Source organism: Acanthochromis polyacanthus, chromosome 14 (genome assembly GCF_021347895.1).
Source record: "Acanthochromis polyacanthus isolate Apoly-LR-REF ecotype Palm Island chromosome 14, KAUST_Apoly_ChrSc, whole genome shotgun sequence".
Classification (NCBI taxonomy): Eukaryota; Metazoa; Chordata; class Actinopteri; family Pomacentridae; genus Acanthochromis; species Acanthochromis polyacanthus.
This window is the reverse complement of record NC_067126.1, coordinates 10,643,219-10,715,307: the sequence shown is the minus strand read 5'-3', so window position 1 is coordinate 10,715,307 and position 72,089 is coordinate 10,643,219. Positions and strand designations below refer to the sequence as shown.

At 39.5% G+C, this 72,089-nt stretch overlaps 1 protein-coding gene across 1 annotated transcript; it reads right to left on the bottom strand.

Moving 5' to 3' along the window:
- Positions 1-19,237: 19,237 nt before the first annotated feature.
- Positions 19,238-71,151, bottom strand: satb2 (SATB homeobox 2). Its single transcript, XM_051959012.1, has 13 exons — positions 70,936-71,151; positions 65,071-65,256; positions 52,859-52,985; positions 50,179-50,302; positions 49,545-49,647; positions 47,239-47,289; positions 46,150-46,745; positions 43,187-43,399; positions 42,964-43,050; positions 42,018-42,170; positions 38,329-38,523; positions 22,434-22,619; positions 19,238-21,510 (listed from the first exon to the last, which is right to left on the bottom strand). The coding sequence occupies exons 1-13, from the start codon at positions 71,105-71,107 to the stop codon at positions 21,016-21,018; spliced, it is 2,688 nt and encodes an 895-aa protein (XP_051814972.1). The 5' UTR covers positions 71,108-71,151; the 3' UTR covers positions 19,238-21,015.
- Between the last annotated feature and the right edge of the window lie 938 nt (positions 71,152-72,089).

Here is a 72,089-nt window from a genome sequence, read left to right as displayed (position 1 = left end):
AGTCAAAGGCAGAAAGCTAATTTCTAGGATAATTTTATTGTGATGCTAGCAGCAAGGCTCCAGAGGCGGTTGTTCAGTGTCAACAGGATGTCAACAATTATTAATAAAAAATATCTCTTTTTTCTTGACCATCTTGGATTTGGCTGAAACTTTACCTGCATAAAATTTCAAGATTTATAAAGATATTTGGGAAATGTTAGCTTGACATGTCAAACACTAAATAATAATAAATTAAAGAAAAATAAACTTTTGCTGGCTGCACTGTGGCTTGGTGGTTAGCACTTTCAATTGATGACTCTAAATTGCCCGTAGGTGTGAATGTGAGTGTGATTGTTTGCCTGTGTATGTAGCCCTGAGACAGACTCAGGGCTACATACAGGGCTACATTCAGCCCCCCCCCCGGTTCACGTGCCGGCCTTCTCAGGATCTTTCTGCATGGAGTTTGCATGTTCTCCCTGTGCATGCGTGGGTTTTTTCCAGATACTCCAGCTTCCTCCCACAGTCCAAAAACATGCTGAGGTGAATTGGTAACTCTAAATTGTCAGTAGGTGTGAGTGTGATTGTTTGTCTTTGTGTGTAGCTGTGCAACAGACCGGTGACCTGTCCAGGGTGTCCCCTGCCTTCGCCCTGGGTTAGCTGGGATAGCCTCCACCAACCCCCCCCACCCCCCCCCCCACCCAACGCCCCCCGCCCCCCGCCCCATGACCCTAATGAGGATTAGGCTGTGTGTAGATAATGGATGGATGGAAAACCCTTTTGCACATTTTTCTGCACATTGAAATTTGAGCTTGTTTGAATGAAAATATCATAGGAACTATGAAAGATAAAAACTTTCTTGCTTTCTTTCTTTCAAGTTTATTTGAAAAAGGACAGTGTGCAGTTACATTAAAAAGATGGCTGCATCAGATTTAGCTTCAAGCTAATTTCCATCTGTAGTCCTTGGTCCATAAAAAACAAACATTGAACTTGAAATGTTGCTGTTATTCCTCCTCATGTCTTTGATTCCAGCCCGGTCTCACGGGGATTCGTGAAACTGTCACGTCAGTTTTTGTTTCGGTTTCGTGCGCACCAACACGATGTCGTCATGTTTTTCGTGCCGCTCACCACGAGCGAAACCCGCTGTGGTAATCACATCTGAAAGTGGTTTATACCGGCGGATTCATGACGATCTAAGCTGTCCATCGGCGTTTGCGGCCGCCGCTTCGGCCGCCGCTTCGGCCGCCGGACATTCTTTGAATTCCTATGCAAATTAGGCGGATTCATGACGATCTAAGCTGTCCATCGGCGTTTGCGGCCGCCAGACATCCGGCCGCAGCAGCGGCCGCGGCGGCGGCCGCAAACGCTGATGGACAGCTTAGATCGTCATGAATCCGCCTAATTTGCATAGGAATTCAAAGAATGTCCGGCGGCCGCAGCGGCGGCGGCAAACGCCAATGGACAGCTTAGATCGTCATGAATCCGCCGGTATAAACCACTTTCAGATGTGATTACCACAGCGGGTTTCGCTCGTGGTGAGCAGCACGAAAAACATGACGACATCGTGTTCGTGCGCACGAAACCGAAACAAAAACTGACGTGACAGTTTCACGAATCCCCGTGAGACCGTGTTGTTGATTCAGAATCTGTAATATTATACAGGTAGATCAGGTAACTTCTGATTATCGGTGAGTTGAAATATGAAAGGAAACTGAAAATGAAATGATGATGCTGAAGTCTGCTAGTGATATTTTTTGAACCATATGTCGCCACACTTCTAAATAATACAGAGCAAAATATGTAAAATAGTTTGTAATGTGAGATATTTGTAATATGTAGTTGCCTGATGAAGGTCCAGCACTGAAATGTTGTGAATAAATTCATTTTTGTAATTTTTTTTTACATTGAATGTCTCACTTAAACTGACCACTGAAGGCCAACTCACAGATCTCTGCATCCTGTTTTCGTGTACATCTCTGCTGCTTTGACACTTGTTCATTTTCCACCCTGTACGAAATGATGTTTGGCTTTTTTACTGAGGAGAAAGCAGACATTAAAATTATTTCAGACAGTGGTTTGCTCCTCAGATACACAGCAGTCGTAGTTTGTAAAATTAAAACAACCAGAAAAGGGACAGGAGAGCTGCCTCGTCTTAAATTGCAACATTTATAGATAAACATAACTCTGACAATCTACTGCCAGACGTTCGTAAATTACTACTTTCAGACACACAGTCCCAACTAACCAAACACACCACAACAATGATAGCCTTAGTAAGAATAACAGCATAAAATGCACTGGACTGTACATCAAGATAAATTAGAACTTAAACTTTGGAAAACAGCTTAAATACTGCAGAAAAAACTTACATCGTCTCTGACTTGATGAGAGAGAACTGAGTCCGATTTTTAAAAACAACAGAAGTCAAGACGACGCCTTTTTCAGGATATTGCTTCATTCACCTCTATTCTTTGTCCACCATGCTGCCAGAACAGAAAAAGTTCCTCCAAGATGTTTAGTGTGTCCCAACGAGTGCCGTCCTAATTGTGTCACAATCAGTCATGTTTGTATTTAGCTAAGATTGAGTTTGAAAGTACAGACAGCAGTCTTGTTTTTTAATGATGCAATCTTTTAGATTTCGCTATAATGAAGATCATTTGCCAAATTTGTAGATGATGCAACATCGTCGGATCACTCAGAAATTTTAATCAGGCATTCGTAGTTCCCAGAGAATGAATCCATAGCGATCCCTTGGCTTTTTTTTAGTGCTGTCCTGAGGCTGACCTTTGGTTTTCAAACTGGGTATGTTAAGACACCAGTAATTTGATATTTGGCATCCGTACGTTTTACTTTGCCAAACTGAAAAGAAATCACTGCTGCTTGCTAGCATTCTGAGCAGGATTCAGCTTGTCCACATTAGACAGTATTAGCTGTTGGGAAAGTTGTATCACACTTCACAAACTATACCAATTGATATGAACATTATGATGACACATGTCAATCAGCATCAATTCAGAATTCTGGAAATAGGTTGGTCCACTGTCACAGATTCTGTTCTGAGTTTACTTATTATTCTGCCAAGGAACATGGCTGGATTATGTGACGATCGAGGTACATTTGTCTGCTATTGTGTTATCTGTGTGCAACATTACTCAAAAACAGACTAATGGATTTGGATGAATTTTTTAAGGGAAGGTCAGAAATGACACAGGGACACCCTCATTAGATTTTGCCAGTGATGCGGCTTATAGTCTGGACCCACGGATTTGTTCCATTTCTTCATCATTGTGAGAAAGCGGCATGGCATCACTGTAACTATGACTACAAGTGAACACTACATCAGTCTCCAGCTGACAATCACAGAATTACAATCCTACTAGAAATCAACTGCCACGGACCACGAATTGTTTAAAGATTTCATCAGTTAAAAATCATACCACGACTGAACAGCCTTGGCCTAGTACTGTGCTCTCTAAGTGCTTTTTTCCCCCCTCACTTAACTTTCTCAGCATATATTCTGTGTCACCAAATATATACCTTTTTTTTAGGTTTTGGTGCTTATGGCTTTCCTTTTGACTTTTCAATCCAGTGTAATACACATTTGATTGGTTGCACTTTCACATTCAGCAGGTCTGCCTGTGTGTCTCTGAGCCGCCCAACCAGGTAGATAAAATGACTGTTTCTGTGGAAGTAAATTTTTACATTAGAATGCATTATTTCTCAGTTTTTAAACAGTTTGTTGGTCACAGAGTTGTCTGAACTTTATTAACTGAGTGGAGACCAGAGGATTCTCTGTACCTGTAAATTCTGTCATCTACCAATGGTCTGCATGTGAGGCATTAAGGGGACATCTGTAAATTGTAGCTTCAGAAAAGCATCCTATGTTACGCTCTCCCACTCTTAGTCTCTGCATGAACATCAGTCACATTGCACCACTGCAAGGAAGTTCTCAGCCGTTTTTGCTGTTTGGAAATTTTCCATCCATTATCTATACACTGCTTAATCCTCTGGTTCTAGGGTCAAGGATCCTAGGATCATGTAGGGGAAGGAGACTATCCCAGCAGACTTAGGGTGAGGGTGGGGGGCACCCTGGACAGGTTGCCAGAGAAAGAGACAGAGAACCAAGCACACTCATATTAATACCTACAGACAATTTAGAATCACCAGTTAACCTCAGCATGTCTTTGGAGTGTGTGAGGAAGTCGGAGAACCCGGTGAGAACTCACACAGGCACAGGGAGAACATGCAAACTCCACACAGAGAGATCCTAAGATGGGTCGAGAACCACAAATCTTCTAGTTGAGAAGCGACAGTGCTAGCCCGTTTGGAAATTAAATGTCATAAAAGCATAATGTCTACAAGGAACTTGTCCTGTGACATAGCAACATGGTCAGCATTTCAGCACCAGGCAGCAGCGAAACAAAGCAATGAGAAGCATGTGAAAAGCTAGTCTGCAGTCTAATGTTCATAGTCCACAGGTGATGACCTGTAACAACTCTGGCAATCCCCTGAATTTCCATTCAGCAATATAAAATTTTAATGTCGGAAACTTTAACACGACTAAATATGTGTCAAACTGATGATAACAACTGCTAGCCTGGCTGTGGACTGATTGCCTTGTTAATCAAGACACACTGTACCTGACCTGTTCTTCACTTGTACCTCAGCCTCTTCTTATTTAGTCATTTCCACAGTTTTAAACACACTGTGCATCTGTGTGCGTGTGTGTTAACTAGTGCTCTGTCAGCTGTTTAACCATTTTAACGGAAGGAGCCCATTATGTGACAGCTTGTGGTGATGAATATTGAATACACTGTGTGCCCATGCTAATGTCTGCAGGGGTGTTTGTAAAATAAGAATCACGGTTCAGGAAAGAAAATACATGCGCTGCAGAAGTCACATCCTGATTTCAGTCTATTAGTCTCACACACACATTTACCACACTTATTACTTATTTTCACAGTAGTAAATATTTAAATGATTCCTGTTTACTTTTTCTCCGAGTGGATAGCTGGAAACCAGAGGAGTACGAACCGAGTGTTCTGGCAATCTGCTGAATGCTCGTTTGGGAGTATTAAGATAAACAAACAGAGAGAATCAGTGACAGATGCCCATTCAACCAGGACATGCTGCTCAATACGCTGCTGATGCAGTTAATGTCTAATGAGAATTCACCACCAACGTTTGCAAATGCTAAAAAGAGCAGTTACTGACTGACAGCACGCTGCAGCCTGCTATAGACACTTAATGTAAAGACATGAGAAGAAAATGTATGTGACATTAAGTCCCTTAGAACTGTACTGTCAAAGTCCTTGAAAGAAAAAAATTCAGGACAACAAACAAATTAAAAAATAAATGGTTGAATACTGTATTGTTCAAAATAATGGCAAATATCTGTAACTGATTTAAATTCATTAAAATGGCCACTTTGTACTCAAACATTGTAAAACAAATTCCTTCTTGGAAAAAGTACCTGTTTTGGCATGTAAAATTTGTATTTATTTTTACTGTGATTTTACTAGATATTACCTGTAATTTAGCAGAACATGGAAAATCTATTAAATAACAGTTTGAAAAATGATTTCAGTTTTCAATCCATAACATACACATTTTTTCTGTCAAACATATGTAAAATGACAATATTTTTTGCTAAATTAAATACAGTACAAAAAAATCAGTCAAACATAAAAGAAAAAATTCTTTTTTGTGAAAATACTTTGATGTGACATTTTAGCCTGTTTTCATGATTAACGTACAAATGATGTATTTTTTCCTTGCTAGTTACTGTCTTTTCTTTAATAAAACAGCAAAACATGTAAAAGAACAGTAAACTGATCAAAAAAATTACATTAATTGCTGTTTATTTTTTACAGTGTAAATAAGTGTGCACTAGATCAGATTCTCAAAAGCCTGAAAGACACTTAGAATGGTTGAAATATCAGATAACTGCAGTGATAAATTCTAACACATACTTACCATCCTGTTGTTTATTCAAGTGTTAATCTCCCTGATCAGTTTGTTATTGATCAGTTATGTGATGCTCTATATGTTGTCGTGATAGACAGCTGCTCTGGATAACGGTTTTGTGGAGGCAGCTGCAGACCTAAGTTCAGGAATGTACATAGGAATGTGGAAGGATTGTTCTTTTTTAACCATGTGATTTATTGTCATCTCTTTCCAACCGCTAAGTGAATTGTTCTGCAGTAAACTGCACTATTTCATTTTATTTCATGTAAACCCTCAGAGAACACATTCAGGGGTGACCTTGAGTTTCACTAGTGCAAGGGCAGACACAAAAATAAATTCAGAGTGAAAGTCTGGCCCCAAGGCCAGAAAAAGTATCCATGAAATATTTTTTTTGCAGATTATTTAAAATTGGTGTATTTTTACTGACAAACATTGGAAAAGAACAAATTACTATTTATAAAGATACAGTTTTGTTTTGTTTTTTGTTGGCGTTATTTACAGTTGTGGCCTTTTTTTAATAGTTAAAATGTAAATTAATATTTTTGGTTCCTATCACTAATAAATCTGATGGGACAGTGACATCCTGCATCAGAAGGTTTAAGAATAAACCGACTGATCATCCATAAATAACATCCTTGTAGTCCAATGCAGTGAGGAAACCTGCTTTGATAATTCCTTTTGTTGTAAATAAAGGAATACAAGATTTGTTGTTTAAAAAGTGAGCTTTTTTTTCATCCATCTAAGCTGATATTTAGTGATCTGAGGGACCACTGTAGTTTTTAACTGAGTTAAGGTTGGGTTTTGAAGCTACAAAGTTAATGCCAATGTTATGCTAGCTAGCTAAAAGCACAACCTGTGTATAGGAATGTAAGTGGTTGATGCATAATTAGCTACATATACAGCTAGCAGTTACTGTTTGCTACCTTAAAATTGATGTGTGTTCAATGTTAAGCAAGCATTCATGAAAGCTCCTATTATAGAGTTACCATTCTGATTTATCTGATCAATTAGTTTATTACTATTATTATTATTGTTATTAGTATTATTACATTTGCAGGTTTATGAATATTTTGTTCTTCAGTGTGTTTGTTTTCTAATGAAAAAACAGGACAGGGTGCAGAAAATGGGCTTGGTGGTGAAATGGCAGACATGGTAAGACCACAATATTAAAATGGTAATTTTTTTTTATTCATGAAATTAAATATATTGCAAAATATTACCACTATTTTAGCTTTTTGTCACATCAACAACATGGTGCAGCAGCTGAGTGCCAGGTTTAGTGCAGCACTGCATTTTCTTTGACACCGGAGCACTGTAAAAGAAAATTCACTTGAGAAATTCATGAATCTGCTCATTTTAAAGCAAAACCAGAGCATAAAGGTGACAATGGACAAAATATATCCAATCCAAAGGGAAGTTCAGACTGACGATGAATCTCTTAAAAGTTCCCTCAGTGGGCATGAACCTGCTGCTATGAACACACAAGTAGTTTTCCAGGACACATTTCCACCCTGTGAAGCCAGAAGGTCTCACAAACTCTGCTGTAAAACGTCAATCTTCAGCTGTAGAAAAGAAAGAGGAGCCATGATTTCCACAAACTGATGGATGATCTAAACGTAATTAATTTGCCGAGAGTCAGAACTATTTCAGTGGAAAAACTCCCACACAAAACACTGGAGGTCTGTCCTCAACAGTGCAGCTGTGTGCCGTTATTATTGATTACTGTGGTGACTAATTTGGGTTTGAAAGGTGAGAGGCCAGGGAATCAAGGTACTTAATACTGTTTAAAAAATGGTTTTGAGGGTTAACACATACACTATAAAAAGAAAATTGTAGGACCAACTTCAAATTATTGCTTCACTTGGTAAGAAACAATGGAAATGCGTTCATCTTTATTAAGTTAACAAGGTGTAATAAAGTTACTGGTTTAAGTTACTTCTATTTAAGCATTTAATCCTTCTGAAATATGCACTGTGACAACTTTGTTTTAGTTTTCCAATTTAGGTCAATTGTAAAATATGTTTTGTTTTTTTGTTTTTTTTTGAAGAAAACAGTTGAGTTGCTGCAGGAAAAGTCTGAAGAAACATGGACGTCAGACGAACAGTTGTAGTGCTGTAGTAAACCTATTCTTTGCATTGTCGCTAAAGAATTTGAATACCAATGTAAAGGCACAAAATATAATTTCAAGTTGTTAGAATCCACTAACGTAAACTGCCTTCATAAAAGCAGAAAGATGAATAAAGTTTATTCCAAACATTACTTCAGATATACCTTTTTACAGTAATTCTGTGACGTAGTACATTTTTGCGACTATGCACACCAACTTCACTGTGCAGATGAAGTCAGCAGCCTCCACTCACTAGTTTCTCTGTCAGGAAGCATCAGCGGCGGCTGAGGTGGAAGCTGTCACCCGGGGACGGCCTTAGGCTTCGCTGTCCGACACACACCTGCCTCTGCTCTCCCACCGCCATCATAGCAGCCTGGGGGAGGCCGAGCTTCACCCGCGGGAGACGTCAAATCCTCATCTCGTGTTTCCTTCTGGATCTTCTGCCTGAACAGAACAATCAGATCAGTGCTGCAGGACACACCTCCCAGCAGCCTCGCATTGCCTCCTCCATGTTAGATGTAGACCTAACATCAACAAAATGCGATGTTCTTCCAAGTTTAATCAAGATCTGACCAGTGTTACAGCCATTATGACCTTTTAATGGTGGATTTTTCATCATAATTAGCATCCTAATTATGGCAGAACATGGTGTTCAGTTCCTCCCAACTCCAATCATTAGCTGATGTGCCTGGTTTGTGTCTTACATAAGAAACTATTTTGTTTGTGGCATAATTCTCACTTGCGGTGTAACCCCAAGCAGTTTCTGGGTGTTTGTTGCAGTGCTCTTGCCACATTTTTCTTCACTGTGGGCTCATTTTTAACTGCAATGTAAAGTCCTGCACCTCTATGGAAACAGAGTGCAGTATAACACAGTTATAATACCATAAGCCTTGTTTTTTGAAAAAGAACAAAAAATTGGAAAAACTATTGCGTAACATTTGTGGCTCCATATATTATAGATATTTCATGATTTTAATTTTTACACATGCTACAAACTTGTTTTTCACACTACACACTAAAAAAACTTTGAAAAGAAAATAATAAAAAAGTATTGATTTAAATGTTACTGTACAGGGCCAAAACTGTAAATATGTCCACATAAAAATATCTGTACTTTTTTTAGTAAGAAAATGTCCTATTGCAACATTTGACAGTAATTTTACACTATTTTTACTGTATCTAAGTCAACCAAAATATTATGTTACAGATATTTAATGTTTTTTAAAAGAAATATTATGTATATTAAGGATTATTTACAGATTTTCCCTGTTTTCAATGTTTTGTTCATTCCAGATAATATCTAGTAAAATCACAAATACAAAAACATTAATCCACACGTTGACTGTAAAAAATGACAAACAAAAAACAAGCCCAAGCTGGAAATAGTATCAACATCAAATATCTGTACTTTTAGACATAATATTTTCTCATTTTGTTTCTAAAAATAACATTGTTTTACAGTTATATGCTGTTATTTTCTCAATTTCGTATAGTTTTTAAATGTTAAACTATTCTACCGTTTCTTGCATATTTTCACTCTTTTCTCGCTATTTTTCTGTGTGTAGAATTGTAGAAAAATATTTCACCATGCAGAATGTATCTTCTAACAAGTTGCTCCTCTGTATGCCATTTTTCTTGGCTATGCTGCATTTGTTTTATTGTTTTATTGTGTTTTATTTTCCTCTCAGTCTTTGCTATGTGGAAACACTGCCTGCAGTTCAGCCGAAAACTGATTCTTGTCACATGACTGTTGGTCACAGCCGAGGCAGTCGTGGCATCATGGTTGCCCCAGGAAGTCCAAAATTGTGTATTTTTTACAGAATCTATTGCTTATGTTTTTTTTTTGGTGAGAATTTCTAAATCGGACATCTAAAATAAAGGGATTTTGATTAAATATGACAATTCTAAGATCAAATGTGGTTACTATTTCTGGCTACTGCTTTAAGGACCATTGGAAAGTTGAAAATCAGACAATTATTTCTGTTTTTACAGTTTTTGCTTCTGGTAAATGTTATATTTTTTGTGATCTTTTGTAAAGATAACGTGCATTTAAATTCACTGGCGGGCTTCAGTGTTCAAAGAGTTAATAGATGAATCTTCATGCAGCCAAATTTAAGATCTGATCCACTTAAAAAGGATTATTTATGCAGGTAAAGACCTTATAACCACAGATTAACACTGAGTAGCTTCTTCCCAGGTGACTCCTTAAACTAATATTATCTTCATTATTGCTTAGCTGCTGCTGTGCTGGAACAACCCTCTCTCAGTGTGTATCCAGGACTTTGGTTTAAAGTGTTTAAGTAAATCCTTTGATGGATGAAATCATTACATTTGCCCTCATGTATATTTCATGTCCCAGTCCAGATTAGTTATTCCAGGGTTTAGAGAAATGCTGAGTGCGATTTATTTTTAATCACAGCATCTGTTTGCCTTCTCGTATTGAAGATCTCGCCTGACAAAGACCCAGATTGGATGAGACAAATCTGACCCTGTGCGACCCGCTGCCATTTTTAATTCACACGTTTGCCGTTTTACAGATGAAACGGCCGTGTTTCGGTTTTCTGCAGACTCCTTCTGTGCCTCATACCGAGTTAATTCGCCCTCTCGAACACACGTCCAATCACACAAACACAAGTTTCCAGTCGCACTCGCTCCGTCTCCCAAAGCAACATCTGAAAGTATTCCGATCAACTGGAAATGTCACAAACCATATTCGCCGAGGATCCGATGAAAGGCTCAGTCCTGACAAGCGGTTGTTAATCTTGCCGTAACATTTGGCTAATTGAATGTCTGCTGTTGTTTACTGTTTGTTTCCATGTTGCCCCTCAAGTGACTAGCGCCGCTGCCTTCTGTTTCTTTGGTGCATTAACGTTGATGTACAGCGCTGCCATGCCACGAGCCCACCAGCTGCCCCGCCGCTCTGTGAGGCTCCCAGCGGAGACTGTTCCATGCAAAGTCCCATCTTTCTCCTTTAACACATCTGCACGTCCTGCCTCCGTCGCTTATTCCAGCCGGTATTACTGAGTTATGTACGGCGAGCTGTGATGTGGATTAAAAGCATGATGACAACATTTAGCATCAGAGAATTTACTGCAGTCCTGTGATTTATAGGTGTATAATAGCTGAGCTGAATATCAGGTAATATGTATGTTCTTCCACGGGCTGCATCCACATGTCTCTCCTGACCACAGCAGGAGGCCACAGGTGTGTGAGCCCCCTCGGATGCTGCATTGTGGGTAATAATAGTTACCAGCAACAGCTGTGCCCTCTCTCCCTCTGTTCACCTCTAATGTTCTCTAATCATCTCTCTATCAGGTCTAATACCCTGCAGTGTTGCCCTCACAGCTGTCTGAGGGGCCCTGGGCATCCAGACACCTGTCAATCTCCCCACTTCATATTCACACACAAACAAACAGAAACACGTGCCAGAAAAACTGAAAATCTGAGCTGTTCTGCGACAACTGGATTACACTCGAAGAGAAGAAACTATGGATCGACCCACACGGTGTTTTCAGGGCTGATGCAGATTATTGGTGATCAAGAAAGACCAATAACTGATATTTGGAACCAAGATACTAAATTTGTTTGCATTATTGTTTGGACTTTCTATGTTGAACATGTACAGTGGCAATAGAGGGGATGACTTCAGAGCATCATTGCTCTGTTTACTGTGAGACTGATTGAGATTGAACAGTTTGTCTTCTGCAGTTCTGTCTGTTCTTCTCTATTTTGTTAATCTTTCACTGTTTTATCTCTTTTATTCCCACTAAGGTCCGTATATTAAGTTTTAATACATTATTGTTTCAGGGTAATCTGTGGCTGCCTCCTAACTTAGCTTCTAGCTGCTAGTGTAGCCTTAGCTACAGGGAAAAAAGTTTCCTGATTTGTGGCGATGGTTGTGCTTGTTCAGTTTTTACAAGTTGTCTCTCTGCTGGAAAGACATGTCTGTCTATTAGAACAGATTGTTAGTTCATTTTACTTTAGAAAGAATTTACCCTTGGTCCAAATACCTCTTATTGATTGTCTTTGCCTGGCATCATAAGTGCTTCCCGTGTTGATTGGCAAGTGACAAGTAACCAATCAGATACAGCTGCAGGTGGGACATTGATTAACACCATCAAGTCAGGCCTATAATTGGTCAATCCCTAGAAGAAACACACTTGTAGCATTCCACTTTGGTATTAAATTGAGAATGTAATTTAAGGCAAACATCAGAGGGTGGATGGTCATTCCATCACTGTTTTCATATGTAGGACCTGGCTGTTTAAGCTGCAGAGATATTAAACATCATTTGTTGAGTTCACAGATTCGCCTGGTTCCTTCCCGGATTCCCTACTTTAGACATGATTTAATTTCATTTAAAAATATCACAGCCTATCTTAACTCAAGTATATGGTTTATGTCTCTTTGTTCGCTAATAAAAACTAGTTCATTAACAGAAAATATCTTTTTATGAAACCAAGAAGTTTAAACAGCAGAACAGTTTCTCATCTTTTCGGACTTGCTCTCGGCTTTTTCATACTTCTCTTAGTCAACTAAGTCACAATCTGAACAATAAATATGCAGAAAAATAAATGAATCAGTAATAAAATAGAAGAGAACCACATAAGCACACGGGTCCAGCTAGAAAAAAAACTTTTCACATGGCCACCAACAGGAAGAGACCAAAGCAGCAGCATCAGAAGTCAGAGGGAGGTTTTATTCTCAATACATAAAATAAAAAATAAAATGTCACATAAATAATAAGCAAAAAGATTTCAAAAAGCTCTCAAAAACCAAATAACAAGTAATGAAGTGGTGGAAATTCAGAACAATAAATGTATATTTAAAATAGAATAAATAAAATAAATAAATGCACACAGCCCAGCTAGAAATCATAACACTCACATGGTCAAGAAGAGAAAATCTTTGGCATGATTAGATGTGTTGAGCTCTGTATGTTAGAGACGTACCAGAGCAAAACTTAAGTGGCACAGAGTGGGAGATAAAGTGATGCTCTTCCTTTTTGAGCAAACCAATATTTGCTTTATCCAAAAAGCTTTAGTTCTTACTCAACCTCCTCTACTCCCTCAGAAATGGGAGAATGAAGCAAAATCGTGAAGCAGGAAAACAATGAGCTGAAACACTTTTTAAAGCTCTAACGATCAGTCACTTCACAACCCAATTAAACACATTTTGCAGTAATTTGATCCGTTGTTAATAGAGAAATATGAATTATCAATGTTCACCAGAGCAGATCAGAAACTGGGTTTATTTGCTTAGTATTGATTTGTCATGGACAAATGGTGTCCTGTTTATAAGCCTTTCTTGTTTGGAAGGCGATGACAAGCAGCTTTGTTTAGTGCGGAGGACTGATTGTTGCACAACTTACTGTAACAGTCTCCAAGATTTGTCCCAATCACTTCGAAACAGCAGTAAAACTTCATTTTCACATGCATTAAAGCTAAGATGAGTTTACGGTCTGCGACAATTCAATTACAGCTGTCACATCTGCTCGTGGACAACAAAGGCCTGTGAGCTTCATTTGCCATCAAAATAAAAAATAATCCTTTCAAAGGGAGGTCAAATTAGCAGCCCTGGTTTCCCCAATGACTTCCCAGAAGTCATCACCCAGGCGGATGCATAGCTCACAGCAGCCAAGCACTCCCAGACTGCAGCTAGCATCTCTGACAACCACAGGCCTCTGGGTGGTCTTGCCGCGTGCGTTGCTGTCTGTCTGTCTGCACGTCTGCCCCGACCGAGCAGTGCTGACTCCCGTCCAACTCCTGATGGACCCGCTGTTTAACACGATAAGCTGATATAACTGCAGCGACACCCCGCAGGCGCTTTATGACGCTGCATGTGTGCGAGGGGGAAAAGTTGAGGCCTGCTTCCCCCCTGCTCCGCTCCGTCACAAATCCTGTCTGCTAATGACTACCAGCTCTATAGGACCTGAGGCAGGAGGGGTTAAAGCCCACCAATTGAGCGAATAATGAGTTGAATTAGGAGATTTAGGGATGAGGTGGAAGGAGAAGGGGACGGGTGGTATTGAATGAAAACCAGAGGTGCTTACCGCAAAGCTGCGGAGCAGAGGGGCTGTGTGTTGGAGTGTAACGGGGCTGCAGCGGGGCAGCTGCAGTGAGGACGAGCGCCTCCTTCCCATAATGCTCCACATTTATAGCTGTAATATGCAGTTTAGTAACTGTCATGAGAAGAAAGAAGCAGCAGTGACAGGCCCACAAATATTATTACTGGAACAAATGTCATCACTGAAAGGAAATAACGTCTTAATCAGAACATTCAGCTCTGTTTGCTGCCAAACTATTGTGCGACTGAGAACGACATTTCCATTCAGATTCAGTTGTTGCCTCTTTTAAAGACTTACTTTGCATAATATTGGCAGATGCAGATGATTCTGGAGCATTGAAAGGAAAATGTGCATCTCAGTGTTTATCAGTTTTGGGGAATGGCAGGCGACAGTTTGATGAAGTTTGTTTTTTAATTCCCTGGAACGTCCATTGAGGCATCCTTTAGTAATGCAATTTCAAGTCTAGCTTTCTTGCAGAAGAACTGGCAGGTTTGAATAACATTACCATTCATATTGGCCACTTATTAGCTTTTTTCGTGCATAATATGCAGTCTTATTTAGTTTAAGGCTGATTAGCTGGGCCTTTTCAGCGGATTGACTGTTAGAAGTTGGCCCAGCAATGCCTTGTCAAAGTTCAGTTTTTAATTTCTTGGCCTCCTCTTTAGTAATAGTGCTTTTAAAAGCATGTTCTTTTTACTGTGTAAACACAGGAAGCTGCATTGTCATCCACAATTTCCAGTAAATTCCGCCCAAAACAGCCTCTCGGGTAGTATTTTTTCCATTCCTGGTTTTCTTTGATTGTGTACATGTACAAATGAAGCAATATTTGGTTCCTGTGGCCACGTAGTTGACTCGGCCCAGCCTGCCCCCCCTCCCTGAAGCCAAGCCCTCTTGAAGTTTATACACAATGCACAACATTGTTCAAAAGACAAGGCACTGCGAAATAGTCTGAAGGCCTTTGAACATCATCAAAAGAGTCATTTCAAGGTTAGCTTGAACAGCCAAACATAAACTCTAAGAGAGGAGTGATTCATGGTGAAATGGATGACAGGTTTCTATTTGCTGGATAATGAAAATATCAACTGTACCAATGAAATAAAGAGAAGTTGAACAGCTGCTCTGCTTTCTCTTTTCTTTCAGGTAGCTTCGTCAGCTCACTTCCAGCCCCCAGCGCCATCCAGCAGGGAGACGAGCTATTTTCAGAGATGGTGTGGAGAGACGTTGGTGTATCTCAGCAGGTATAATTATTCCACAGAGGCAGAGTCACAGCATGAACTGATTGTCTTCAGTCAGAGAAGACAAGCTGAGTGGAAATGCTGCTGCAGGAAGACCTCGTTCCCCCAGCTAATCACCAACACTTAGGCTCTATTGTTTACTGACGGACACACACAGATACGCACTAAATGCTTGACCCAACCCCTAGCGGCAGGTTAAACACCGTGATCGTTCTGCCCTGCCACACCTCATCAGACCTGAAACTCATTAGGGAGGCAATTTGAAGAAAGTGTTAGTGCAGCTGATTGTCCTGAGGCAGGCTGTCAGATGAGCCATTTTCTTTTACTTGTTTATTCAAGGTGATTTTCAGGATGATTCCTGATTGACGAGCAGCTGGTTTGTGGATCTGTCTTGTTTAAAATTTGACTTACTCAGTTCTACTTGGTTTTCTTAAAAGCACCAATGAAAAGGAAAAACTTTGTTACCAACAACTGCGATCAGTCACTCCGACACCTCTGAAGTCAAAAAGCTATTTTCCAATGTAGGAACTTGTGGGCCATTTTAGGCTAGCTTCAACCTTTGAGTGTTTTCTGATCACAGGAAATACCTTTTGAGAACCTCTTACAGAGTGAAATAAGTAGCTACTCTAGAAAACGTATCTCTGAACAGGATCTAAAAAACCTCTGTGTGAGTCTCTTTCTCCATTTTGTAATCAAACGCAGTGAAGCTACTTAGAGTTGTAATGAAGCTGTTTGCGAAAATTTGTTGTTAACTATGAGTTTTTTTCAATCACGACAGCCCTAATGCTCAACTGTTTATCTGCACTTAACCAAATCTCAGTAACACAAGCTTTTGTCCACAGTTGTGGGCACAGCGCTAACATATCTTTAAGGCGGGTATAAGGGTTGTTAACAACAGTTGACTATTTTTCACGGAAACAACATTATACTTTCTTTGGCGCTGTGTTTCTGGCCACCTGATGACTACTGTTTAGTTTTTGGTAGCTTTTCAGGAAGATCTAACGCTTTATCCTCTAGTACCTCCATTGCAGTCTTCTTCTTGTAAGCGGCCAGGACAAGCTGCTGAAGATGTCATTTTTTCTGTCTTCTTGTTGTTCATTAGCAGTCTCCTCCTCTGTAACATCAGCTATGTGAAATTCACCACTTGTGTAACATCACAAACATGTTTTGTTTTATTTCTTTTGTGCTCATAGAACTGGAATTACGTTCTGTACCAACTATTTGTTGTGGTTTTTAAGCCCTATGAGTGAACGTCACAGTCGAAGCTGTCGGTTCTTACTCAGCAATGGAAACACAAACTAGTTCTTTTAGTTGAAAGCCCCCTAAAATTACTTGATGTTGAGTGATTCAACTAACTAAAACCAGTGCTGGAGCTAAAGCCATGCAGGATGAGTGGGAGTGTACACAATTACAATGGGGATTACATCTGGGAAATGAAAATGTGAGTGATATGTACCAGCAATGGACGCTTCATCAGTAACAATCAGAAAGTTGACTGATAACTTTATTTAAATGCATCAGACGCATGAAAGCACATAACGAAAAGTTTGGTTGCATGAACAAATTTGTACCGTGCTCCCTCCTCAGATCATGAACAGCCAATCATACCATGATAGTGGAGCCTCTTTGGCTACTGTGCACGTCTCCTGAGGCATGCTAGTCCACAGCCACATGAACCTCTTGTCTTGTTTTAGCCAATAATACAATGTAATAAAGTAATAATGATATATATATATATATATATATATATATATATATATATATATATTCTAAGATAAAACAGAAAATCTTTAAGTAAAATTGAAATAAATGGGAACCAGAGAGTTCTTGGATTTGTTAGGTTTTTTGTAAATTTTTGTAGGGTCACAACTTTAATTCAAAATTAGTAAAGTTCATCGCTGTAATTAACAATGCTGTAGGCTCCTAACCTCCTATTCTGATTAGCTACGGCAATTTCCATAATTTATAATACCATGGTGTCTTACCAATGTTCCTACATTAGTTAAGTTAATCTAAATCATTAATAAAACTGTAGAGTCTCAACCTTAGTATGTATTATGGTCAGGTAAGGTACTATTTTATATAATTTCCGTAGAGTTTTAATCCCCAATATGTAAATTACTCATAATCACATCATAAATAATAATCTAGTGGCTTAACACCAGTTTTTAAACTGAAACTTGTTTCCATCAAAACTCACAAATTTTCCCTGTTGGAGGCTGTGTATTGACAGGTAGTAGCTCTTGTAAGATGGGGTGTTATCTAAAAAGACCTCCAGCTGAACCACACACTTCTGGATTGGACTTTTTCCAGCAGATGCCATGGATGCTCAATCTGATTGGAACCTGGGGAGTTTGAAGGCCACTTCAACACCTTTGTCTGGAGCTCTTTTTGTGATGATGTGGGGCCCATTGTCCTGCTGAGTGAGTGTTGTTGCCACTGGAGGGGTGTGCTTGATCTGCAGCAGTATTTAGGTTGGATGGTACATGTCAAAGTACCATCCACATGAATGTAGGACCGAAGGTTTCCCGTCAGAACATTGACGAGATGATGATGTGATTTACTTCACCTGTTAGTGGTTTGAATGTTGTGGCAGATTGATGAATTTTTAACCTAGACAGCCCTCCGTTGTTATCCAGAAACATCAAAAAGCTGTACTGTTGTACATGGTCCTTCATTACAAATTATGTAGCAAATTATGGGTTAATACTATATAAATGAAAAAAAAAACATGACTACATTCGCCAGCTACATAGTTTATTCCTTTTTGAGAATTATTTACTTAAAAACTACAGTGTCCAGCTATTTCGGAAAACTGTTAGTATGTATTCTGGAGCTGTAATGATTAATCAATGAGTTGTCAAAAATTTTTATAGCCGAGGAATCTGTTTCGGATTAAATTTTCTGTTTTCCTTCCTCCTCATGACAAAAAAATGAATATTTTTGGGTTGTGGACAGAACAAGTTGTTTGTCATGTGGGCTTTAGGAAGCACTGATCAACATTTTTCTCTGTTGAAATTTTGTAGACAAAGGGAGATGCACATTATGAAGATACTGTTGGTCTTTTCATGACGTATAGAATATCTAAAGGACTATCATTTTTTTCCTGCTCAGATGATGCCTTTCAGAGGTGATTATGCACAACAGCAAGCATAAGTGGTACTCTGTGGTACCTTACTTGACAGAAATGTGTGCATTTTCCCTTTTTTTGCTGACCTTTTGATACACCAGAACATGTACTATGCTTGAGTGAATGAAATGAACAATGAACAAAAGTGGGTTTTTTATTGTAAATTGAGAATCAAATAAAAAATATGTAGTCTCAAAGGTTTAGCACTAGTGATTTTCTTTGGCACTCCCTGAAACCACCTTGGAAGGAGCCAAAGGTTCCTCTATGCAGGAAAAACCCTGCATTATTGCTTAAAAATAGCCCTAATTTGCCCAAAATACATCAGAATTAGAAAGATTTGTGAAACCACAAACTCAGCGATCTATCTGGAAACGATATACAAACATATGCTGTGTAATATTCTATTTTTTGTTTTCAGATATTGTCTTTCGAAATATTGAGAGTAAATATTAGTGACAGTCAGTGGGAGTCATTGTCAGGACGGGCTCATTGTTTTCCATGTCTGCTGGGTAAAGTGGGAATCCGCAGCTTCCAGTAGCTCTAATCTTGTGGGACAGGAGAAAGAAAAGCCTCTGTAAGAGCGCCGGCGGTCTAAATTACTGTCACTCCCCACGCACTTATTAGAAAGCCCCGGCCCTGTGGCTTTACACAGACCTTTAATTGATTGGCTTCGAGGAAGGCTTGTCCCTGTTGCAATATCAGCGCATGAGTGTGCAAGCAACTGTGAGGATCACGTTGAAATAAAAACAGACGAGTTTCTGAATTCACAAATTTTAATTCACTTCAACACTGGATGATTTCATTTAACTGCATTTGAGTCTAAACCCTGATTCCTGTCATACAGAAAAGCACAATATCATCATATAGAGTGAAATTAAAAGGCAGGTCGTCCGTTTGAGTGTAGCAGCCGATCAGGATAGCCGAACAAAGCGCCATCCGTGCTCAGATATTGTTTCCAACATACTGTATAGTTACACAACTGCACCAGACATCGAACAAAAGAGTTTGAATTCTTTTTAAATAGTGATTGAATTTGCCCGGCACAATAAAATGAACTGATTTCACTCTCCAAACTGGCTCAAACACTTGAAGTCACTCAAAAATAAAAGTATATCAATAACAATTTATCCCATTTGGGTATTTACAGACATTTAAAGTGAAGAACAGAGTCAAACCTGCCACTTTTCTTTAATGGCTCAAAAAGTAGATTGTCATCAACTGCAGCAAAAAAAAAGCACATTTCTCTTCTCAACAAATCTTATTTACTGTTTTTGGGAAACAGAACTGTAAAAAAATGGCATAATACAACATGACAGGACGTTTTTTTCCTTTAACCCAATAACACTCAGTAACTGCTTCTTTTTTTCTTTTTTTCCACTCTCCTTTTCTTCCTCTTCTTCCTTTAGGGCCGAGCACTTTTATTTTAACATCTCTTGTTATCCAAACAACCGCCCTGCTCTGAAAACCAATATTTAAAAACCATGGAAATAAAAACTAAAAATAGCACGCGATGACAGCAATTCTAACCATAATAACAACAATAATAACAATAATGATAATAATAATCATGGATAAAGATAGCAATAAATAGGGTTGGTGAAGTTTAAGTGCGGGTAGGTGTGGTGAAACACAAGACTGTGGGCACCAATTAGAGAGAGGAAAGGGTGATGGAGAGGAAGAGTGGAAGGGGTGGACTACCGCACATAAAGTGACTGATTGTTTGGTTGCTGAATCTCCGCTCTGTCTTTGCTTTCTTGACTTTTTTTTTCTTGGGTGGTGCCAGGACGGCCCAAGTGTCCCTCCGCGCCACATCCTCTTGATCCTGCCAGACTGTCCACCTCACAGTTTTTAAAAGCCTCGAGAGGAGAGGCAGGCAGGAAGGGAGGCAAGAGTACAGCACATCCACAAAATATCAGTGTCTTAAGTGCTAGATAGGGCTGGTAGTGATTCTGGATGGTGAGGCGGGGGCAGGAGATGCACGGCGAGTACCATCTACCCCCGTTGTCAGGCAGGTAAAAGCATTAGCAATATCAGTGTGTGTCCTGAGGGTTTGTAGGATTGCAGAGGTCTCTGAATGCCCCAGGGTCCAGTCAATATTTAGGGCATATTCAACCCAGCATGGAGGGAGTTATGTCCTGTGTGGCTGTGCTCAGAGTTTAGAGAGGAGGAGCATCTTTTCTGGCTGATTAGAGGAAAGTTGTGTGATTGTTTCAGTCGGCAGCAAGAGTCTAATGAGAATCTGAATTATTTAAACATTTCTGGGGAAACTTTCTTTCACAGTTATACAACAACTGCTGTAACCTGCTGTCTTTTTTGAGGTAATTTCACTCCACAAATCTGAGATTGTCACCGTGTCACAGTCTTGGCGATGTGCAGTATTTCAGCCTAATAGTTTCTTGGTTAATGTGCCTGCATAGATCTCTCACACAGTTTTCTATGCTGCCATCCTCATCAGTTCCTCGTTTCACGGACCATTTCCAGTTTCTTCTCCCTCTCTCTTTATCTCTGTCCTCTCCTCTCTGTTTGTCGGTCTCTACCTCTGGTAGTCGGCCTGCTCTCTGGGACTGGATGAGGAGCTCCCAGGGGCCAGAGGGCCACTGAGGCGGCCATGCCCCTTGTCCTTGCCCTCCTCCTGAGCCAAGCTGGTCCCTGAGGACGACTGGCTAGAATTGGAGCTGGAGGAGGCTGGGGGCTGGCTCAGCCCCCCTGTGCTCCCACCGTTCCCCTCTGTGGTCTGGTAGATCTCCTCAGCTCCATCTTCACTCGACTCTGGGTCTTCTGAGCCTGAAAGAAGCTCCTCTTCTCTGTATTCGCTGACGTCGACGCCCCCACTGGCGGTGGCCCCCTCGCCCAGCTCCTTGAGGCGGCCGTGGTGCTTGACGTGGTAGCGCTGGTTCTGGAAGAACTTGATGATGGTGTGTTTGGGGAGGTCGAGCTGCGCTGACAAGGTGTGGATGGCCTCCTGGTCGGGGTACAGACCAACATCCTGGATGAAGCTCTGCAGGATTCCCAAGGCCTCCAGTGAAATCTGGAATAGACAGGAAGGAAAGCTAGATGAAAATGTGAATAAACCCTTGATTTGCTCCTGTCACATTTTTCCTCAGTGTGGGCTCATATTTCACTGGAACATAAAGTCCTACAGCTCTATGCAAACAGTACAACTATGGCCAGAAGGGGAGAAAACTCAGACATGTCTTCTGTGCAGTATCACATTGTTGAAACACACACAAAAAAACTTGATTAATTTCATAGATTTTTTTTCAACTTAAAAATCTCCATCATTTTCTCACAGATGTTACCAACACTGGTAAAAATTAGGGCTCACATGCTTGGATGTTTTAATAACCTCTCCAGACTTTTTGATTCTACTCTGCACATCAGAAAGATGTTTCACCATGCTGAATGTATCTTCCAACAACTTGCTCCTCTGTATACCATTTTTTCACCACGCTGCATTTATTTTAATGCTCAAATTTGTTTTAATTTCCTTGTAATCACTGATTTCTTTCCATATTTCGCTTGTCTCTGCTGTGTGTGAATACAGCCTGCAGTCCAACAGAAAACTCAGAATTTTGGTCACAGCAGTCAGTCTTGACTTTTCAGTGTAGAGCAGCTTTTTTTCTACAGAATCTGGTACAAACATTTTGTTCTTGGCTAATTTTCAAAATTAGGCACGTAGGATAAAGTGACTTTGATGAAATGTCATTACTACAAGCTTAAATTTGCCGTTTGAAAGCACTGAACTGCACGTCACCAGAGTGGTTCAACAACTGTCTGAAATTTGAAAATCTAAGTTTTCTTTCTGTTTCTGCAGTTTCTGGCAATATTTGGTGAATAATATAGGATGCCCTTTGACACCTGCTGGCAATTTTTGGAGTTTCAAATGTTGAAACCAATGGAGTCGTATGCCAAGATGCAATATTTCCACCTCATACATCATACAAACTCTACCTTAGTTCGAGATCGTGGCTTCTTGTTGCTCCCAGCACTGCCAACTGTACTGGGTGGACATCCACCTGGAGCTCCTGCTACCACAGTCTGGGACCTCTCCTCGTTCACCGTGGCAGATAACGGCTCCTCACGCATCGGGGACAGGTGGTGCTCCTTCATCGGGGCTGGGGGTGGCCTGTGAAGTGCCTGACGAGAAAGACAAAAGAGCTAATTAATGGGGCACAGTGACCCCTCATCAAAACTGTAGCCACGAATGCCTTATATACAACCTAAATCATGTGTAATGTCTCTATCTGAGTGGATTTGTGTTAAAATACGATGCTCTGTGTATAACTTGCAGCTGACATTCACTTTGTGTGCTGCAACACATCTAATAAAACAACCAGTACACAGTAGCCAGGGCTGCAGGGTGAACAGAGGGTGGGAACAAGTGTTTCTTGGTGTCACGGTCTATTAACCAGCTCCAAGGCTGGCACTCAAGCTGCTATGCATCCAGTATACCTTTGCCCTAATGTGTGTAAGATTAGCTTTAGTAAAACGCCAACCACCTGTCTGCCAGGAAGTCTCTTATTTACAAACCTATGACACTCTAATCACTATTTAACCAGCCCATTTAAAACCCAAAAGGGACAGAGTGTAGACGGGAAAACGGAACAGAGAAATTGTCATTTCAGATTAAATATGATTCATAGCACCTGTTGTAGAGAGGAAATGTGCAAAATATAGATAAAAACTTCCCCGGGTAAATCAAACCTATGTCAATCTAATAAGTTAACATTGTTGCAGGAGTTTCGGAAGTGCAGGTGCACACAGAAAAATAGGGCAAATCTATTTATATATATATATACTCTTCAAGAAAAACAAAAGGCAATGCCATTTATGAAAAACATCTTAATGCTTATCTTAATGCTCAAATTTGTTTTGATTTCCTCTTAATCACAAATTTCTTTCCATATTTCACTTGTCTGTGCGTCATAACAGAACAGGTTAAATTAAGTGGACTATAATATCAAAAAACAGTAGAAGAAACATTATCAGATTGGATTTGGAAGTATACGTCACATGAAAATCACATTGCTTTGTTTGTCAGTCTTACATAACTATAGTTACTCAGTTTAATCTGCATATTTATTAAGAAACAAAGTTTGAAAAGAAAGGGCTCTAGAGTCGTTCTTTGAGGTACTCCACTTTCCATTTTTACTTTGTTCTTATTATACGTATTGTTATATATATTGTAAAACTATGAATCATGAGTGCTGCCTTTGTCCTGCACATTTAAATTAGATTCATCTTTGCTACAGTTACTTGCCTGAAGAAGAAGACTCCTGGCTGTCTGCCTGGTTATTGATTTCTTTTTAAATTCAATCTTTTTGACTGAATCTTTCAGGTAAAGCAAAGGAGTAACTCATATGCAGCTTGATAAATCAAACTTAGGGCAAAAATCATCAAATTTTTAGAACAATTTCTGCTCCACCATCTCTTATTCATCTGAAAATTTATGATGAACATAACTTTCTTTTCATTTTTGTCATCAAGTATTTCACATTGAAACATATTCTATACTTTTTGTGTTGTATTTTTCTGACATACAGCTACATACGGGTCAGAAAATGTCGCTAAGAGACTTCTGCATTGTAATTGTTTATGTTACTATGTGCTTCAAAGTGGGATTTTTCTTGATGAGATGATTTGTTCTACTTGTCTGATATTGCAGATTTGGAATCATTGTCATGGTGCGAAATAACTATACATTGCTTGCTTGTATTTTTAACTGTTTTTGAGATATTGGCGTTCAGACACTGTCAAATTTTAAAATGCAAAAAAACCCCTCTGGAAGTGGGTTGATGGGCATTTTTTAAAAAAAAAACAACAACATTAAATATCTATAGTTTAACATTAATAAAAAGTTTCAAACAAGTCAGAGATGGTTGAGCAGAAGCTTTCTGATGACTTAATGTGAAGTAACCGTTGAGCTTGTGCTGTTTCTGCTGAAACAATTTGTGTCTCCTGGTTTTTATCAACTCAGATTATTCAGTAATCCAGGTTATGACACAAGGAGCTCAATGTTTAGCAGGTTTTTCGCAGATATATTCATGGGATCTCTTGGAAATTACGTGTAAAGAAGGGCTGGGAAGGTATAAAGAGTAGAAATGTGTTGACGGAGGGATCCTCTGGCTCTGACAGCAGCGAGGACCACGGGACGAAGTGTTGGAAGGCAGAGTGGGGACTCTGGTTGTTTGTCAGAAGGTAGTGGCTGTTGTGAGAACGTTGTGGTCGTGTCCCGCCCGCTCGCTTTAAGAGCTGGGAGGGGCCTCCCCACTGGAATGCCCCAGCCCGATCTCACGAGGATTCGTGAAACTGTCACGTAAGTTTTAGTTTCGGTTTCGTGCGCACCAACACGATTTCGTCATGTTTTTCGTGCCGCTCACCACGAAATGCGCACCAATGTATTTTAAACGGCGGACTTTTCGTGCCACCCAGAACGTATTTCAAACGAATGTGTGTATTATATTTTTAATGTAAAACCATGGCGAATCCAACGCTATATTTTGCATGACATCGTCCCTAACCATAACCCTAACCATAACCATAACCCGGTGGTACACTTACCTTTTTTTTTTTTTTTTTTTTTTTTTTTTTTTTTTTTTTTTTTCCCAATTTGCATAGGAATTTCAAGAATGTCCGGCGGCCGCAAACGCGATCACACAAGCAGTATACGCCGATGGACAGCTTAGATCGTCATGAATCCGCTGGTATAAACCACTTTCAGCTGTGATTACCACAGCGGGTTTCGTTGTGAGCAACACGAAAAACATTTCGTGGTGAGCGGCACGAAAAACATGACGAAATCGTGTTGGTGCGCACGAAAAAGAAACAAAAAATTTACGTAACAGTTTCACGAATCCCCGTGAGACCGTGTTGAATGCCCAGCTATAAATCTGTGGTGCATTAAAATTAAAGGACCCACATAAAGATAATAGTCATTCGCTTTTCTCTCCCTCTCTTCAATAATAACAGGGTATTACTTAAATAATATTGAGGGCAGGCCAGACCATGAAATTGCTCCAATTTCATTCGCAGGGGCTTTACTTTCAGGAGGGGGGTGACGGGAATTTACAGGAATTCAGTAGGCTTTTCCTTTCTGTTGTAATTTTTCTCTCAAATCATGTTTCTTTCACACAAACTTTCAGATACTGGATGTAAGAATGCAGGAAAACCAACAATGGAGAAAAAAAAAAAGACAAGTCTCTTCCCTAATGAGGACCACACAGCCACAAACATCCCCCATACTAACTCACTGAGACACTTAATAGCTAAATTGAGGGTAAATCATGGAGGGATTGTGAAACCTACCGACTCCCCCTGACAGCCAGGGCTCTTGGATCAATGGCGCATGCATGCATTAATGGTGAGGCCTGGTCTCCCTCATGCGCTAATGATGATGTTGGAGAGCAGAGCCAAGCAAACTGGGCTGTTTGGTTCCTTCAGAGTTTATCTCTGAACACTTCTTCATCCTTTCTCTTTTGTGCTCATACCATGAAGAGCTTATATAGTGAAAATATGTTTTTATTGTGTTTTCGTATGTCTTAGAAACTTGGAGATGTAACATAGGAGCTCTCTTAGCCTCTACCTTCCCAACGAGGTGGCCTCCCAGCTGTACAAGGCGGTAAAAATTTTATTCGGTTTCTAAGTAAAAACTGAGGAACCATTAGTCGTCAAGCTATATATTAGCATACCTCCGCCTCCTTTCACTGCGTCCAGGTGTGAACTATTCAGACTGAACAATTGTCTCACAGTCCACCAGGTTTATTTACTTTCTACATCTGCTTTTGCGAACTCTAAATTACTTTAGCCATTAGCAAAGCTCACCAAATGTTCTGCTGTTGGCTGCAAGAGTAAACACAAGAGTCTTAACGCTCTCCCAGCATCTGAGGAACTGATCATCCACTCAACAACTTTGATTTTTTATAACAATGTGCTCTGAAAATCCTTGTTGCTAATATTAGCGTTAGCATAAACTCTAACTCTCAGGGACAGTCTGAGATGGTTCAAACTTTATTTTAAACAAATAAAAAAGCACTGGGTGGGTTATTGTGTTTACATGTTGCCTGCTGTTCAATTCAACCTAATCTCAGCTGCTGTTTTCATGTGTTATCTTCTCTCCTGCCCTCTGTGCTCCCTTAAATACACTTTAGTACAACTGAATTCACAATAAAGCTGTTCTCATCTACATTTTTTTGTCCGTTTCTATTGTCAGACAGCAGAAAAAGTATGAAATGATAACTGAAACACAGCACATTCAAAATACAGGTTAACAAAAAGTCACTTCCGAGCAGCTACTCTGCAACCAAAATACTGATTTTAAAACAGCAACGTTGTCTCACAAACTCACCAAACACGCAACTTAAAAACAGCAGCTGTGCTCAGAATTCAGAGATATTTTCGTGTAAAATGATTAGTCAGAGAGAAAGTAACAAGCAAAAAGTCCTGGTCTCTCACACTTGTTCATATTTGTAGACTGATGTGGTCAGCTACAGCCACTGAAACAGCCTGAACAGATCTAAAACCAGGAGTTATACAGTCATGGTGGCATGAAGCATCTTTGTGGTACTTCAAGCTAAAAAAAAAAAAAATATTGAGACACGTTGTTGAAATGGGGCACAGTATGGGACCTTTACGTTTTCCTCCCTTCGGTGTCTTTTCCTTCTCTCCCACTACCAAACTGCATTTCTCTCCCCTCTCACCTCCCCCACCGCCGTCTCTACTCACTTCTAATACATCAGGACACTAATGAAGTGGGCCGCTGCCAAGCCAACATGACTCCACGTCCAAATCAGCTCAGAAGTCGTAGATGCCAGGAGCCCCAACCTCCACCTCCAGCCTCTTCTTCCTCCCCTCACCTCCAGCCCTCCTCACTCTTGTCCCTCCCTATTAACACCGTTACTGTCACATTTTGTTAATCGGTCAACCTCTACACAGCAGATTATCTTTGCTTTCCTTTAGAAAAATCCAAAAGATTCAGAGAAAGTCTAATTGTAAGCGGCAACAATACACAATGTGGTAACTCTGGCACAATTTCTCTCTTCATTCTCTTTTACTGGAAGCATTTTCCGAGCGCTCGGCATTGTGAGATGACTGGTGTCTTCTTACGAAAGGCAACTCGAGGGTGTGTGAGAGCATAAAATCCAGGTGAAAATCATTAAAAGCAATCTGCGGGTTTGGGTGAATATAATTAAAAACTGAAAAGCAGTGGTCATGTGTCATAGAGAGTTGACTTACACTTCTTTCTACCTAGAAATGTGGCCAAGTGTGGGGGTTGGAGGAGCAAACAAAGCCTCCAGAAATGGTGGCCTTTCAGAACTACCATTTTCTGATCCTATTGTCCCCATCAATTTATAATGCACTCGAAGGTGGCCTGCTGCTTCCATGGCACATGTTTGGTTAAGTGTAGGGAGAAAAACTATTCCGTAAAGGTTTGGGAAAGGTCACAGTTTGGTTTTAAAATCCCACATAGTTAAAGGCAGGGAAAAAATCACGGTCATGGCTAAAAAAGGAACTATATTCCTCAGTTAAGGTCAGGGAAAGATCGTGGTCGTGACTTTATGAAAGAACATGGATGGTTCATTCTTTCTTTCCTGCTCGCTCCACACACACACCCAGTACGCTTTAATCCATTTAATAACTCATGCAACCAGGACATTCTTCTATTGTAAAAATAGCCTACACAAAATTATTCATTTTTCTGCAATGCAAGTTTGTATTTTAAGTAGAACTGCTGCAATAAGTCAACATAAATGATGATGCTGTAAATACCTCGATATCAATATTTGCAAGGTAATTTACAGTTAATGTGACAATATATTTCTTTAATTCAAAGCTGTTACCCAAGTTCAAGAACAGTTAAACAGCAAGGACAAAAACAGTTGCTTTAGCTGCTCTTTGCTGTAAAATATCCGCCATGTTGCATTTTGTTTATTGTACAGACTGAGCTTTTCCACTTTGTTAATGGCTTTAACAGAAACTTGGATTTCTTTTGGAGATGCACTACTGATTTAAATAGTAAATCGACTTTAAAATGCTTTTATTATCATGTTACTAGTTGAAGTCCACAGTTTTGCACTTTGGAGCACCCTTATTGTGCCTCTTTTTGGCAAATGAATTAAAGTCTCTACAGTGCGTCTTTCGGTTTTTCAGCTCAAAATACTGCAAAGATGGTTAATCTCACCACAACTGTGCAAATCCTGTTTCCAAGCTGTTTTAAACATACCGTTTTTGCTGTGAAAAGCTGCTGCTGTACCTGCCTCCTTCAGGAATAAAACTCTCTCTGTGTTAATTTGAGCCGGCTATTGGTTAACTAGCTATTAAAGCACCTGAGTCGAATTCTTACTGGCTTGTAAACCTGGGATGATCATTGGAATTGCAAAAATAAACGTCTTCACATCTTACCAGCTTTTATTTCACACTTCCAAGTTTCTAACAACCACAAAACACAACTAAAATTGATTTTTATCATATGACCTTTACTGTGCAAACCCTTCGTTTTTGTCATGTACTAGTTTATACAAAGACATACAGTTTGCCAAAATAAACAGAACATCAATTAAATGCTCTTTTCTTTCCTGAGGTTTATCTGCAGAATAGTCAATAGGTTAATTGAGAGAAAAATTGTCATTTATCTTCACAGAAATAGTCCCTGAACAGTCTGATGAGCTCTTGCATTGCCAGACGGTTTGTTTTCCGTGCAAGTATCTAATGTTATTTTCCCCAGTTTCACCTTCATCCCTCTGCCTGCAGCTCTGACCGTTACACTCTGGACGAAACTGCATGTCACTTCAGAGCAACACAATACAATGCTGCTCTCCCCAAACCACAAACTCTGGAGCCCCTCTGCCAGACCAGCTCTTCTCGTGGCATGGTTCAATGTTCCTGAAAAACCTCTCTATTTCCCCCCTCCTCTCTCTCTCTCTCTCTCTCTCTCTCTCTCCTGGCAGCATCGTGAGTGCACTGCAGTAAAATGAAAAAGTTTTCTTTAAAACGTAAATCAAGGCAAATTACGACGCAGAACTATGAAAGAATTATAGAACATGAAATATTCATCTTCTCCTTAATGAGCTCTGGTCCTCCAGGACCTCTAACTCTCTCTCCCTGTTTCTTTCTGTGTGTTTGGGTTGTTGGGGAGGGGGAGTGTGTGACCACCAGAGACACCATTAACACAGAGATAAATATGTAATGAAGGAAAAATCACTTTTCTGTTAGTTTTTTGCATGACTTCACCTTTCCTGTTAATCAGTGTTTTTCTTCCTATTTTCTCCCTTTTCCTTCCATCTGTCTGTCTCTGTCCGTCTGTCTCTTCCACTCTTGTCTTTGAATAAGTGTGTGCGGTTGCGATTCATGAGGACTGGATGCAGTCTAATGGAGTCGATGAGTCACTGCACATTTGTAAAATAATGCTTCTTTGATGAAAAACTGTAATGTTATTGAGTGTGTGCTGTGGTCACGTGTGTGTGTGTGTGTGTGTGTGTGTGTGTGTGTGTTCGCATGCATGCACTCGCATTGTTGAATCATTTTTTTTCGTTCGAACTGTGTGTGGTATTCATTCCATTTATCTGCAATTAAACAATTAACTTAATTGTGGTTTGCCAAAAAGCCCAAACTCCACCCTGCGACAGTGAATAAGAGGCCACCAGGATGCAGAGAGACAAACACAGAGAGAGAATGAATAAAGACTGCACAGCTTTGACAGTCTCTCTCAAATGTAAAAACATACATGTTTGGAGAAACCGTTCAGCTTTAAATAACTCTTATCTACTGATATCTAGTAAGGGAGTTGAACCATTTGATGTCACAGCTAAAAACACTAAAGGGTAAATACTTTAGTTTATACTTTAGTCAAAATTTGAATGCAATAAAATTGACTTGCAAACAAATAAAATGACATTACAGCATTGTACTCATGTAAAATATGCCTTTGAAGGAGAAAACAAATGCTGTCATACATTAATAAATACAGTTGAATGAGTTTATTAATAAACGCTTCAAACTGTCCTCATAGCTGCTTGAAGTAACATTGTAGTGTGTTATATACATATAACCCATTATTGAATGTTTACAGAGTGCTTATATATGCAAATTGGTGGTGTTAAAATAAAGTGTTGCTGTTATTTATTTGCTTTTAACAGTCATTTTTTATTTCTTCATGTGTCTGATATATCCTATTTGCATTAGTACTAGTATGAGAAATGATGTTAATATATGTTTTGGGTTGATTCTTCATTGAATTACCTTAAAAATGTGACAGTGTTTTACATTTTTCTAAAAATATGACCCATTGGCAAACCAACAAATGTTTGCTTGTTCATCTTGGTCAGTCTTCCCTATCATGTCTATGTCCCTTTATCCTCAGCTCATCGGCTCCTACTGAAGGTATAACTCTCCACTGCTGTTATTTTGGAGGTTGTGAGCAGAAAGGTTTGCAAACTTTTATCATGATACTTGGGCACTGTAGTTTCGAGTAAATGTTCCAAAAACTCAAACAATAAGCATGTTTGTTTGGAACTATTTTCAGCTGCAGACTAGTACACATTTGTTTTTTTCTAATAGTTGAGGTAACAAGACGGTGTACTTTGGATAGATCCACAGGGAACACGTTCTTTCTCTTTCTAATGAAGTAATGTGGCTCATTTATGTGTTTTAATGGTTTCTGGGGAACAGAGGTTTTGTGGATGATATATCAGGCTTTTGAAATGCAGGCAATACCTTCATCTTTTTATGAGGTTTGATTACATATGAGGTGATTATAGAGTAAAATTAAATGTTATAGATATAGACTAGACCCTTGAACTACCCTGGAAGTGTGAAAGATGTTATGCTGGGGTCTTTGACTGGCAATTTTTCGTCTATTTTATGACCCAGGGACTGGTTTGACCACTTGAATAATGAATAAATGGACCCTAACACATGTTGAAGCTAAGAGACCTGTTAGATAGTAGACTTTGACTTGTCATAGGAAATATTACCGGTGGGTTTGTTCTCATTTCAGTAAATTGTAAAAAATGAGCCAAAGTGCCTTGCCTCACCTCCTAAAACTAAGACAGGGAAATTAGTCTCTTTGTTATTTACACTCGTGCTTTGCTAAAGATACAACTTGTACGAGGTGAGAGACTTTTACAGTCTGCAGTGGCGTTCTCCTGTTTATACTCATCATGGGAAGTACTGCTCAGCTGGTGAAAGCAGTTGTGTAATGGCTCTGGTGAGAACTTTCCCAGCTCTGAGAAAATAATGCCTGCTGATGTCATCTGGCTGTCGTTGGCGTTGGTTTGACCTTGTAGATTTTCCTAACAGAGAACTTACAAATTAGGGTGTGGAGTTCAGAAGACGTTTACCAGGCAGGGAGGGTCTAATGAAGATCGGCGTTGCATTAAAGAAAACGTACGCTCCAAAAGTAAACACCGACTGCAAAACTTCAAAAAACGGCAACATAAATCTGCAAAAAAGTTGTAAAATGTGACCGAAAATGACTAAAAACTGCAACCAGAGACTGAAAATAACTGAAAGCAGACAAAACTACCAAAGACAAAAGCAAGCAGTCGCTAATGGTTGAAAACAGCAACACATCATAGCAACGTAAAAAACAGCATCCTCTTCCTAAACGTAATCAAGTTGTTTTGTGGCGTAAGCAAAAGCAAACAACAACTAAAAACAACTTAGCACAATGACAAAGCAGCACCTGACAACAAAAGGTAACAGCAGCTGAAAATGATGAATAAACTGCACCATAAAATGACTAAAAACAAAGAAAGAAAAATGACTACAACAAAACAGCAACTAAAAACAAAAGCAGACAGTGACTGAAAACAACATAAATCAGGGTCTGAAAACAAAAGTAAACTGTGAAGGGAAAAGTTATGAAAAATGAGTCAAAACAACAGCTAAAATCAAAAAAAGCAAACAGTAAGCAAAAACGAGTGAAAACGGACACAAATGTAGATTTTAAACCAAAACATTATCTTTTCCTAAATGTAAGCACTCTTCGTGTCCAAACTTAACAAAGTAACACTGTCTAAAATCTAAAACAATGCCTGGAAACAGATAGGAATAGCAAAGAAAAATGTCATAAGACAGCCACATAACAGTAGCTAAAAACAGCAGAAGCAGAATAAAAGCTGCAACATAGCTGCTGAAAACAACTGATAATAGTGATGTGGAACAGCAGCTGAAAACGACGGAAAACAACGACAAAGTAGTCATTGAAAAGGACTTCTAATAGTGACATAAAACAGCAACTGAACACGAAAACAAATAGCAAATGAAAAGTCTCTTTTCCTAAATGTAACAAAGCAGTTTTTACTTAACGAAGTAGGTTTATAGTGTAAACAAAAGCAAACAGTGAAGGAAAAAAAATAAACAGCGATATTAACCCCTCACGGGAATCAAGCCTCAGTCTCCTCCAATCAAGCCTGTGTCTGAGTTATCTTAACTGACAAAAATCTATGCATAAGTTCCTTCGATTGCGATGCCGGTGCAGCACCTTTGGCTTGAAGCGGGACATGAAAACGGGGTGAAGGGAGGGCGCGGCGGTTGTTACTACTTGTTCTAGTCCACCACTCCTGGGGTCTCGGCCACGGCGAGCGGTCACACGCACGCACGCACAAACACCCCCAGACTCGCAGCAGAAATCAATTTAGCAAAAACAATAAAGAAATTATTTATAAGGGCAGACTCTGCCAAATTAGCTGTGGGACGCACTTAACTGCTCGAGCTGTATGAGCTGTGGAGCGAACACCGGGGCCATGTCAGTCATGAAGAAATGTGATGCTGCCGAGGTTACCAGCACACACAGACACACACAGACACACAGACACACAGACACACACACACACACACACACACACACACATATATATATATATATATATATATATATGTATACATGCAGCACCTGCTGACTTAATAGACAAACTGTGACACAGTTTCCCAGAGCCCCTGACATGCAGACGTGGCTCACGCTACTGTACATACAGTCCGGTCCACTGTACTGCTCTGGCTCGGAGGGCATCCATTTTTCATGCTGCGGTCAGTTGCTGCAGTTTTTTAGAGACCCTCTTATTGTCCAAACACAAAAGAGCACTAACGACTATCAGTGTGAGATTTTGTGTATGTGTGGCAGATGGGACACATGTGTGGTCTGTGGTGGCAGGCTGGCTGGAGCCTGAGGTTGGAGAGGGGGTGGTGGTGGTGGTGGTGGGGGTCTGAAGAAAGCAACATGAACACACACGTATTTATACCTCATTTCCCATTAATAAATCACCAGCGTTTCACCACAGTTCGCCTCCCCGTGTCTCTCGAGGTGGTGGGGGGGCTACAGTGTTATGAGGGTAAACTTTTATTTTTAGCCGAGAGGAGCAGAGGAATGTGTTAACGGTGCCACCACAGCTTCCTCCCCGTCTTCTCATCAGCCTTTAATACAGAGCTCTGAGGTGGGTGGAGCCGCCAAACAACGAAAAGGGAAGTTGGAGCAATGGACTGTTTTTGATTTATGGCATATGGTATATACTATATGTGGGATATAATAGCTTTACAGTAGGGGGTGGGGGGTAGGATGATGGTTAGACGGAGTATCTTTACCCGGAGGAGCTGGGCCCAGCCACATAGTGAGGTCAGTTTGTGTGCCAGATTGTCACCTTTAACCTTTAAGAGGTATCAGAAGAGGTGACACTACTACTACTTTACTGTTATTGTTGTTGCTTTGGCCTCCAGTCAATTGATTTGATGTAGTTTTGAGAAAAGGGGGGACATTGGCATTCTATCTTATTTTCAAAGACAACAAAATCCGCCTACGAGCACCTCTAAAGTTCACAAATTTACACATTGTAGCTTGTTTGTTTTATCTAGTGATTTTTCATTTAGCTTTTGTGGCGTTTATCAGTGACTTTTAGATTGGTTTCAGCCGTCGTTTTTTTGCTCTTTCAACGTTTATTTTCTCCATTTTAGTAGTTACATTCAGAACTTTTAGCTTCAGATCACCTCTTACATTGATAAAGATTGGCTTTTCAGTATTTATCAATGACTGCTAGCTGGGTTTTAGATATCAGAATCAGAAATACTTTATTGATCCCTGAGTAGTCATTGCTTTGTTAGTTACTTTAAGCTTCTGTTACATCCCAAACTTTGAACTTTTTCAACATTCATTAATCATTGTTAGCTGCATTCTAGCTGTTATAGCCATGATTTTTTTTTTTAACTTTTTCAGCATTTTATTCATGACTTTTAGCTGTGTTTCAGCTAGTCGTAATTGTTGGCTTTTTAAAAATTTAACATTTATCAGTTATTTTGAGCCTAATTTTTATCTGTTACATCCTTAACTTTTAGCTTTTTTCTTAGTATTTGTCAGTGGCTTTTAGCTTCATTTCAGGAGTTCCATAGCCTAGCCGCGCTAGACAACCCACGGCAACAAATTTAATTCTCTGCCAGGGTGGGTCTAGTTACCCTCCATAAGGCTCGAGGTTGGATTCTCCTAAAACTGGCCGGACGAATCACCATGAAGTGTAGAGTCAGAAGGCGGGCGTAACTAAGTGACGACAGAGGCGCGACGATTCTGACAGAAACAACCGGAAACAACTAGCCTAGCCGCACTAGACAACACACGGCAACGAATTTAATTCTCTGCCAGGGTCGACACCAAAAACGACAACAGTCGTTGAGCTCCATTAGCACCGACTCTGAATAATCTTTCTGTTAACATGTCTGTAATATACTTGAGCTTCACCCATTGACTGTATAAATAAGGCTTCACCGAACTACCGCATCCTCTGATTTCCGGCACTCTAGGAGCCTATTCGTTGCGTTGATTGGTTGTATACCTACCCAATTGCTGCAGAGTGATTTGATAGACAACCTTTTAGCCCGCCTCCCTCCCTGTTGAGCGTGCCTAGACCCTTGTGCCGTCAGAAACATGGGTGTAGCGTGGCTAGGCTAGGAGTTCCATCCATATGTCTGAGCTTTATCAACTTTAATCAGCTTTGTTTCAGCTGTTTCATCCATAACTAATAGCTTTGTAGTTTTCTGTTACTTGTAGCTGTTTTTCAGCTACTGTAGCCATAATTTTGAGCTTGTTTAACATTTATTAGTTACTTTTAGCTGTGTTTCAGCTGTTACATCCAGAACTTTGAGTTTTTTCAATTTTTTGCTACATTTTGGTTAATTTCAACTGTTACATTTTTTTTTTTTTTAATGTTTTTAGTTACTCTTTAGCTCCATTGTAGCTGTTGTATCTATATGTTTTATAGCATTTGCCAGTGGCTTTTAGCTTCATTTCAGTAGTTAAATCCAGATTTCATAGCTTTTTTTAACATTGATCAGTGACATTTAGCTTAGTTTCAGCCATTACCTCGACAAGTCATAGCTTTGTAGCCATTTTTATGTTACTTATTACTATGTTTCAGCTGTTACATCTATAATTTTGAGCTTTTTCAATATTTTTCTTTTACTTTTAACATTATTTCAGCTGTTACATCTATAATTTTGAGCTCTTTAACCATTTATCATTTACTTTCTGATGCATTTCAGCTGTTGCATTCAGAACTTTTAACTTTTTCACTATGTATCAGTTTCTTTTGACCCTATTTACACTGATTATTCTGAGCTTCTAGCTCTTTCAGCACTTTTTAACCTTTACTTTTGGCAGTTTGTTTTCATTACTTCCCCTTCTTTATAAATTTATACTTTTAGATCCTAATTTGACCGTTTATCCGTGACATTTGCCTAAATATTTGAGAGTGCATTACTATGAACTATACAAACACGGAGAGACGGGCAGAAAGACAGGCAGGGTGGCTCGGTTGTGCATCGGTGAGTGGGAGGGTTACAGTAATGAAAAGGGCCGGCACATCTCTGCGTTTTCTGCATCGATCTTTCTCAGCCCTCCTTCGGCCTCCCTCCACAGAAACTAATGGGGCATTTCCTCCAGTGCCACACCACCCAGCAACAGTGTTTACTCTTCGTTCCACTGGGGCACGCAGGGACACACAAACACATGTGCACGCACAACGAGATCAAACGGCACTGTACATACTTAGACGAAATAGATATAATGAGTAAATAATAATGACAGATGCGGTCTCTGAGGGCAGACACATTCAGTTCCATCCTTTGTGGACGAATAAAGTGTGTGTTCACGCATTGCACAGTGTGTTCAAGTAATAAGCATTGCTATTATTGCTAGTTTTAGTCTTTTGCGTGTCCTTGTGTTCTTGTGTGGGATTGCATTCATAAACAATGGGCATATTTGAAATAGGAAACAATTATTCACTTTTTAGCTCAGATTTGCATGAGAAATCAATACCACTTTTGCTTCTGTGCATTCAGTGTAAATACAGACAACAAAGGGTTCCCTTAGCTTATCAGAAAGACTTAAAACATTAGGAAGCAGCTAATCTGGCTCAGAATTAATTAATTCACCTAAAGCTCACCCTCTTGAAGACTTTCTAGATACTATTTTGCTCCTGTCACATTTTTAGTCACAGTGGGCCCATTTTTGACTGCACTATAAGCCCTGTATCTCTATGGAAACGGCACAAACATGACTGAAAGGAGAAAGAACTAAAAAATGCCTTTTATGCTGGATAACATTTTTACAATGCCAGAAATCATTGAGAAGACAAAGGGAACTTTTTTTGATCAGCAATTTCACCAAAATTGAAAAATCAGTGTAGTCATGTCCATGTTCCCAGGTGCCCACAGGTGTTATCAACACTGTAAAAAATGGAGGCTGCACATGCTATAGATTATTAACTATTTGCATTTTTGCATTCCTACAAACTTTTTTCATGCTACCCTGCACATCAACTTTAAAATGAAAAAAAAAGATGTTTCACCATGCTGAATGCTTCCAGCAACTTGCTCACAGCTTGCTCCTCTGTATACCATTTTGAGCCATGCAGCATTTACTTTACTAGTATGTTTAATTTTCCTGTCAGTCTCTCATGTCATCTCTTCTCTGCTCTGTGGAAACACTGCCTGCAGTTGAGCCAAATAGTTGCTGAGTATTTGTCAAGTGACTGTTGGTTGCAGTTGACTGAATAATAACTGCTTGGTTGCACAGAAAAGTGCAGAATTTTAATTTTTTTTACATGATCTCTTTAGGTCAAACTGTCTACTTTTGGATATTTTTTTTAATGAAACATGTCAAATAAACTGATTTTTTTATGAAATGTGATGATTTTTAGTTGGGATTAGGTCAGTTTTTCTGATGGAATCACATGTCAGATATGGTTCCTTCAACATTTGAAAGTTGAAAATTCAATATTTGTTTCTACTTTTATAGTTTCTGGCTAAAGAATTGTGTAATTTGGATGCTTCGGGGCTCAGAAAATGTAGATTAAAATGCTGTCTTATTTGTTTTATTCATAGAAATCCAACAGTGTAAAGATGTCAAGTTTTGCTTTCACTTGGGGCTATGTGCTTGAGGAGACTGCAGTCAAGAAATATTGTGGCTTTCATATAAGACATGCAGATTTGATCATATGCATCATGGGAGGTGATCAGGAGACACTTCTGACATAAACAAGACTGCAAAAAAATGTTAAAAAAAAAAAAGCATATTCAAATGAAATATGTTTCACGTACATCAGTGAAAATAAGCTTTCTTTGCATGCTTTGAAAATCCAGCGGTCAGGAAGATCGTGTGAAAACGTACTAATCATATCAAACATATATTTTCGGGATGCATGTTTGTTGTGAAGAGGAAGGCAACGTGTTTACTGCCAGTTTAACAGATGTAAATATTATGAGATGAGGTGATGTGCAGGAAATCTGTTCAGTGTGTTTCCCAGAGATGCCTTTGCGATGCCAGGTGTAAATAAAATCCACATCTGGACGCGCAGCTGCAAACACTTACCTGTGTGTCCTGTGGCAGGTGGAGGACGGTGTGCAGCCTCTCGGTGTGGTGGTGTCTGGACTCCTCTTCATAGGCCAGGTCTCTGTCGGCCTGCGGCAGCATCAGGAACCTCCGGATGGTGCAAAGGTTCTCCCACAGAGTGCGGTTCTCCGGGCTCGGGTTCTCCTTCCACCGAAGCAGCTCACACAACCAGCCCTGGATAGGAAAGAAGATAATTCAGGAGGTGAAATAAGCTTGTTTATAAGTTTTAGTCAGGCCGTTAGCTTAGCCTAGCATAAGACTTGAACATCCAGCTCTCCCTAAAGGTTAAAAAAATAAAAAATAAACCTCCCTTTTTACCATTCCCAAACCTCCCTAATTAACATGTTATTTAACTCATTTCACTCCAAGCATTTTTTGGGCGATGTCTTGCTTCTGTCACATTTTGTGCTTCTGTCACAAAAAAAAAAAATTTTCTCACTCTTGGCTCCAATTCTCCACTGCAGTATGAAGTCGTACAACTTCATTGAAACAGCACAATCATGTCTAGATTGAGAAAGAACTCAGAAATGTTTTATGTGCACCATGACACAGTTATAATCCCATAAATTTAAGTTGAATTCCTTGATTATTTTACAAAAAAAAAATTGGAAAAAACACTGGAATCAACTTGTACTACATTGTTCCAAGTGTCCACAGATGGTACCAACACTGGAAATGAAATAGTGACTGCACATACTACAGAGATTTATCTGTATATATTTTTACAACCTCTACAAATGAGGTTCTTTAGGGCAGAATTTTGAATTTTTTACGTACTCTAAAAAGTACGTAACTTGGACTTGTTCCTACCACATAATTAAATTCATAGACTGCAGAATGAAAGAAACTAACTCACTGAGTTATATAAAACTTTTAAGTTGCAGACAATATTTAATCAATAGTCGTGAAAAAAATAAAATATTAAAGATGAATTTCTCGGATTATTTTATAATAACTACAAAAAATCAAATCAGCATTCACACATTTCAAAGCATCTTCAAGTGTTACCAATACTTTAAAAATGGAGGCTCTACATACTATATAGATACTGATCTACTTACATTTCCTTCAAACTCTGTGTTTGCTACATACAATGCACATCAACTCTAGAAAGATGATTCCCCATGCTGTATGTATCTTCCAACCTGCTGCTCTGTGTGCTGTTTTTGAACCATGCTGCATTTATTTTATTGATTGTTTTATTGTTCTCATAGTTTTGTTTCCATATCATCTTTTATCTGCTCTGTGCAAACACAGCCTGCAGTTCAGTCGAGAAACTCTGAATTTTGGTCTCAGCTGAGTCAGTCGTGGCCTCTCGCTGGTGCCTCGGAGCACATAGTTTTTTTTGTTTTTGAATCTGGTGCAGATGATGCATTTTTGGAGAATCTTTAAGTGAGACATGTATTAATAAATATCAAGATTTTCAGCTTAGACTTGGTTGAACTGCATGTCACACAAAATTAGTTGAGTGGCTGTTCCAACGATTGCTTCTGTTTTTACAGTTTCCCGCTCTGATAAGTGGTGTAATTTAGAAGCAATTTTAAATGATACATTGATTTTATGAAATGCCATGATCTTTAGCTTAGATTTGGTAGAACTACATATCACACATGATCAGCTGAGTGGCTATTGTACGGTTGAAAATTGGACGACTGTTTCTGTCTTTACAGTTTCTTGATATGATTAATGGTGTCATTTCAGCAGTTTGTTTTATAAATACAACACCTTGCCAGGTTGTGGTGTTCACAATAGAAAAACACAATTAATAGCAGGGTTGAATACAGACAAAAAGTTGTAGAAGTTGGAACCGTGCAGGATGTGCGAGGTGAATGCAGGAAAGGAAGCTGGGGGGAAGGAGAGACGAGAAGATTCAATTATACGTGCTAGACTGCTTCAGTTTGTGACGCCAGCTGTTGTGTTCAACCAGCCACCTCGGGCAGCATGCGCCGCTAATAGCCTGATCATCTCGCTCTCCCTCGCTCGCTGTCCTTGTGGCCAGCTGCAGCAGATGGGTGCACTGAGCCGTGACCCTCCGCCACCCCCAGACCCACCGGCCTGGGGGACCACGCTCACCACACACAAACACACAAAGGCAATGCGGTGCACATACTGGAGACATGCTCTGCACGGTACCTTTCTCACGCTTACACCTGGTAACTCAGCCACATGCTACTGTCCAGAGACGCATGCTAAATGAACTATATCTTTAAATGAAGCGATTTAGATCCATGTGAAGCTACTCTCTGATTCACTGGAGCCTGTGTAGATACTACTACTCTGTCCTCTGATTAGTATACCTGCAGTCACTGCTCAGGGCAGCAAACAGACTGCATGTTTTTCTTCTATCAGTTACTTTTACTTTATTTCTGCTGTTACATGCATATTTTTTTTAGCTTTTTCAACATTTATCAGTGATTGTTAGCTGTATTTTAGCAGTTACATCCATGATTTCCAGCTTTTTCAACATTTCCCAGTGACTGTTGTCTTTATTACTGCAGTTACATCCATGATTTTTAGCTTTTTCCACATTGACCAACTATTTCATCTTCACCTCAGCTGTTTACATCCATGATTTTTTTCCCCGCTTTTTCCACATTGCTAAGTTACTTTCAGCTTTGTTTCAGCTGTTACATCAATAACCTTTAGCTTTTTATGTATTTATAAATGACTCTGAGCTACGTTTTAGCTGTTATGAGCACAATTTCTGGATTTTTTTTTTTTTTAACATTTTTCGGTTATTCTTAGCTTCATTACAACAGTTACATCTATGCTTTGTAGCTTTTCCAAAATTGATCAGCTACTTTTGGCTCTTTCTCTTAGCAGTTACATCCATAACCTTTAGCTTTTCAACACTGATCAGTTACTTTTTAGCAGTTGCATCCATATTCTATTGGTTTGTCAGCATTTATCAATGACTGTGAGCTCCGTTTTTTGTTGTTACAACCATAATTTTCAGATTTTTCTACATTTTTCAGTTAGTTTTAGCTTAATGTCAGCAGTTACGTGCATAATTTTTAGCTTTATAAAAAAATTCCAACTGCTAAATTGATAAGTTTTAGTTTTTTCAAAGTGTATTTTAGCTGTGACATCCATGATTTGTAGCCTTCTCAACATTTCTCAGTTACTTTTGGCTTTCTTTTAGCATTTCCATGCATGACTTTTAACTTTTTAACCATTTATCAATTGCTTTTGCTTTCCTCCAGTTGTTCAGCTTTGTAACCATTTATCTAGCAACTTTGTCCACTTATCTGTGTACCTGCAGTTAGTAATTAGGACAGCAAATGCCTCTATATGTTTTCCTGTTGAACAAATATAATTGTATGTTTGTATATTGAAATTTAAAGATCATACTGAAGTCCACTTAAAATAAGGAACTAAGAACAACCCTCTGTGTATTAATAAATTATTTGATGAGGGTTTTGGCTCTAAATCTCTGTTAAAGCCACAAGTTTAGTGTTTTTTACGAGCTTCTTAAAGCTTTAAAACTATTTTGTGACATTTCTCTTCTTATGGACCCCTGTATAACTTTTTAAAATTGGTATACATGTCTTCATCACACAGAGAATATGTGATTGTCCTGACTTGGGATGAAAAAAAACCCATTAATCTAAAAGCCATGATTACTTTAAAGTGACTGTGGCCTCCTTTTTCTGCAGTGACTTCCTCACCTGGCTCTTGTTGGCTGCCACCTTTGCGAACAGAGCCTGGGACACTTTGGCTCTCTTCATCTCCTGCTGGATTTCGTCATAGATGCCTGACGTAATGTTGACCAGCGACTCCAGCTTCAGTGAGAGGTCGGGGGCCGGGCCGGACGGCTTTGGCTGCAAGAAAGAATCAACACATGATGTCAGTAAGTACAAACACAAAAAACAAGCGAGCTTCATGTTGTTTAATGTTCTGAGAGGACAAGATATCAGATAAACCACCATAAAGACATCCCCTCTGTTTTGTAAGAATTGTCATTTACTGTACAAAACTACTCCCATAAAAGCAAATGTGATGTTTACGTATGAGAAAAGGTTATCAGCTGATGATCAGGCCAAGCGAATGAGAACAGACATGCAGTGTTGGCTGTGCGAGCATCAGCTGCACATCTGCAGCGCACGTCTCCACATGAATTTTGTTTACAGATCAAAGTCATTAAGTCCTTCTCTTTTGTCTTTCTTTGTTGTTTCTGTTTGAGTGAACATGTATTGGCTCTCAGAGAGCTTGTATACACAGCGTTTGAAGTAGTCCACAAGACATGTACAGACCAGCTCGCTTACATTCCCTCAGTGTAAACGATGCTGAGATAATTTTACATAGCCATAATAAGAATAGCGCACAAATTCACCCACAGCCATGAATGGGCATTCGCCCTGACATCAGAGGGAACTTCTTATCACTGACACTGCTAAATTGTTATGTGCACATGGACGGAAATTTCCAAATACTGTATAATGTCCTTTATGTTTACAGTCTGCTCCTATGATAGCTTTGAAGATGTTTCTTCCATTATATTAAAATGGAATTTGTTAAGATAAAACCTTTCATAACCCGACGCAGGTTTTAGCAGTACATGACATGCTGCAGCCTATTTCTGTGAGGGCAAGTTAAAGATTGCAGATAACTCACAGAGTTGGAGATCTTAGTCTTGTTCTTCCAGATGGAGGCCCAGGTATCAGGGGTTATCTGGTCGTCCAAGCTCCTCTCCCACACTTTCTATGCGCACACAAACACACAACATGGCACTTTACATTATGATTACACATGATAAAAATCCCACTGTTTTCCTGCTTCTTGTTGGGCTGCTTTGGCAACAGTTTTACAATCATCAATCATGAGTGTGGACAGACACCTGCGAGAGTCGTGGAGCTCCGGGGCTGGAGGAGTTGGAGGCAGGAAGGCCCACTGAGGGGTTCATGGTTCTCTCTCTCTCCTCCTGGTAGATTCGGTCTCTCTCGCTCTCGGGCAAGTTCAGAAAGTTCTGCATGGCTTTCAGATTCACCAGCAGAGACTGTGAGGCTGTGCGAGGGTCCTCCTCCTTCCTCAGGATCTCTGACAGCAAGCCCTGACCAACACAAACGCACGCATTTACACTGAGAACTTCATCCTTTTTGTTTTGTTTTGTTTAACTTTTATTTAACCATTGGACCCCAAGAAGTTTCTTTTGCTCCTGGCACACTTCTCTTCACTGTGGGTTCATTTTTCACTGCAGTATAAAGTCCTGCACCTCTATGGAAACAGCTCAACCATGACCAGAAGGTAGAAGAACTCAGAAAGGTCTTCTGTGCAGTATAGCATAGTTATACTACCATAAATCATAAAAAGAAAGTTTGATATGTACAACATTATTTCAAGCCACCAAGTGCTGTTGCCAACACTGGGGAAAATGGGCTGTAACATGATTTTTCACTATTTACATTTTTACAACCTCCAAAAACTCACCATTTTTCACTCTACTCTGCACATTAACTGCAGAAACCATGTTGAATGTATCTTCCAACAACTTTCTACATTTTTATGTTCCAGTTGGTCACAGCTGAGTCAGTCGTGGCTTCTCAGTTGCTCTGAGGAGCAGGGAATGATTATTTTGGACGAATGTTTAATGAACACATAAAGAATAAAGTGCTTTTGATAAAACATTACAATATTAAGGTTAGATTTGGTCAATGTCACCCCCAAAATGCACAATATAACTGTTTACATACATAAGAACATATAACAATTTGAAACTAAGGCTTGCATGAACATTAAGAGTGCATTATAGTATCAAAAAGTTGAAAAAACATATATAACCTAAGCCTGATATGAAGTTTTTTTTTTAAATGCAGGTGTTACTATGGTATTGTACAAATAGTTTATTACAAGTAAAAGTTAGTTTTCTATTTTTATTTTCGGTTATCTTACTTGTATCTTAATTAATATGTTGTGTGACTTTGTTTTATTGTGAAGTTTTATCTTATCTTCTATCCTATCTGCAGATTATGGTACAGTACAATATTATCTGATACTTACATGTTAATATGTAACCATGCTGTTTGACTTACTATTTACGATTTTGGGTAAAGGTGGTAGGCCTACTTGCGGTCATTTTCAGTATGCATTAACAACCATCAAATATGCTAAACTGATTGATTGTTTGTGGAAAAACACCCTTCAAGTCCTTTTGTGTGAAATAATAGGTTACATTTCAACTTCATTATTATATTTTAAGTAAGTGAAGGGAAACTAATTGTCACATTTAAGGAGCTGAAACAACCAAATGTCGTACAAAACATTATTGATGTCAAAAGAAAGCATGATAGTTTTTGCTGAAACTCAGTGAAACTGTGAAGCTTTATCTTTACAATATTTGCATACACGTCGGAAGCGTTCGTAAATCCACATCCTTGTACCTAAACGTCAGCAACACACACCTGGCCTCTCGACCGCTGGATCCACGAGCCACCTCCCATTACATTGATCTAATGGGGCGTGCAGTGAGCGGTTGAGCTCAGCCTGAATGCATCAGGTGTTTGTGCTGCTGCGGGGGCGGGGATGGAGGCTCAATGACCCGGCAAGCAACCCCGCCACGCTCCTGCTAATCCCACTGAAAATACCACGAGGCGGGTGACCACCAAATTAGCCGAACCCAGTGTGAAAAATGATCGCCTATCAGCGACATCAAACTGGCATTTATTTCTATCAAGTGCAACAATTATCTCCTCTCACCTGATAGTTTGCGGATGATCTGTTTATTTCTGGGGAAATGTAAATCAGCGAGCAGCAGGGTGATATTTGAGACTTGCCTGACGCAATGTCGCCATAAAATGCAATGTGTTAGTCTTCAGATTTTCTTTCTTTGGCTTATTGCTCATGCTGTCAGAAACTATCCTGTCCTGTCCTCGACCCTCTGAACTCCAAACGATTTTTGCTCCTGTCACATTTTTACTTACTGTCCGTGGAAACAGAACAACCATGGCTAAAATCTGAAAAATATTCTGAAATGTCTTTTGTGCAAGATGACACAGCTATAACACCATTAAACTTTAAAAGGTTCTCAAAAGTGACGAGTTTTGTTTTGTTTTGGGTTTTTTTGCCAAACATGATAGTACACTGAAAATAATTTTGGGGTGCAGATTGTTAGGTGAGGCATCTCCCTGAATCTGAGAAACAGATTTTTTGTATTTCTTTGACTTTTTCTTGACAAAACAGCCAGTTTGTTCATTAAGAAAGGCATACAACAGTATTTGTGGTATTTTGATTATTTGTTTCGAGCTGCTGGTCGCAAGAACTGGAATCAACATGTGCAACATTTTCCAAGCTTCCAAAGATGTTACTGATATTGGGGAAGAATGCAGACTCTAAACAATTTAGATATTTCACAGCTTAGATCTTAGTTTGTTTCCTTATTTATCTCGTATATCTGGTTTGTGTAAACACAGCCGGCAGTTCAATCAGAAAGTTCTGAACTTTTGTCACGTGACTGTTAGTCACAACTGAGTCACTCGTGGTCATGGAGCAGAATTTTTTGTTTTCTACAAAATCATTTTTGGTGTATTTTTAAATGAGACATACAATGAAGTGATGTTGATAAAGTGTTACTATTTTAAGCTTATGTTTGGCTAACTTTTCCAACAGAACAGCACATCACAGATACTTAGTTCAAGAACTCTCAGGCAGTTGAAAATCTTATGATTCATTGCGTAATCTTGGCAGTTTCTTCAAAAATGTAACATGTAACAACAGGGTTAATGCGTCTCCTTGCTCCTCCTCTAATCCTGATTTTACCACTTTCCCTCCTCACCCTCCTGACCGCCGTGTGTTTCGTGTTCGTACCTGTGTGCGGTTGAAAGCCACTCGGGCAAACACAGCCTGGGAGACGCTCGCTCTCTTCAGCTCGTCTCTGACCTGCTGGTAGATTTCGGAGGAGACCTCAGCAGCCGAGGGGTTGCTCCCAGGATGGTCACCGCCGGCTTTGGACGAACCTCGAGGGATGGGCGGGTGGTTGAGGAACTGCTGGTTGATGGCCTGGGGGTGCTGGTGGGCCAACAGGCGGCTGACGGCGAGCTGCTGGTTGATGAGGTGGGCCATGGCGAGCTGCTGGCGAACCAGCTGCGGGGAGAGCTGAGGGGAGAGCAGCCCACCTGGACCCAGCAGGGGCTGCAGAGCTCCAGGAGGAGGCGGCGGCGGAGGGGGAGGCACCTGCCCCGTACGGAGAGGAGGGCTGTGGTGGAGGGGGCCATGAGGTGAGGGCTGCTGCTGGGGAGGAGGAGGCTGCTGGGGCGGCTGGGAGGGAGCCTGTGGATCTCCAGAGCCTGCTTTGAGGAGAGGGCTGCTGGCCCCCAGGTGGCTGAGCTGAGCCAGGCTGGCCAGGTGAGGAGGAGGAGGCCTCTGACCCAGCACACAGAAGTCCGAAATGTTGTCTCTCTCAACTGGAGAGAAGAAGACACGAGTGGTCAAGCAAACACCTTCACTTACAGGGTCAGTCTGTGGCTTACTTATCTGTTATTTGTGCCCGAAACGAAGTTCTAGAGAATACTTTTGCATGGTAATTTCAAGTTTTACACATCTATTTTAAATTTTTGGAAGGCATCTTTAAGATTCAGTATCTGCAGGAATATAAGTTCCACAGTCATGAAATATGGTGAGGACACTGTCAAAGTTGTTCCAAGGAAATCTGAATGATTAAGTATTTCCAGCAGAGGCCAAATGTTTAATTACTAGCACTTGAAAATGGGTAAAAGCTTTTTAAACAGGGGTATTATTGGGGCACCAGAAAGTGTATGGCTGCATCCACATAAGAAAACAAACCCTGGAGAATGGATGAAAACTTGGAATTCTGAAATTCTGTATTTGAGACTCGTAAGTGTACTAAAGATTCACAGATTTCAGCACAGTGTCACAAAGATAGATAGCATTTCTTACTTTTGATGTCAGCAGCATCTCGTCCAGACCACATCTTCTCCAGGTAATCTACTGCTTGACAAAACAACAACAACAACAACAACAACAAAAACAGTCAGAAAGGAAGATGCTTTGAGGTAAAGATTTCAAGTCCCCTCCCTTATTTTTACATGCCTGGACAAATTCAGACAGTTAAAACTAGGAATCAAAAATACATTTGACTGTATAGGAAAAACTAATTCATAGTTTATTTGTTGATCATAATCCACATTACTTAAGTTTTCATAACTCAAAGAATTGCTTCAAACCATCTAGTTGTAGAATCGAGTGTAGAACCGTATTCATATGATTTATTTTTGTTATTTTTTTGATGAGACATATAGAATAACATGACTTGTATGAGTACTCACAATTTTGAGATTTATTTGATCATGTTTCCTGACAGACCTGTCTATCAAAAGATGCATTCACAGACCGTTGGAAAACTGATATACCGGGGTATTCTTTCTCTTTTTAAATTCTGATAAATATTGTAATTTAAAAGAAAAAATTTAAAGACAGCATGCCTTTTAGGGGTTCAGAGGCTTGAACAAGCTTCAGCTTTTCAAATGTGAGGATTTTATGCTTTTTATAAAATCATACAGAATAGAATAGAATCACTTTATTCATCCCCGAAGGGAAATTCAGTTGTCAGGGTTCTTATCTGTTTAATTTTGAATTGAATAGCCTGACTGCTGATGGCAATATGCGACAGTTCACGTAAAGTGTTTGGGGGTCTGACAGCCTCCTTTAATGATAGCAGAGAATTTTTGCTATTTCTTTGGGTTTTTCTTGACAAAACATTTAATTGGTGAACTCAGAAACATATGTTTGACTTTGATCAACTTTAAGGTTAACTGTGTTCACTTTCTCTTGTTAGACTCAGAGTGGCAGAGCTGCAGATGTAGTAGTTGGCCATCTAGAATGAAGACTTGTAGTCGCCATGTTGTGTCGGTTTATTCCCAGTGAGGGTGAGCCGACTGATCGCAGCGGTGGATGTTTTTGCTCAAAGAGCGACCGCTGAGCCGTTTTCACCCTCCCAGCGCTGTTTTCACTCTTAACAGTCTCCACCTCAGATACTTGTAGGAGAAAACACGAGCAGGCCGAGCTGACCAGTCACAGTTTTTGTGGTCATGTGGTGTCTCGGTGGTTGCCGTAGCGATGTGTAGCTGCATTTTTGAGGAGGTGCATGTCATCTATAGCAGCAGCGTGGCTTCATGCATATGCTCTGAAGCCCGCTTAAGCGGACCAGTTTTTACACATTTAAGTCTTTTTCTTTGTGTTTGACAGTAGTTGTTTAAAGACATTTGTGCTTCCAGAGTTGCATTGTGGGTAATGTAGGCTGCAGGTTTTGACAAGATGGAAGAGGAAAAAAATATGTCTGTTTTCTGCTTGTGGGAGTAATAGCAGTACTAAATCAGTGGAGCTCTCATTTAATGTTTTTAATTTGTTCAATCAATCTGTTTCCTTCAGATAGTTTCATTTGAATATATATATATTTAAAATGTACATTTTAGGGAAAACCGAAGAAAATGGACTGAATTTTATGTGATAGAGTTTTGTTTTCTATTATTTACTGCTCGGGATTAACCGAATACCAGTTTGGCTGATAATTGTGTCCAATATGCAGCATTTTTGGAATATCTTTTTTTTTTTTTTTATAATGATTTCAGATAAAATAGACCAGCTATTGTTACAGGTTTCTTTTTCCCATAAAGCTGCAAAAATTAGTTGATTAATGGATTTGTTGCCAACAATTACATTAATCAGCAATTATTAGTTAGATATTTATAATATAAACAGGCTGAATTTTGGGATTGCAGCTTCCTAAATGTGAATATTTTCTGTTTATTTTTTCCTCCTTTATCACAGTAAGCTGAGTATCTTTGGGTTGTGGACAAAACAAGAAATTTGTCATCTTGGGTTTTCAGAAAAACAGATTTTTCTGACAAAACCAATCAGCTAATCAATTATTTAAGAAAATTATCAACACATGAAGTCAACAATGAAATAATTGCCAGTGTCTTATAGCCGATTAACACTGAAGAATAAATGCTTTTTTCCTTAAAATTCAAAACATCTTCTGAACAAAGACGTTCCAGTGAGATTTCTGTTGGAATTTGTATTATTTTGAATTTTATCACCAACATTTTCATTTTTACTGCAAATGTTTAACAGTTTTTTGTCTTCTTCGTCACTAAAAATCATATCAGCCTTGAAAAAAAAACCTCTTTTCTACTCCAGAAACATCATCATGTTGTTGTTGTGTCCTTTTCTACCGTCCTCACCTTTTATTTTCTTATACTTCTTGTACCAGCGACCAAACTCTTGACATTTGGCAGTGGAGACGTTGGCATAGTAGGAGCTATTCACTATGGAGGAAATCATACTCTGACAGAGAGAGAGAGAGAGAGAGAAAGGGGGGAAGATAATTAATAACCAACATAATATGAAATGCTTAGACTCACGCAACAGCCACATGGCATGCACACACAAACACACACAATAGAAATAGACAAACATTAATCATGACTGGAAGCCACCCATGGAAACTCGAGCCAGCACGGTGCAGAGAGGGAATCTCCAGCCGCACACACATATGCTTGCAATTGATGCAGCGATCAACACCCCCACCAGAGATCCATTTAAACACAGTACGCAAACACATCTCACACACAAGTGATTATGGGACCAGGATCGAGGGCTAAACATGCAGCTGGGGAGTTTAGCGCTTAATTTGTGGGGTGGAGTTTGATAAAAGTGTCAGTAGAGGATAGTTTCTGGATTTTGTAATTGCCCAAATGGGAGCTGACTTCAGGCGTTAGCTGGAGAGTTTCAGATGTGAACAAGTTAAACACTTAAAGAATCACGGCATTGCTAAGTGCCCTCCTGGTGGGGATTGTGTGATTTTGATGCTGTTACCTGTGACAGAGGACACTCTTTGGCCAGAGTACTTTGGTTCATCTCCTTCAGCAGCTCTTTGAGAGCGTTCCTGACAGTCGCGTGGTTCCACTGTTCACAGGGCAGATCCTCCAGCTTTGAAAAACTACACCAAACCAAAAAAACAGACATCAGTTTTTTTTGTTATTTTTTTTATTAGGTGACCTTAATGCATTGAGACATGAAAGGACTAACCATAAAAACCCCTTGAAACTGTAGCATTACACAGGATGTTTTGTGGATAACCGCTCGGCCATATTCACTTAAGTAATTTGACATTTGGGAACGCTTTTGTTGCTGAGTTTGATGATAAGAAGCTGATCATCTTAGCTTAGAATTAAGGCTGGAATCAAGGAAAAAGCAGCAACAAAATCTGCACCACAGTGTGAACCAACCAGGTGTACATGAGAAATATTTCTGAGATGCTTTTTGTGTCTCAGAAATGTTAATTTGCATACAAGATTTTCCATCTAGTGATGCTGTAGCACCAAAGCTAAATGTAGAAAACCACATTAGCCAGATTTCAAAGGTCCTCAATTGGCTTCCCATTCAATTTAAAGTGGATTTTTTTGATTTTGTGTTAAGTTTCTAAATGTTTGAATGTACTAGCTCTTGAATATTTGTCTGATATAGTGGTTAAATACGCCTCTAAAGTCATCTACTTCTGGTGTCATAGATATTCACAGAGTAGAGCTAACATCTACAGAGACGCTGTATTTTGTGTTTTCAGCTCTCGAACAACTGATTCAGTAGATAACAAAACTTTGAAAGTGCAGTTATGATTGCATTTATGTACTTTTTTTGTAGGTTCATGAAATTTACTGGTGCCAAACCTATTTATTACACTTATCATGTACTTGTGTATTCATTGTATTTACAATAATGTGTATTGCTAATGTTTTTTTGAAATATTTTTGTTTAATTTTATTTACTTTGAGTGGCACTTGCTGTGAAGAAGAAGAAGAAAAAGGAGAAGATCCTCCTTCATCACCTATTGTACTTGACTTTTTGAAAAAACGAATGCTCATTTTTGGATCATAGCAACCAAAAGAAGGCTAAACAAGGTAATACAAGCTCCATGCTAAGCTAACTGGCTGTTGTCTGTAGCTTCACATTCACTGATTAGTAAGTAGAGTGATATCAGTGTTGTCATCCAAGTCTCAACAAGGAAAGTAATCTAAACCTTAATAAACACCCGCTCATCATGCAAACGTTATGTATCAACCACAACCCACTGCTTCCTGTCGATGGACTATCTTCCTGCATTCTCCCTGTTTTTATTTAATTTCAACCTCAAATAAATCATTTCAGCTCCGAGCTCAATATGCGCCAAAGCTCTGCCATGGATACACTCATAAACACGTAAACAAACCTGGCTGGTATGTGCCAAGACAATAACAATAATAACCCCTCTCATCTGGAGTTTATCTGTTTTTATCTGTCCATCAGGATCCTGCTTCACTTTTTCTAGAGAACTTGGAGTTCCTGGCACACCGGCACTTCTCGACAGAGACAGATAATAGATAAATCCCCACCGGGTTGTTCAACTGTGGCCTTTAGTGTTCCAATGTTGCCGCTTTCAAATTTGATAGATATGCTAAATTCTTCCGCTGCAATCAGCCGCAATGACATCAGCCGCCCAGTGGACCGAGTGTCTGATTCAGTGCAGCAGCGGATCCACAAAGCATCAGAGTCCTACACTTTGATGTGAAATCTAAGGAATGAACTGAGATCCAGATACACTGTAAAACAAAGAAATGTAAAAAAAAAAAAAGCTAACAAAAAAAATGAAAATCTGGCAGGAAGAGGGCCTGAAAGAATATGCTCAACAGTGGAATGCTGTAATTTTCTGAAATAAATAAATGAATAAGAAGTAAAAATAATGGCAAATATCTGTTATCATTTTTTAACAGATTTAAAAACAGTTTGTACAGTCAACATGTAAAGCAATACTGTTGTTTAACAAAACTAAAAGTAAAAAATAGTAAAAAAAAAAAAAACTAGAATAATGTAAGTCTGTAAAATAACAATATTATACTAGCTTTCAGTCATATACAAACATAAAAAACAATATATCAACTTTTCCTTTCAGTAACAGTAAATATCTATAAATAATGATATTTATACTAATTTAAATACAGTAAAAGTGTGTTTTATTTGAAGGTCAAACATTGTCACAGATGGAACTTATAAAAATGCAGATTTTTTTTTTTACGTGAGAAGTATTTCTAGTTTTGGCATTTTTTTTGCAGTTAGCATGTGAATTAATGCTTTTTTCCCCCCTGTTGTTTTTCAAAATATTAACTTTGTACTACACTGTAATGTACTTTTTTCCCAGGTAGTAACAAATATCTGTAAAATAATCAGATTTTTGCTGTTTTTTACTCAGTGGAAAAAGAGTGCAATTTTATTCTATGTGTTAGTCACACACTGTAATGCAAGGAATCAGCATTTATGAAAATACAGATTATTGATCTGGACATTGTTGTCTGTTTTGACCTGTTTTTTTTTTCCCCACAGATGACATGTAAATAGATTATTTTTCTGTGATTTTACAACGACTTACCTGTCATTTAACTAGCAGTGAATTGTTTTTTTTAAAAATTACGTTTCAGCTGTTCCTTTTTTCTAGCATATGTAATGAAATTGTAAATCTTTTTACCTTTGTAGCTGAATACGTAGCGTGACCATGTGGTAAACCTCCATCAACATGTCGGCGACTGTAGCTTCTGGAGCGTCGGTCAGAAAGTGGATGGGCAGAGGGTTCCACCTTCCCACCTTGATGATACCTGGACGTAGACACAGATTTCGCTCAGTTTTTGTACACATTTAATGACAATAATTGATAATAATGCAATACAGATGCAGTACTACAAATGTGGTAAGGTTGCACAATGGCACGTTGTAATGAAAAGAAAAAGAAATCGGACTTTCTCACACCCATAGTCTTGCATGTTAAGTTTTAGGTGACAGAACCACTGTGGTTAAAAGTTTGGGAAAGTTAATTAAACATGTTTCTAGTAAGAACCAATACCAGCATGACTCGCTAACATGAGGAAGTGCTGCGAGAAATCAGAATGGAGTCATAAAGAAATGCTTATTCATGCTTCAGTTGGACAGTGAGCGGATTCTGCAGAAAAACTAATTGAAAACAGTTTCGGTGAGCGTTTTTGCAGATACATTTCACATTTTACGACTTTGCAGATGCAGCACATTCATTAAAACGTTTAAGTGTACATAAAAATGTCTCCCAAACAAGTTGCTGCAGCAAATCGGTTTGTTTATCAAAGCAGGGTTCTTATTCTGCGGAACTACACATACTTGACATTATTTAAAACTATTTTTCAAAGCGGAATGTTGTGTCTTTCAGACAGCTTCAGACACAGTGAACTGCTGATTTCCTGTGTTGTATAAATGAGATATTATCTAGTATCATCACAGAATAAAAAGGATTCATTTACTTGTTGACTCAAAAAAGGCCAAAAATGTAAATAATGTTAATATCAAGTACTGTTTCTTTCATGTGACTGTAGAATTACAATGTTTCACTGTATTAAAACCTGCTAAACATATCATTATAACACAGATATTTACCATTATTTTTTACAATTGTTAATGTATTTTTCTGTCCTCCCATGTAGACTACACTAGGCAGCTGTGCACAAAGAAGCCTCAAGTCTTTACTCAATTACTGTAGCATAAAAAATAGATTAAAAAGAGTAAAATACAGATTTTTGCTGTCAGATTTGCCTCAGTTGAAACAAAGTTGTGTTATCTTCCCGGTGGGCTGCCCCAAGACAAACCTGATAAATGTGCAACTCACTTTCATTGGCAGCAAATACAGATTATTTTTATTTTATTTTCAGCTGTTTGAATATTTGCTCGATTAGCTTGGTAATTATAAAATGTCAGAAAATGGTAAAAGATGTTTCAGGGTTTTCTACAGCCCAACATGATGTCCTTAAATGTCACACAGACTTAACGTTGATTAACAAAATAGTTGCTGATTAATTTAACAATTGATAACTCATTGATTCTGTTTTCACATGTAATGCTCAAAGTGCTTACAAATGAACATTTTATTATCTCAACAGCAGTTTTCCTTTACTGAAACCATCCTTATTGATACACAGAATTGTTGACCACGTATTTGTGTTTTCGCTGTGTGATATTTTGAAAAGTTCTGTGGTCTGTGTCGGCGCAGCAGCAGAAACCAAAAGTCATCCAAACCCACAAACAGAAAAAGAGCTTTTTGTTTGTGAATTAGCATGCGTTTGTGTTTCTGCTGGTGTGCACCGTCATCGTCCTTAGGAAGAATATAAGCATGCAAATACACAACATAACACACACATGTGCATTTCACCTTTACTCGCCAGAACACACAAACAGACACACACTCGCAGAGGTTGTTCTTTTTTTTCATGGGGACTGGCTGGAGCTGTGAAAACTAAACAAAGCTAATCGCATTACTATCCTCTAAATGAGATCCAGACGGGTCCTGAGGAGTCTCTCTCTCTCGCTCTGTCCCCCCTCTGCCTCCCACCTTCCCTCCCCCATATATCCCTCCTCTGATTTCCGCCGTTCGCTGTGTTTACAGTCATTTATATCTTTGATTCCACTCGGGCCGGACTGTGTTCTTAATTATTTGACCATACAGAGGGAGCATCATTAAAACACGATGTGGAAAAAGGACTGAAAACCCTTCAGAGTGAAGGAGAACCCCAGAGAACCTAAGGCCACCATGGAGGCGTTCAAGAACCCAAACAGAACCAGATATAGTTATTTTATAGTGGTCAGTCTTTGTTCATCTGGACCACATGAAAACGTCCTTTTTCTATATGAAAGCTTCAGTTTTCTGTCTGTACACAGTTTGAAACAATTTCAAAAATGACCCGTAGAACATTTTCTTTTTGTACATGTTCTTGCTGTCTGTTTGCTCAATATTCACTGCAACATAAAGTCCTGCACCTCTGCGGAAACAACGGGACCATGACTAGATGTAGAGAAAAGTCAGAAATATCTTAAGTGTGGTATGACACAGTTACAGTATCATAAATCATTAAAAAAAAATGGGGACAAAAGGAGATTGGAATCAACAAATGCCCACTTGTGTTGTCAATCCTGGAAAAAAATACTTTGACATGCTAGAGATATTTAATTATTTACATTTTACAGCCTCTTTAAACTCACCCTGCACATAAACTGAAGATATTTCACCATCCTGGTTGTACCTCTTAGCAACTTGCTGCTCCTCTGTATAGGATATATATTTATCTTTATATATTTTCCTCTCAGTCTCTCTTGTGATCTCCTCTCTACTTTGTTAAGACACTGCCTGCAGTTCAACAGAAAAGCCTCTAAAATTTTGTCACCTGGCTGTAGGTCCCATTCAAGTCAATCATAGCTTCTCATTAGCCATAGACAGCACAGAAGTTTTCCTTTTTTTATATCTATTTTTTATGAGTACGTTTTCTGAATGAGACATGATAAATGAAGTAATTTTGATAAAATGTCACAATTTAGACCATTAAAGTTCATTCATTTTTCCAAAGGAGCCACACGTCGCACATGATAGTTTAAAGGGCTGTCGAAGAACTGAAAACCTGATGATTCTTTCTGTTTTTACAGTTTCTGGCTCTGATAAATGGTGTAATTTTCATAACTTTATCAACAATCAGCCTCCAGAATCAGAGACTCTCCTGTTAAAGTGGTGTTCAGACAGATATCTCGGGATATTGCATTTAGAAACATCATCTTTTTGCGTTCATTGAGATGTGACATGCTACCTCCCATTGTTTGAAATCACCAAGTGCTACTGTGAAATGACATGTGGTTTTCTCTGGTTTCTTTCTTTGTTTTTGCAGCTGTGACATATAAAAATAAATACTGCACACGTGACAACATGAATTTAACATGCACCAGAGTTTTTGTGTTTCTATAAAACCCTGAAACCACCCTGCCTATCCTCCACTGCTGTTGTTTTGCTTATTTTTTTTCCTGCCTTTGTCTCCACCTCACACACACAGCTTCTGTCGGCCATCTTCGACATGCAGCATCTGAAAATAAGCCAACTATTTCTCTAATGCCAAGTTGGGTGGAAACAAACGGGTGAATAAGCAAACACAAACTCGCAGCGGACACATGACAGCCCACAGAGAAATGGACATTTACATGTACCAGCTCGCATGCAAACACACACCCACCCACACAAACGCTCACACGCTCACAGTGTGATGGTAAATGCATTAATAATTGATCCATCATTTTTTGGTCTGCTGTTCAATGGGCTCTGCTTCTTGTCCACATTTAAAAGTAGAAATCATTGTTCCCATATTCACATTAAAATTCCACCTCCCAGAGACGTGCTTTTATGTGGCCGGCTGGTGGCTTGGCTCATGTCTGAGTGTGCCCATCCGCACAAATTCATACACAAACGCACACTGATGTCTGCGACTCCTCGTCAGCGCTCGCGCAGGCCTGCACACATGCATGCCTGCCTGCGTGCACGCTCAAACACACGTGCACACACAGTAATCCCATTGTCCCATGATGGTCGCAGAGGCCTGCACACGAATACCGGCCTTCTTCCAAACTGGTTCCAGGTTCCACCCCTGGCACTCACGCAGGGAAACCCCATTCGCCTGACTCATCCTCATCAGCCATTGCTGCATCCTCCTAATGAAAATCTGTCATACAGTCATTTCAGCGAGGGCTCTTCTCTGCTGAAACGCCTCTAAATTGCTCATCTTCAGTGTAATGTCTGCTCAGGGAGTAACAGCCTAAAAAATGGCAGCGGTGAGTCTTGTTACAGTGCCGCTCACGTCATCCAAAAGCTGCTCTGCTAATTTCTAACCAGACATACTTTAGAGACGCTGTAACTAAAAACGAGACCTAGTTTTGAGTTCTCTGGTTGTTAAAGTATATTTTGCGAGTGCTTAATCCTTGACAAGGTTGACAAAAGACATGGCAGACCAGGAAACCAAAAGATGTTCTTATTCATGGCTTTTCCCACATTAAGATATATGAACAAGAAGTCACTAGGAGGTTGTTGGGGTCGATGATAGACGTACAAAGCACAGAACTGCCACACAAGAGATTGGGGTTCACAGAGAGTATGGACTTCCATCTGTGGTTTAGGCAACACAAATACATTGCCTGAGAACATTTCACTGGTGCAATCTTCATATGTTTGCAGCTTCACAGATACAGTATGTATTAATAACGACACTTTCTCAATACATTAATAGAAAGATTCAAGATCAAAAAAAGGAAAGGTTGCAATTGTGATTCTTTTTAAACTTGACTTTTTTTGCATATAAGTATAATTTCTTGGAGACAGGGTTGAAAAATGATATGACAGACCTGTAATTTTTCATTTTCTTAATAGTGCCTTATCCTAGATTAACATGTTTGTCCAAAGAGTTGCTAGGAGGTTGTTGGGGTGGATGGTGGGCATACAAAGCATGCAACTGGTTTGCATACAGTATGGACTCGCATCTGTTCAGTGGGCAACAAAAATACTTTGCCTGTGAACATTTAACTGATGCCTTTCAGATCAACATATTTGTAGCTTTAGACATTTCTACCGTTCAAGAGTTTAAGGTCACTTGTCCTTATTTTTGAAAGAAAGGCATTGTTTTTAATGAAGATAACATTAAATGAATCAGAAATACAATCTAGACATTATTAATGTGAGAAGTGACTATTCTAGCTGGAAACACCTGATTTTTAATGAATATCTCCATAGGAGTACAGAGGCTCATTTCCAGCAACCATCACTCCTGTGTTCTAATGCTACATTGTGTTAGCTAATGGTGCTGAAAGGCTCATTGATGATTAGAAAACACTTGTGCAGTTATGTTAGCACATGAATAAAAATGCGAGTTTTTATGGAAAACATAGAATTGCCTGGTTATGAATGGTTATGAAAGTTATGAATGGTAGTGTGTATGAACATCATTTCTAGGAGACAGGTTGAAAAAGAACATGACAGACCAGGACACCAAAAGATGTTCTTACTAATGACTTATCCCAGATTTACAAGGCACTTCTAAGTTATTTATTAAGAGACAATGTTTAGTTTGAATAGCTAAGATTGTCGTATGCCAAAGGGGTGTACAAACTGTAACAGCATCCAGTCTGAACCGCTGCTCTTGACAAACTGAGCTGTCCAGTAAACTGCTGATCTGCAGCGGTGACCCTTTGTGGCCTGTCAGACGTGGCACTGCAACAATACCGTCTCTCTCACTGACCACCGTTAACTGTTCGCTGACTAAAGCCGTAAAGTACAGGTCTGCTCCCATCCATTCTATAAAAGCCTTCAAACCCTTATAATTGAAATAAACAATATCTCCCAGTTAATTACTGGGCTAAGCTAATTAAAGAAAGGCCGTGGGACTTTAAATACACCGCTGGGACACAAGAATGCAGGACACAATTCAAACAGGGAGAAAATAGCTGGGACTCTGTGTAATTTTGGTCGTGGACCGCAGGGGAAAAAATGTATAATTTAAGCCAGAAATTATTCATTTAACATAAACGCTTGTTTTAAAAAACAAAAAGTATTCATTTGAGAGAAGCTGGGGGAAGTGTGTGTGTGTGTGTGTGTGTGTGTGTGTGTGTGTGTGTGTGTGTGTGTGTGTGTGTGTGTGTGTGTGTGTGTGTGTGTGTGTGTGTGTGTGTGTGTGTGTGTGTGCCACTATTTTGTCTACGATACTACATGACTACACGGTATTCCACGGCGAGCGTACGCCAGATCAGAGTGTGCAAACGCATCCTCACAACGGGTTAAACAGAGTGTGTGCGCGCCTCTGAGTGAACATTGCTCAAGTTTTGTTTGTGTCGAGTTGTGATGTCCCGTTCAGTGTTGCCTTTGAAGCCCCTGGTGTGGTGTTTTTTGTGTGGAGTGCATTGATGTGGACAGGGGGACCATTGCGGCTCGCTGTTTTCCATACACACTGATGAAACAGACAGACAGACAGACAGAGACCTCCCCTGAAACTTGGCAGAAACACTGAGGCTAAACGTGCTGCTAATGGCCTTCATGTGCAGACCGTGGCCAGCGCTCGCCATACCATTTTTGAGTGGCTATTTTGGGCCGTCGCTGTAGGATAATGTGCATCTGAGTGCTGTTTGTTTTTCTAACTCGCTTTAACAGGCTTTCAATTGCAGCTCTGAATGTTACAGCCAAGTTAATAAATGTTTTTGTTTACACATTTAAAGACAAACAGACTAATAATAGAGAAACAGATTGCCTTTGCGTAACATCTGAGAGGAGGAACACGCTGCTCTCTCACTTAGAAGATATTCCTCATGTTATTATCCTTCAGAAGAGACTTTTTGTGCCACTAATATATTCTGCAGCCCATCTATATTTTAGGGATTTTGCATGTGATTCTATTTTATGCTTCTCCTGCTTGTTGCATTACATCCACAATTCCAATATCCTGATAACACTAGCGCTGTGTGGAATCTCATTTTTGTTGTTTTGCTAGCAATTTCTACTCGACAAAGCACCTGCTGAGGTATTTCAACCCATCACTGTCACTTTATTAGGAAATAAATCGTTATTGCACTGCATCTGAAGTCAATCTGTAACTGCTCGTGCATGTGTCAGCAGACAATTTTTGTAATAATTTTATTTAACCTAATTTACTTCCAAAAAAAGCGTTTTGGTCACCTAAGGCTTCATTAAACGCTGTCCTAATGTCTGGTTGCTTGCGTTTCTCACCCTTTAGCACTAGTTTTTTAATGTTATTACATACCAAGATCTCAGCTTTTTACTTTAAAAACAAAAGAAAACTACCAAACATGACCGATGTAATTAATTATGATATGAATCATTCTCTTTTACATGACATCTGCATTTACATCTTTATGCTATTTGATTGCAGGATAGTGTTATATTCTTGTAATATTTTGCAGCAAAAATGAAAAAGAAGCTGCCGTCGTTGCAGCACTTCATCCTCATTACAGATGCTGGATGTACATATGAACAATCCTCACCTTGAAGAGCAAAAATGTGAAGAATTTGATGCTGAAATTGCATTCTATTTACACTTGACCAGATGGCTTGTGTGCTATGTAATGCTATAGACGATGGTAGCCCAGTCTCACCAAAAAATGTGCAATAGCTATTTTGGATCACTCTGCAAAGTATTTTTGACAGAATAAAATACAAAAAAAAACGTGTAGTCCTTGCGTTCTTTCGGTGCTATTCATGAGGCGATACTCGTTACCCAGCAACACAGAAAACAACCAGAGCTTTGTGTTTAGCGTTTCTTCAGGGGTAGTTTAATCCAAACCATGATATTCCCCTAAATCTGACCAAGTGGGTTTGGTGCCTAAACTTCATGAAATATTTTTTATAGCATACACAAAAAGAAACAGCAACAGGAAACTTAAGTATGCAGTGTGCGACAACGCCAGAGAACAAGGGGACCACACGACCTTAAAGTCCTGTGTCCTGGGTAAAAGTCCTGTGAGTTTTTCTGAGGGCGGGGCGGATAAACAGCCGTGAATCCGACATGATTTACAGAAAGTGACAACGTATAGTTACATATGGAGTATTTTAAGGCCAGAAGGTAATATTTTTATTGAAAAACACTGTTAATCTGACATTCCTGTAACCAGAAAGTTGTTGGATTAGTGACCCACTGTAAGTGTAGATCTCTTGTAATCCGTCTGCTACAGACTAGAACAGGTTAGCGTTTCCACTTTTTATTCAGTTTAAATGTACATTTAAATACCATCACTGGTTAAAAAAAAATCCACTTATTTTTTTAACTTTAGTAACGTGTTTTTTTTTTTTTGCAAGATGACGTAAATGAGTGAAATAAGCGGTCAACACCATGACTGAGACCTTGTACCTTGAAACTGCAGTGTTTTTCAGGCAAGAGGGGATTATTTTCATTGAAAAAACTCATAAACATGTTATTTTGATGAACAGAGAGGAGTGGTAAATCAAAAACCAGTGACTGATTATGTGATTACATGTAACAGACTTATATGCTGTTCTGCTAAAGATGGTTTGTTTAATTTGGACTGAAAAGCTGGACTGACTCACTACATTGAGGTTGCAGGTATGAGGTTGTGATTGGCTGCTGATTTCAGCTAACTTTCTGGTCTCCTTTTTTATCTGCATGCCACCGTTTCTACAATCAACGACAACTTCAGAGCACCAACCTAACAAAAGTTTTAGAATTTTAATCACAGTGCCTGTCTAGTGTGAGCAAAGTGCATGTTCTATCAAAACAATCTTTACCCTTCAAGCTGAAAGAAAATAAAGTGTTGTCAGACTGCTGGCTAAGTGAAGCAGTTAAGGGGACTACCTGTGGGGTGGCCGCTACATTTATGCATAATCTGACCACAACAACCTTTATCAATGTCAGTTTCAGGGTGAGCGTCACTGAGGAGACTAATGCTGGCTGATTCAACTCTGAGAGGACATCAAACTACATTTTATTCCCCTCGATGTCCTTGTCAAGTAGCGGTCTCCTCTCAAATATTGCCATCAACAACTCCAAACACAAAGTAAACATTTGCGCCTGCCCCAGATTTCTACAGTGAAAATCCCCCTGTACATATGGTGTATTTACATGGACCATGTAGTTCCCTGTTTATGATCTGTACATGCAAACATTATCTCTCACTTTCAGGAACCTGCATATTGATTTTCCTTCAGATTTTTTTTAAAAACCAAAATATCCTACTGTAGCTCCGAGTACTCCACATGTATACATCTTATCTAGGCTTCTGAATGCCAGTGGTTTAAAAGCACAAATGGCAACAACAAATGCTCAAGTCCCTCTTTGGGAATCGATTAAACCCCTCAAAGCTCATCCCTGTGTATTAAAATCATAAAGTTATGAATTATTTCCGTGAAAATAATCTTTTCCTGCCTTGAAAACGCTGCAGTTTCAAGGTGGAAAATGCTCATCCATGGTGTTTACTGTCTATTTTACCCTTCATGTGTCTTCTGGCTAATAAAACACACCATATGGACATGCTAACAAGGTAATAAACTTGATTTTAAGGGGGGTTTTAAAATACGCATTGTAGACTGAGAAAGCACGGAAATTCTGGCCAAAACTGTCGTAGACAGGTTTCAAGATGCCAGCTTCCCAACACATTCAGTGGAAAAAATTGGGTCACCAGTCAAATTAATTTATGGTGAACTGTTACAGGAATATGAGATTAACAATTATCCTTCCATGCACTGACGAGGATACTAATAAGTATCATGTATAAGAGGATATACACGGTTCGATTCCTGGGTGTCTCTAATAGCGGGATGCTCGTGTCGATGTAAACACACCGATGCAAGCTCCTGCAACATGTCCACAAACTCACGGGTCTGCAGACTCAACTCAAACAGTTCCTTATGGGAGATGACACAGACACACACACAAACGCTGGAGTGAGATTTCAAACAGATGGGGATCTCCCACCATTTTCAGTCTCTTGCAATAGCCTTGTTGCTCAGTGCCGCTCTGTTGTTACCATTTTATATCGATGTGAGGCAACTTCCCCAGATGGAATATTCTGCATAGTTGAGAAAAGACAGCAGTAAATGACACTGTCCTGTTGCAGATCACTACCATGTGTGCAACAATAAATTACAGAGTTTTTCTTTTTCTCTGCTTCATAAACATTCTCACACGTACTGTACACACACACACACACACACACACACACACACACACACACACACACACACACACACACACACACACACACACACACACACACACACACAGTGTATTTTTGTCTTGCGGAGACATTCCTGTCCGGCTCTTTGTTGTGTCTTTAATGAGTTTTACAGGCTCTGTCTGTGTCTCAGTTGTGTTTTTGAAGCATTCTTGTGCTTATTGCCGCTGTGACAGTGCAGTGTCTGCCCTAAATAGACGACCTCACATCCAGTTTTCTTCTCAGACCGCTGATTAGAGGGAGCGTCTCCTTTCAAAGACCATTCCCGTCTTGACCCCTGAGCTGCAGGGTATTTAATTCTGACTCAGGATCGTAGTTTACACTGAGAGAGACACTTGGTGGTTGGAAAGTCATGACTATTAATAACGGTCTGGGTGAAACTCTTGTCATGCTAACAAAAAGAGGCAGTTTGACCTCAGATATTTAGATAATAGTATAGTACCCATATTTGAACTGTATTTCTCTATGCCAGGCAGAATGTTTTACTGATTTTGGCAGTGTCATCGCTACTAAGTGCTCTACTTGGGTGTCTTTTAACCTTTTGACATGGACTTTCTGTCTGAAATTTGACTTTATTGTTGGTCTAGGAGTTTTTTCTCTTCTCTCTCCTACTATTGTTACATTGTTATTGTTTGATTCTTCTGTTTGTGACGACACACGTTCTGCTCTTTTGAGGATTTCTAGATAAAACAGCTGCCTTCATGAAGTAGATTTCAACATTTTAATCATTACAAAGCATGAAAACAATGCTATGAACTCCTGCATACTTTAGAAATACTGAAAGTTGGACGGACTACAAAGTTGTTGGCACACTCCCACACACCTAACAGGTGTGCAAAGATTGTTTTCAGATAAATAACAAAGCTAAAAGCGAGCACAAAAAAGATAATCAAGTCCAGCACCTTAACATTCTTATGTGGAGAAGGACAGATTCAAATGAAAAGTTTGACATTTAGGGAAATATGTTCAGTCTGTTTTTGCTCAGAATTAGATGATAAAATCAAAACCTCTTGCACTGACAGTAAGTATGTAGCTGGAGCTCTTTAGCTTAGCATCCATCTGTTCAATTTCTTTAGCCTAACTGCAGATGGTTTATGGTGGCAGCAATCTAAGCAGGACATTCTCTGTTTCTAGCAACCCTCCATCTGACCATCTCACACTACTTTATTACTTTATCCTATCACTTGTGAGCAAAATCTTGATTATACTTATACTCCTTGGCTACAACAGAAAGGCTAGAAGCAGCTTGCTGGACTAAACAAAGCAGTTGTTTAATTAGACTTCTAGATACTGGTTGGTGGATTTTTTTTTACTTTCATACAGAGCCTGTCTAGTTGTTCCTCCTTGTTTCCAGTCTTTATGCTAAGCTAAGCTGACAACAGGCTGATTGTAGCTTAGCATATTTAGCATACAGACAAGAAACAGGTGGAAGTGTTTGAGCCAAACTAGGCCTGTAGCCTGCTAATATTTTATGGACACAGCAGCTCCAGTTGTGTTTAAAACTTCTTAGAACATGATATTGTCAATGTTTACACCCAAAACTTTGCACTTCTTTTCTACCATATTCTATATTATTTGAGAAAAAAACTTTAGTCTGCCCCAGTACATACTACATCAAATCCAATATGCTACAAATACAATGATGTCCTTCTACAGCCAGTTGAATTTTGCAGTATGCAAGCCAGCATGCTTTTCTGGACGTTTTTACCCACAATCCTCTGCACTCTTATGTCACATACATATGGTGTAACACAAAAGTGTAAACAAGTTTGAGCGCATGAACAGATTCTTTTGCACTACAGTATGTGATGGTCAACACATGCAAACTTAACCAAACAGAATGTAGTTTGTGAGGGCAATTGTAGTACGTACGCAAGTAAAGAGAAAAAATGTGTCTCACGCTTGGTTTGTACTTGCTCTGCAGTTTTAAGAGCACAGTTGCAGCATTAGCATGGTAACTTTTATTTGTGTGCGAGCAGATGGTAGCAATACTTTACACATAATTCACTTTAAGGAATTTTAAATTACACTTCAACTTACAAAATAGCTAAGGGCTGTTACCAGAGCTCATTTTGAAAACCTAAAAAGACGAATTTGCATTGTGTTCCCAAGGATGGAAAGAATAAAAAGAGCGGCAGCGTAATTGTGTTTGTCTCTGCGACTGACCGTGGGCTTGTGCGGCCGAGCTGTGGGAGTAGCCGAGGTTCAGCAGAGCCGTCTCCACCAGCTGAGAGAAGAGAATGTCCTTCCTGACCAGGACAAACTCTGCATGCTCCTCTCTTCCCTCACATCCGTCCGTCGGCATCCCGCCGTCTGACTGCTCCACCACACAGAAGACCGGAATCATCAGACCTGTCGAGTGGGACACAAACGGGAAGAGCAGAAGACAGCGAGGAGATGTTTTTTTAATGCCTGGGTTTAATTTCTATCCCTCGTAGGCAGCAAACATGTGGATTGCATTCTTAGTGGGTGAAGCCTGTAATCACTTCATCCTTTTTGTTCTACGCTGTTGAATATTGCAACACCTGAAATTTTCAATGCACTGCAATCAACCAGGAATGTAAAATAAATGATACGCAGTCCTAAATAGACTCTAACAGTGCTGCTTGCTGTACGCTACACAGTCCCATGAATTTAATCTAACGGCCTATTAGATAGGCAGTCATAATAACGACTCCCACTATCAGACATGCAAAGCCAATATTCAAAGTCCTACATGGCAACAACAGCTTATTTCATTAGTTGATTAACTCTCTGTACCCCTAAACCGGCTGGCAGGTTTGAAAGACGTTCAATTTTGAAAGGAATCACTGTAAAACAATAAATCTTTAGATTTTCAACGGTCCTTTAACATATTGTGAGTGAAAATTAACCTTTGTTGAGCAGAGGAGCACCAATTTTATTTATTTTCCTTATTTTTACAGGATCTTGTGCAAATTGTTTATTTTGGGCACATTCCTAAATGAGATGTGTAGAATAAAGTGGTTTCGATGAAATGTGACAATTTTGAGCTTCAGTTTGGCAATTTTTTTTGCAATATCACACATGATACAGTCAATGATTTGTTTTTATACTTTCTGGCTCTGATCATTTTGGGTATTTTTTAAACTAATATGTCTTTCAAACCCCCCAGTGTGTTTGAGGTTCAAAGGTATGAACTTTGTAATTAATCTGCGGTCCACATCCACGCTAAACTGCGGTCAGGGATTCTTACAGATCCACTACAGTTCAGCATCTTGCTTTTTTTGTCACATGATTTTTGGTCACATCTAAGTCAGTCATGGCTTCTTTTTTCTTTTATTTTAAAAAGGATCCTGTGCAAACAGTTTATAGGGAAATTTCTAAAAACATTTAGAATGGAGATTTTGATGAAATATGACAACTTTATTAATTTTCTGCATGTCACACATGATACATTCAAATTCTTTCTGCTTTTACCATTTCAGGCTCTGATAAATAGTGTCATTTTGGTATTTTTTTTTAAAGAAAAGCATGCTATTGGATAAAGTTTGCAATTAATTTGTGGGTTACCTGCATGCTAAACCATGGTTAGGAAGCCATACTGATCAACTCAGGTCCATTAGATCGCAAGAAAAGCTGAAAATACGACAGTTTTCACCATTTTATGCTCCGATAAATTATGTTATTTTGACTGTTTTTTAAAAGAAAACATGACTTTTGTGGTAAAATGTGTCCTGTGCACCGCTACTGTGCATGCTTTTTTTGTCAAGTTTTTTGAATTACTTTTATATTTCTAATCACTTTCTGTATTTGTCTATGTTCAAGCCCATACCAGTTCTCTAAACACTGGCATTTTTTCCCCTTTGTAACCTTGATCTGCCTTTTAGTTCTGTTTTACTTGCGCCCCTGATGCTGTGTTGTCCTGTCTGACCTTTGCAATTTAGCCGTCTTGTTGCTAACCTCAGTGGTTGAATAAAGTCCAAATAAAAATGGACACAGGCACTTATTCCTCCTCCTCCTTCTCAGTATTTTCAGTATCAGCTTACACTAAGAATCTAATTCCAAAAATTCCTTCCTCTTGGCTCCCTGCACTAATATCAATCCTTCCCCACCAATATCAACCTTTTTCCTAAAAGGCTTTTGGTTTTGGGCCACCTGTCAACGGGCAATTAATTAAAGCCCTCTGAAGAAGTGATGGACTGAGAGCATTAGGCAGCGTCCCAGCACTAATAATACAGGGCACGGCAGTGTGTTTTACTGCACGGCTACGACACAATACCAACCATACACACACACTCACACACACACAGTCCTTTTCCCGGCACACATCCATACAAACACTCGGAGGTGCATGCAGCATCAGCTCCCCCTCTACCCTGATCCACCCCAGCCGTTGTTTTAATCAGTCAATTCCTATATTTCTATTTCCTCCTCATTAATCACTCTGCTCCCAGTCCTCCAGGCTCTCATGGAGTGAATTACACACTGGAGCACCGTGCCAATTCAAGTAAGTGAATTTCCCCCAATAGGGAAATATAACTGTCAACACAGAGCGGCTCCCTCCGACCAGCACTCCTCTCTCTCTCCGATCCTCCGTCTCCACCTCAGTCTGTCTTCTCTCATATCCAGTGTCCTGTGATTTGCCCGCTGACTGTGTGATCTGGTTTGGATGATGTGATGTTGCCTCAAACCTCTAATCCCTCTAATATGTATGGGGATGAGTGAACGGGGATATTAAAATAAGATATGTGTGTGTGTGAGCAGGGAGTGTAAGTGGGTGTGTGTTTTTTGGCAGCCTCTCTTGGGTGTGAGTGTGGAAGTTAGCTGGTGGACGTATGGTGTGTGTGTGTGTGTGTGTGTGTGTGTGTGTTAATGTGCGTGTGTGTGTGTGTGGCCCCCTTCTCGTGGCAGCAGTGTGGTTTGGAGGAGACACGTCGAGTTTCCTGTCTTCAAAGACAACCCGTCATTATTACAGGCCAACCATCCGTTCAGCACAGGAAACCCCGTCCTCCTTCCTCCCTGCAGCCCTCGTCCCTGTTCTCACCCTGAAACAGGCTTCCCTCGTCTTCACATTTTATCATTCGTTCACTCTTCAACGCTTCTTCTCTTCTTACTGTGGTCAAATTTGTAAGAAAGTCAAAGTGGCTCTTTGAAACAAGCGCCGCAGAAATATATTTTTCTTGTTTGAGTAATGAGTGCTGCAGAAATCTTCCTGCCAAATTTGCACAAATATATCTAGTTGTGTATTCTTGTGTCATGCTTTTACAAAATTCCCATGCCGCTTGGTAGGAATGTACTGGACCTAAGTTGATCAGCACAGATCCCTAACCACAGTTTAGAATGTAAATTTATTACAAAATTCATCCCATGGCATGTTTTCTTAATAAAAAACAGCCAAAATACCCGCATTTATCACAACCAGAAACTCTACAAAGCAAAGAATTGTCAGATTTTCAGCTAAATGTATCATGTGTGACATGCAGTGAAATTAGCCAAACCTAAGCTCTAAGTTGTCATATTACTTCAAAATCACTTTCTTCTACATGTCTCATTTAGAAATCTACCCACAACAAGCTGCTTGTACAAGATCCTGTCAAGATTTTTTTTTAAACTTCAGCAACCAAAGAGCCATGACTGACCAACAGTCACATAATAAAAATAGCGATGTACTGGGCTGTAGTTGGTCTGTAAGGACCCCTAACCACAGTTAAGCAGGCATGTGAACCACAGATTAATCACAAAGTTTGTCCCTCTGAACCCCAAAACCTGCAGTTGGGTTTAATAGACATTTTTTCTTTAAAAAATAGCCAAAATAACTCAGACTGTAAGAACAGCGAGAATTGTCAGATTCACAGTTTTATGTGTGACGTATAGGAAAATTGTTCTGTTTTTTCAAGAGCACTTTATTCAACATGTGTCATTTAAAAATATGCAAAATAAACCATCAGTACAAGATCCTCTAAAAAATCAAACAGTTAAAAATATGTGCTCATAAGTGCAGCCGAAAAGCCATGAGTTACTCAGCTGTGGTCAACAGTCACATGACATAACTTCACTGATGTTTTGTTTGAGCTGCAGACAGTGTTTTCACAGCAGAAAGGAGATAAGCATGGAAACAAAAGCAAAACATACTGGGTCAATAAAATAAAACCTGCATGGCTTGAAAACAGTGGTAAAGTAGTAAAATATCTGTAGCATGCAGAGCAATATTATCTGTTACAGTATTAATGACACCTGTGGATACTTAAACATATTGTACATGTTGATTCCATGTTTTTTTTTAAAGAATTTATGTCATTACAACTATGTGAAACTGCACAAAAGACATTTTGCTCAAGATTTAGATGGTTATTATCAGTGTTCTTAAATCATCATTATGCAGGTTGAAGAAAAGAAAATATGATTAATTCTCAACTTTTTCATAAACCTGAACACTTCCAGAGGGAGGGAACCAGGCATCAAGGGGGAATAAACACCTTTGACTCCTTGATAAATGGGACTTTACATGTTTAACATTGTTCCTTGAAACCTGCTGCTTTCTAATCAAGTTAATGTTGTAACGTCAGATTATTTCTCTGAACATATTTTAACACTGATTCCAGTGTTGAAACACAAGGAGAACTGTGTGATGTGCTACAGAATAAACACTTTTACTTAACCTGTCATCTGTCATATCAGCCAAACAATTTCACAATTTAGATCCACAAACAACACGCCTGAGAAAACATCACACAACTCTGTTCAGATTAAAGTTCCAGCCTTCACATCTTTGCATCTTATTTTTAAATTTGCTTTTAGTATAAACTGTAGAAGCACTGTCTTAGAATGAGATCAGAAGGTAAACAGTGTAGAAAATCTGCAAATATATGGCTACACCCCGACACAGAGGGATAACTGCTCACACATATGCGCACACATAAACAACTTTCACAATGAATGCAGGGATCGATAACCCAGAGTGACTTGTATAAATCTTGTTTATATGGAGCAATCTCCTTTATTTGGTGAGCCCTTATTATACAGTTCCCCCCAGACTTCTAGATTAACGGTGTAGAAGCAGCGCTGCCACACTACAACATGGCACACTGGGCCAAACTCAGCTCATGGCCAGGATGTGGCTCGCTGCAGAGCCAAAAGCTGTCTTTGGGGTTGGTACATAAGAGCTCAGAAACCTCTGACACCCAGATGAGGTGGAAAGAGCTGCTCTGAAAATTATCCAGCTTTGTCTGTTTAAAAAAAAAAAAAAAGAGGCAAGAACTTCATGATCCCGACAACGTCCGCAATTTAAATTACTGCTTTGTTGTTAATGTTTTTTGCCATCACGCACACTTTAAAGAGTCGGAATCAACTGCCTCAGAAAAGTTTTAACCCCAAAATTGAATGCAGATTTCAAGCAAATTACCCTAAATGAACAAATTAATGCATTTTTCCACCCACTTCTGTGAATATTAGATGTTGGTTGCATTAAGGAAAACAGCTGTTAGAAAGTATTCATCCCACTTGAGAGTTTTCCCCTTTTATTGCTTTTCAACACTGAATAATGGTCAATGTAATTTGGCTTTTTTGAATCTTGATTGCCTTTCATACACCTCCTGGTTTTCCTTATATCAATGTGAGATCATTTCTTATCCTTATTTATTTTTATACTTATTAGTTTGTTTGTTAGCAGCAAAATAAATACCCGTGTACCCTAATATCCAGGCTAAAGTGGTTCAATTGAAGTTTAACCATTTTCTGCTATTCGTTATTAAAATAGATATTAAGAATTAACAATAATTAACTGTAATGACTGAAATGAAGCAGTTTATTATGCTAAAATGTTCAGCCGTTTTCGCTAAACCCTCTATGATAATAATATGATGACATCTCGTCCACGAAAGCTTCAGTGATGTGACATGATTCACGTGCGTCGTTACTAGTTTGCTGAATCTGTCTCCATTAAAATTGATGTTTTTATTTTGAAATTGTTTCGACTTGCAGTCAGTCTGTCACTTTAAAATGAATCTCGTCATACATTAAATGCACCACGAGGACACTTTGCTCTGTTTACATCTCTAACACCATCCTTACCTCCGAGGGGTCTTGGTGGGGCTCCGTTGTGGCGAATGCGTGGGCCGGTGGGGCTTCCATTGAGCTCCAGCCGGCCCTTCTTCCCCGGCGGTGGGAGGCCGCTGAGGTCTGGGCTGCCTCCCCTCCGCTCAGGACTGCCCTGGGTGATGGGACTCTCCCCTCCTCGCTCCATCCTCCTCCAGACCCCCAGAGGAGCTCCAGCCAGAGAGAATGAGTCTGGAATTGGAAACAGAGAGGAGACAGGGATGCAAATTACCAAGTTATGATTTACAGTAGGATAAAGAGATTGTCAAATCCTCAAATGATACCCAGAATCTGTTTATCCTCCTGCGAGTATTGTCTATGTGGTCAAAGCCTGATATTTATTTTTCCCTGCCAAAGAGCTCCATTTTGAGTCAGTTCAAAATATGCTGTCCTGCAGCTGTAAACACTCACTTTCACACCAAATGTGTATTAATGTGTAGCTGAAAATAGTCCCTCACAAATGCACTGTTGCTGCTGTTTGAGTCGTGTTTGCTAAAAACAAGGGTGTCAAATACTTGTGAAGCATTTTAAAAGATTTATGTCATTCAGACTTCCCTCTGTGGCACAGAGGGAAGTCTGAATGTACTGAGAGACTGACAACACATTTTTTGTTTTGGTCTTTAAGAGGGGATCAGTGGGCTGTGAAGAAAAACTAGAATAACTTTTTATTCAAAGGTTACTGCGCAGAGACTTTAGTCCCTAATGCAGCAGATGGTCAAGGACAATCCGTGGTCGGAAACCGGGACTCAAAGTACGAGCAACACTCTCGCATGCTCTTCTATACTACAATCGGGAATGTGGAACTGTTCCACTCACTGGAAACAAGATGGCAACCTCCTGACAGCAAGAAGAAGAGCTGCTTTGTTTATTGTGTTTAGATGGACAAGAAGAAAAAGACAAAACAGCATGTGAAACCACTTAGCAGGAACAGGAGGATGTGGAATATAGTCTAAACGTTATGACATATGTGCAGAGCACGACACCAGAGTCCCGTTTTTTCTGACACATTACAAGTAAAGGCAGATTTATACACACGTGGACAAAATTGTTGGTACCCCTCAGTTAAAGAAGGAAAAACCCACAATTCTCACTGAAATCACTTGAAACTCACAAAAGTAACAATAAATAAA

Excerpts from the sequence above, each read along its gene's own strand:
- satb2 (XM_051959012.1), bottom strand. The coding sequence starts at position 71,107 with ATGGAGCGAGGAGGGGAGAGTCCCATCACCCAGGGCAGTCCTGAGCGG. Across the intron at positions 43,400-46,149 it reads TGGCTTTCAACCGCACACAG|GGCTTGCTGTCAGAGATCCT; the intron begins GTACGAACACGA and ends TGTGTTGGTCAG. Across the intron at positions 43,051-43,186 it reads GAGCTCCACGACTCTCGCAG|AAAGTGTGGGAGAGGAGCTT; the intron begins GTGTCTGTCCAC and ends GTGTGCGCATAG.